The sequence below is a fragment of the Ptychodera flava genome, chromosome 1 (genome assembly GCF_041260155.1).
Source record: "Ptychodera flava strain L36383 chromosome 1, AS_Pfla_20210202, whole genome shotgun sequence".
Classification (NCBI taxonomy): domain Eukaryota; kingdom Metazoa; phylum Hemichordata; class Enteropneusta; family Ptychoderidae; genus Ptychodera; species Ptychodera flava.
The window spans coordinates 26706183-26766198 of NC_091928.1; the positions used below are offsets into that span (position 1 = coordinate 26706183).

Here is a 60016-nt window from a genome sequence, read left to right on the forward strand (position 1 = left end):
GCAAAAATACTCCCCAAGTGCCACCAAATAACACCATTTTATTCTCTATTTTTCAAAAGCTCCAACGGCAGGAGGGGGACACCCCCTCCTGTCCACCCCACCCCCCGCAAAAATACTCCCCAAGTGCCACTAAATAACACCATTTAAATCTCTATTTTTCAAAAGCTCCAACGGCAGGAGGAGGACACCCCCTCCTGACCACCCCCCGCAAAATAACTCCCCAAGTGCCACCAAATAACACCATTTTAATCTCTATTTTTCAAAAGCTCCAACGGCAGGAGGGGGACACCACCTCCTGACCACCCCCCGCAAAAATACTCCCCAAGTGCCACCAAATAACACCATTTTAATCTCTATTTTCAAAAGCTCCAACGGCAGCAGGGGGACACCCCTCTCCTGACCTCCCCCCCCCCGTGACCGCTTGCGTGGCCGCTTGTGGTGCTTGGCACCACATCTTTGCCCTCTTTATCTTCAGACAGCGACGAACTAAAAAAAAATTATAAATCTGAAAATTTACTCTGAAAAAAAAAATTGCACAGCTAATCTCAATTGGAAAAAAAAATTTCAGAAATTTACAATAGTAAAAAAAAAATTCACAATTTCATTGTGACCACCCCCCCCCAAGGTCTAATGGTCCATCCCTAACATGGCCATAGTCTGGTTCCCTGACCCATTTCCCCGGTAGAGGGCGTGGGGAAATACAGGGTCAGGTACCGGCAAATGTAAACATGGACGCTATTGGGTTAAAATAAAACAAGCTGTGATTGGATGAAAGTAACACTTGTAAATTTTTCTCATGTTTCTTGGGTTTCGCACTTTCAGGCTCACTTGACACCAACTTCTTGTTTGTACCACAAAGTCGTGGAGGTAGAAAGAAAGACTGATTTAGCCACTGTGATTTAGCACACCTCTTGATACTTTTAGAACGTCGACATGATGCCTGGCATTTTTCACGAAATTCGGACACTATTCTATCCATCGAAATCAATCGTCGTTCACAGTTCCAACAAAGTTTGCTTTCAATTAGCTGTGTGATATCGCAGCAATACTTGTGGCGTGTATCGAACGTGCTTGGGTCATTGAGTCACGCCACAGTCGGCGATGACCTCAATGACCCTAGCGCATGCGATACACGTCACAAGTACTACTGCGATATCACAGCCAGCCTTCAATCACCTCTATTTCCCCGTACTTCTGAATTAATCCTTTCAGTTTATGTTTCCCGTCTCGTGTGCCAATGTTTTTGGTTCGGATACCAGTGTTCGAACATAATTCTGATCCAGTCGAATTTTGACCGGCGTTTTCAAGGTAGCAGCCATATTTGTTGTAGCGTGTTCTATTATAAACGATACGTAAGTACAGAGAGCATACAGAGGGCCTTCGGCTCAATGCGGAAGTGCATATACATGACCTGTCAAAATTTTCCCACATGACAGTCTCCGGGTGCGCGCGAACTCCATAAGTAGAAAATTCTGTTCAAGATGGCTACCCGGTACCTGACCCTATATTTCCCCACGCCCTCTACCGGGGAAAATGGGTCAGGGAACCAGACTGGGCCATGCATACCATCATGTGTCCGTGACCAGATAGGGTCGAGTGGAATACGATTTGAGATGTGCGAATTCCTGTTTTAGCCTAATTTTGAATAAAAATATGGGAGTAATATACTCTCAAAATAGTATAAATGTGAGTGATTTTATCACACAACTTTTATTTAATAAAGCTGATCATACGGCGAGGAGTCAAACATGAAGTGAAATATGTAATTCTATCACAAATCCAAGGCTGTGCTTGTTTTGCAGGTGAGATATATGTAAATGAAATGCAAAGTCACGCACAAACTTCCATAATAAAGTTAGGCCCTATTAAGTTTCGCTTCAGCTACCATACTAAAGGTAACAAAGATGTGATTTACAACATTTTTGATAATATTATAAAGAATGTGAAAAATTGATAAGTAATTTACTTCAAAAATAAAACAATGAAATGGGTATTTTTTCAACTGATAATAGTAAAAATTTGTATTTTAATATCTTTATGTTGATACGGTACAAATATTTGTGGTGACCTTGCCTGACCTCTGAGCGCTGACGTCATGTCGTTATGCATACACGTGTAGATAGTATGAAGCAAGGCCATAGTTTTAAAAATAATGAAACTGCGTACAAGCATATAGAAGTAAAGTAGAGATGAAAGGACTTATACACATCAAGTGGCATTCATTGCTGTTCCATGTGATACACTGTATGAGTGAAATTATCCAATAGCTGTCTCTCCACAGCTGTTTACCCGAACCAAAGTTCGGCTGTTCTACACCCGATGCCAAATCCCTGATAATAGTTAGATTACTGGACCCTTGCCCTTTGGATAAACAATGTTGGAAAATTTGAAGGGCATCTCTCCAGCCTGACCATGTGCATACAACGCATGATTTGTGTATACTTTTCTTTTTCATGTTTCATCTATATCTCTCGGTATTCATAGCCAGTCACATCGAGTTTGTGATGTTTCGATTGCCCGCCAAAATGGAAACTTTTCTCACTTTCTAGGTGTTACTGTTCATTAGCTTAGTTTTAGTTGGGTTCTTGTTAAAAAAGCGGTTGAACACTGATCCAAGTGGCGATCCATTTATTTATACTGGCCCAGAATCTGCTCACATCCCCAACCCGTACAAACTTCAATACTTTTTTACCTCGATCAAAATTTGCGATGGCAAAATAAAATTAGAGGTTACTAAGACAACTTTGGAATTGAAAAGAAAATGCATCAATATATTTCGGTTTTGGATGGTATATATAGCAACCTTCATTGACTTTGGTCAGAGGTCACCGACCTAGGGCCGTGCCCAAGGGATTTATTTATTTATTTATTTATTTATTTATTTATTAAAACTTGTTTAACGAGGGTAGCCTGGTAACCTTCAGTAAAGCTTGAACCGTTTTGCTTAGCTACACTGTCGTTCGTATCGTACACGTAGCCAACGAGGACATCAACACCTGTGAAGAGTAGTAGAGTATCCCTAAAGATGTTTTTATCTGACAAGCAAACTACCGTGAATAGTGAGATGGCAGTTTCAATCAAAATTACAGTTTAAATCTTACTCTGCGCACCTAATGCCTTATACTGGTATTATAAATCTCATTAAGAAATCTCGGGGCGATCTGTTACAATTTCGTCTTCATTACTATCCGGTGTGAACATCCATCCATCCATCCATCCATCCATGTCCCAGTCGGTAATTTATATACTGTGGATGCAAATATAGATGATCGTCATAACTATGACAAAGAAACTAATGAATATGGCTATAATTTACTTAATCTATGTAAATCAGTGTCTTTTAGAATTTTAAATGGTCGTAAAACATCTGATAATGACGGTAACTTTACATGTATAACTCATAACGGTGCCAGTGTGGTGGATTATGTTTTAGTGTCGCATAATATTCTCAATAATGTGAGAGATTTCAAAGTTGCTTGTAGAATTGAATCTGACCATATGCCACTAGAAACAGTATTTGTGTTGAATCAAGACATAAAGTGGGATGATACTGATGATCGGGATAAAATGCAACAATATTGTAGGTACAACTTTTCAAGTGCAATGGGTATTGAGTTTAAAGCCAATTTTCTTGCTGGCAATTACGATATCAAATCCAAGGCATTTTAACACATCTTGATGAATCGGATGTGGATGGAGCCATTTCAAATACGGATAGTTTTCAATCGGATTCGAACCCACAACATACGGCATCAGTCGCCTAGCTGAGAGGCCACAGACAGAACCACTCGGCTAAATCTCCACTCCCAAAAAAGAGTGGTTCAATAGCCGGCTAAGTTGTTACATTTTTCTGACTGAGACCGCTCAACACGTTTTAGAGTTCGTGAAGCACTCACGCACGCATGCTCACTATCATACATCGCACATACACACTTTATCGAAGCGAAGAAACGAATTTCATCGCTTTAACTGGGCGAACGATAACCTCGGGGACAATTCTGTCCACCAGCAGTGTTACCAACCCAGGGTAGAAAATACGGATAGTTTTCAATCGGATTCGAACCCACAACATACGGCATCAGTCGCCTAGCTGAGAGGCCACAGACAGAACCACTCGGCTAAATCTCCACTCCCAAAAAAGAGTGGTTCAATAGCCGGCTAAGTTGATACATTTTTCTGACTGAGACCGCTCAACACGTTGTAGAGTTCGTGAAGCACTCACGCACGCATGCTTACTATCATACATCGCACATACACACTTTATCGAAGCGAAGAAACGAAATAAAATCGCTTTAACTGGGCGAACGACCTCTTTTATGATTTATTACCAACAAACATTCATTCGAACAGACCAACAATCAAGAAAGCGTGACAATGACTGGTATGATAACGATTGCAAACGCGAACGAGCAAAATTACATAGAATTTTAAGGCGCTTCCGCCTTACTAGATCGATACAGGATTTGATAAATTTTAAGCTTCAGAAAAAAAGTGTACAGAGATATGTTAAAAACGAAAAGAGATATCTATAGAAATAACAGATTTGTAGAGATAGTGAGGGCTGCCGAAAATAACGATAGTAAAAAATTCTGGGGATTTATCAAATCTTCGAGGTCAACAATTCCATTATCAATTAGTCCTTCTGAATGGTTTGATTATTTTGAGTCACTGTTCAGTCCCATTGATGATGGTAATACAACTTTTGAGTATTCTGAATTGTGGAATTATTTCGAAACTACAATTAATAATTTTGCTGGGAATAATTTTGTATCGGTTCAAGGGGAAGACCACGATTATAGTGAAATTCTAAATTCCCCTTTTACTATTAATGAAGTGAAGAATAGCATAAAGAATCTGAAAAGTGGTAAGTCGCCTGGTTCGGACGGCATACCTCCCGAATTTTTCAAGTATTGTTGTGACGAATAATGTAGTTTATTGTGTAACCTCTTTAATGTTATTTTTAGCTCAGGAAGATTTCCTAGAGCATGGAGGGAAGGCATCATTTTTCCTATTTATAGAATAGGTCGCGTGATTCGGCCAGTAACTATTTCTTTGCTTTCTATTACTGGCAAAATATTTACAAGAATGCTATTTAACAGGTTATCTGAATGGAATGATATGTGTAATTATAGACGGGAAGAGCAAGCAGGCTTTAGACCTGGTTACTGCACAATAGACAATTTATTTATATTGCATACACTTATTCAAAAGTTTTTGACAACAAAGAGGGGTCGTTTTTATTGTGTATTCATAGATTTTGAAAAGGCGTTTGACAGGGTTAACAGAATGGCTATGTTTTACAAACTTTGTAACGCTGGTATAAACGGGAATATGTATCGTATATTGTACTCTATGTACCAGGAAGTAAAATCATGTGTCTTGACTCCTTCGGGTATAACTGACTTTTTCAGTTGTCCCGTTGGTGTTAGACAGGGTTGCATTTTGTCACCTTTTCTTTTTTCTTTCTTCATCAATGATTTGCATGAGGAGTTACGTGCAGATCACATATTAGGAGATGATGTTGGATGTGCAGTCGGTCTTGTTAAACTCTTCTACCTTTTATTTGCAGATGATCTTGTTCTTATGTCCTACAATGCGATTGGATTGCAGAGACTAAGTTCAAAGTTGAAAGTGTATTGTGATAAGTACAAATTGAGGGTAAATCTAAATAAAACTAAAGTAGTTGTATTCAGGAACAGTGGCACACTTAGACGTTATGAAAAGTGGTTCTATGGAAACCAGGTTATTGAAACCGTTCCATACTAAAATTATCATCTAGAAGTACTTGGTCAAGAGCTGTAGAACAACTTTCAGACCAGGCATCAAAGGCTCTCCATTCATTAGTGATTAATTTAAAGAAACTGGGTCATGTTCCAATACATCTGTGTTTTAAGATATTCTATGCAAAGATTATTCCGATTCTGCACTATAGTAGTGAACTAACGGGGCCGGCTATATTGAAGCACCAACCAGAGAGAAAATATAGGCCTACATAAAATTTTGTAAATTGTTACTCTCTTTTTATTCATCACATATTCATGCCTCAATAAGAGGCGAATTGGGTCGGCCAACGTTAAGGGCCATTCGATTTGTTAGAATTGTCAAGTATTGGTTAAGAATTTTAAGGATGCATCCAAATCGCTATGTTGTTCATCGTTATCGTTTTCAATGTAAACTGACTGATGGTAACAAGGAATGCTGGGTAAAGAATTTGAAATCAATTTTATTGTATTATGGATTTGGGGAGGTTTGGTATAATCAAGGGGTTGGGAATGAACCCTTGTTTATTAATTGCTTTCGTCAGCGATGTCTTGATATCGATTTTCAGAACTGGTCTGACGAAGTTGATTCTTATAATAGACTTGTGACTTATAAGTTATTTAAAACAGACCTTGTACTTGAGCCATATTTAAAAATTGAAATGAAAATGGTTTTTCGATTAGCACTTTTGAAATTTAGAATATCTGCCCACTCATTGATGGTGGAAAAAGGTAGACACTTAGGTATACAAAGAAATTATATGACAATATGTCTTGATCTTATTGAAGATGAATTTCATTTTTATTTATTTGTCCGCTTTATGAAGACTTGAGAGAACAATATATCCCGAAGTATTACACAAAGCAACCATTATCTCAGTATAAATTTATTCATTACATGAGAAATAGAAAACCAGATGTTATTAGGAACACTGCTCGATATATATTTTATGCGTTTCAAAAGAGACAGTTGTTTCTAAATGAGACTGACTGTACTTAAATATTTTCATATACATTTTGTAGTTCACGTTAAAGTTCATGTTGATCCCCTGACCTTCAGCATACTAGAATCTTGTATTTTGTTTTTCTATACTGTACATTGGGCCGGTGGCCTGTAGTGCTTTAAATAAAGACTTTAATATCCATCCATCCATCCATCCATCCACCCATCCATTCATTCATCCATCCATCCATCCATCCATCCATCCATCCATCCAGCCAACCAACAATCCATCCATCCACTCACCCACCCATCCATCCATCCATCCACCCTCCCATCCATTCATCCATCCATCCATCCATAAATCCATCCATCTATCCTCGTATTTCATCCGTAGGCTGACCAATTTTACATGTCACTATCGAGTGAACCTTCACCATCCTTTGAAAGCACCCTTTCTGTTTTAACACGTGTACAAATACTTTGTGAGTCGGGGCAAGAGATTGATATGCGCTATATAGGAAGACATGAAGGCGTTTTTAGTGGTTAAAATATTTGCAAACTTTCATTTGTATTCAAGCGTTAAAAAGTAACCGATGTCATTTAAGAAGGATGGTGAAGAGAATTATAAAAATTAATAAGGTCAAAATCAGGATGAAAAAAATCCAACTGTCAATTCCGAACCGCGGTGAAAAAGTAGCACACAGTGCCTTCCTTTCCATGAATTTGTAGTACGCATTTTTTGAAAATATTTAATTATTTTATATTTTCATGACGAAATTTAAGCCGGGCAGGTCACCATCAGAAATACAGCTCAGATTTAACGAGAGAAGAATGTTCAAAGGAAATAGACACTCAAATTATATCTTGAAGCAATGCTGACCCACATTATCGAATACATCTATTAGCCTAAAAGTAAGAGTCAGATATTGGCCAATGTGATATTCCACACTACGCTATGATACATATTTATATCCATAGCTGCTCTTCGATTAATTGATATCGATTTTATTGCAGAAAAACTTCAAATTATTTGCAAGGACATTTTGCTTCAGCCTAGGATCTGAACCCAAGGTAACGTGCTTTGATATATCCTTTGAGAATTCACTAGCGGGCGGTTTACGACCGAGAGACTCGGCCAGGGTACGCGTCAGACAGGGACGGTTGCCGCAGCAGATACCGACGTATTGGATGCCTAACTCCTTGCACTCCTTGCCGAACTCCACAATGTCACCATGGGAACAAGATGCCACTTCAAGGTTTGTCGGGAACAGTTGTTCACTGGCAAGAAAAGTTATATAATGTTTTTATTATTCCAGACCTAACAGCAGAACAATGGAGACATGTGGTGCCATGAGGGTGACGGCATACGTTTGATCTGATCGTCGCCAAAAAATTCCATCTGAGGAGGCCATAGACTAAGAGAGCCCAGCCAATGTGTATTTTTAAACACTTCATTCATTTTTTCACTGAATTCGAAAAAAGTTTATCTGCCATCACTCGTCTGGTTTGCAGAGATACCGCAATCGCCTGCGTATACGGCGCGCTTTCAAATATACCAAAAAGTTGTCCGAACTCTGGAGCGGTTTAACTGATTTTGGAATTTTTAACTAGTAACTGACTCTTTCATTGTATCAGCGCCAAAATGACGCATACCAAGTGACTGTAAATTAACGAATCCGGACACAGATTCTGGATTAGGTGTATTACATAAGTATGATGTTGGCTGTGTTGCATGTATCAAAAGTTCATTCGACAAAATTAATATTTAACATAATTGGGCACTTCCATATTGAGATTTCCTGACACAGGGAGAAATTTCATTTGGTGCAATTCATAAAACCATACAATATTGACTTAAATTGACTAAAAGTTTACAAATGTGTAATATAGGCCATGGTGAGAATTAATCAACCAATCTGTTTTAGGGTCAGACAGAATTAGAATAGATGGTTCCTCAGGCGTCGTTCTGAACGGCACGGGGAGTGCAGCTAGGGGACCCTGCAAAGAAAAAAGTCATCATTTATCGATCGATCGTAATGTGTTACGATCAGATCTGTTTGTCAGTATCGTTTACCGTACTGCTGTATTCACCCCTATTTGTAAACAATTCAACCCATTTGCTAACAAAATTTAATTTCAAAAAAACTTTGCCGTATATGTTGAAATATTAATAAAATATGCATATTTGTATGTTTGAGGGCAATTTTCTTTTTTTTCCTTGTCAAAACTCATTTTTCCGAAACTGCTTTTGTTACAAATTGGGTTGATTGTTACAAATAGGGGTGACATGTGTCAACCCTATTTGTAACAATCAACCCTATTTGGTGACAAAACCTAAATTTCAAAAAACTTGGCCGTATTTGATGAAATCTTGATGAAATATACATATTAGTATGTTTGGGGCAATTTTCTTTGTTTTCCTTGTTGAAACTCATTTTTTCCGAAAATGCTCGTTAGATTAAATTTCGTTGTGCAGGTTCCCAGGGATAAGAGCCCTACTCGTAAGATATAATCAAGTCGTGCAGATACATGCCAAAGGTTTGTTTTGGGGCAATTTTCACCATTTTCGGTCAAAAATGTTAAAAATCTTGTTTTCTGACCGAAATCATACTAAACCTATATGGGGTTAACTTTTGTTACAAATTGGGTTGATTGTTACAAATAGGGTTGACGTGTCAACCCTATTTGTAACAATCAACCCTATTTGTAACAAAATTTAACCAACTTGAAACAAAACCTAATTTTCTACAAAACTTGGCCGTATTTGATGAAATCTTGATGAAATGTACATATTAGTATGTTTTGGGCAATTTTTATTTTTTCCTTTTCGAAAGTCATTTTTTCCGAAAATGCTCGTTAGATTAAATTTCGTTGTGCAGGTTCCTAGGTATAAGAGCCCTACTCTAAGATATAATCGAGTTGTGCAGATAGGTTTGTTTTGGGCAATTTTCACCAATTTCGGTCAAAAATGTTAAAAATCTTGTTTTCTGACCGAAATCATACTAAACCTATATGGGGTTAACTTTTGTTACAAATTGGGTTGATTGTTACAAATAGGGTTGACGTGTCAACCCTATTTGTAACAATCAACCCTATTTGTAACAATCAACCCTATTTGTAACAAAATTTAACCAACTTGAAACAAAAACCTAATTTTCTAAAAAACTTGGCCGTATTTGATGAAATCTTGATGAAATATACATATTAGTATGTTTTGGGGCAATTTTTATTTTTTCCTTGTCGAAACTTATTTTTTCCGAAAATGCTCGTTAGATTAACTTTCGTTGTGCAGGTTGCCTAGTATAAGAGGCCCACTCGTAAGATATAATCGAGTTGTGCAGATACATGCCAAAGGTTTTTTCGGGGCAATTTCCCAAATTTCGGTCGAAAATCTTAAAAATCTTGTTTTCTGACCGAAATCATACTAAACCTATATGGGGTTAACTTTTGTTACAAATAGGGTTGATTGTTACAAATAGGGTTGATTGTTACAAATAGGGTTGACACGTCAACCCTATTTGTAACAATCAACCCAATTTGTAACAAAAGTTAACCCAATATAGGTTTAGTATGATTTCGGTCAGAAACAAGATTTTTAACATTTTTGACCGAAATTGGTGAAAATTGCCCCAAAACAAACCTATCTGCACAACTCGATTATATCTTACGAGTAGGCCTCTTATACTAGGCAACCTGCACAACGAAAGTTAATCTAACGAGCATTTTCGGAAAAAATGAGTTTCGACAAGGAAAAAATAAAAATTGCCCAAAACATACTAATATGTACATTTCATCAAGATTTCATCAAATACGGCCAAGTTTTGTAGAAAATTAGGTTTTGTTTCAAGTTGGTTAAATTTTGTTACAAATAGGGTTGATTGTTACCAAATAGGGTTGACACGTCAACCCTATTTGTAACAATCAACCCAATTTGTAACAAAAGTTAACCCCATATAGGTTTAGTATGATTTCGGTCAGAAAGCAAGATTTTTAACATTTTTGACCGAAAATGGTGAAAATTGCCCCAAAACAAACCTTTGGCATGTATCTGCACGACTTGATTATATCTTACGAGTAGGGCTCTTATCCCTAGGAACCTGCACAACGAAATTTAATCTCACGAGCATTTTCGGAAAATGAGTTTCAACAAGGAAAACAAAGAAAATTGCCCCCGAACATAATAATAGTATATTTCATCAAGATTTCATCAAATACGGCCAAGTTTCTTTGAAATTTAGGTTTTGTTACAAATAGGGTTGATTGTTACAAATAGGGTTGACACATGTCACCCCTATTTGTAACAATCAACCCAATTTGTAACAAAAGCAGTTTCGGAAAAATGAGTTTTGACAAGGAAAAAAAAAGAAAATTGCCCTCAAACATACAAATATGCATATTTTATTAATATTTCAACATATACGGCAAAATTTTTTTTAAAATTAAATTTTGTTACAAATAGGGTTGATTGTTACAAATAGGGTTGACACGTCAACCCTATTTGTAACAATCAACCCAATTTGTAACAAAAGTTAACCCCATATAGGTTTAGTATGATTTCGGTCAGAAAACAAGATTTTTAACATTTTTGACCGAAAATGGTGAAAATTGCCCCAAAACAAACCTTTGGCATGTATCTGCACGACTTGATTATATCTTACGAGTAGGGCTCTTATCCCTAGGAACCTGCACAACGAAATTTAATCTCGCGAGCATTTTTGGAAAAATGAGTTTCGACAAGGAAAACAAAGAAAATTGCCCCCGAACATACTAATATGTATATTTCATCAAGATTTCATCAAATACGGCCAAGTTTCTTTGAAATTTAGGTTTTGTTACAAATAGGGTTGATTGTTACAAATAGGGTTGACACATGTCACCCCTATTTGTAACAATCAACCCAATTTGTAACAAAAGCAGTTTCGGAAAAATGAGTTTTGACAAGGAAAAAAAAAAAAAAATTGCCCTCAAACATACAAATATGATATTTCATTAATATTTCAACATATACGGCAAAATTTTTTTTAAAATTAAATTTGTTACAAATAGGGTTGATTGTTACAAATAGGGGTAATACATACTGCTCTGCGGGGCTCTCTTCCGGTCGCCTTGTGCAGGGGCGGCCGGAAGAGAGCGCCACAGAGCAGCACGGGTAACCGAGACTAGATCTGTAGAAATCTTGTCTTCTCACCTTGCAGACTTTGCGAATTTCATGCATTATTGGCATCATGGTGGCCGAACCACGGGCACAATTCAAACCAACGACATCAGCTCCGGCGTCTTTCAACTTCTTGCAAGCTTCAGTCAGCGGCACACCGTCTGATGTGATGGCTTGTCCGTTCTTAGTTGTTATTGGATACGAGGCAAGCATCATGACAGCAGGGACACGTATAATGATAATCACCGTCATCATCATTATCAGCAGCAGCATAATTAAACAGATACGAAATATGAGTCTTTGCATGCTCACATGAACCACTGTCTACAACCACCAACAGCAGTTGCCCCAAGAAAATTTCGAGCAAAGTTTTAAATTGTAATGCTACATAGACATATATGATGTTCGGCCAACTTAGTTAAAAGAAACAAAAACATTGAAGACTGAATCATGCTGAATTCCAGATCAAAAGAAAACAATTTGGAATTCAGGAACTGTCAACTGTCCCTAGAGACCATTTAATACCACCTGTACGTATCGCATGTCCTTATCATGCGACAGTTCGCCATGGAGGGCAGTAATGCTCATCTTTAAGTATGCTTGTTTGACCGGAGGATGTTTCAGGTTTTAGAATAAGTTGGTGACTGTCGACTAGTATAATTATGTTAGTCCCTCAAAGTTGTTCATCTCATTAGAAGGCGACTCTAAAAATAGAATGAAGACAAGGGCTAGGGGACTTCCCAAAGTTGACAAAATATTTTCCTTACAGGTTCCCCTGCCATTAGCTGTACTCGTTCCCTTAATGGGCGCTACTACCCTCGTGATCAGCCCATACTTATTCACTGTCAATAGAGAACGTTTTTCAATCTTCTGGTATTTAATGAAAGAGAATAGGAGTAGAAAGAGTCAAAATTAAATAAAATTAATTCAAAGCCATTCTGAAAAACATTCAATCTTGAACTAAAGTGCTGAATATTCCTGAAAAATATGAGTTATAGTGAGAAATACCTTGTCCATACTTGTTGATTGCTTCCAGTGCGAACATAGCTTCACCAAGATAAGTGTATGTTTCACCAATGATGTAATCAACATTGTAATCCAGAGACCACTCCATCGTTTCCTGAGATATGGGGGTAGAAAGGATGTTCAAGTTCGTCTAAAATAGCATTTGTTAAACTCTAAGTATATTCATTTCGCGCGAGAAAAATTATTAGTGTAACACTGCAACATGGGCAATAGTGAAATTGATCTTACCGCGGACAACACATTTGCCACAACGGAGTGGACGGCTTGAAAAGAAAGCTACCGGGAGTAAATTGTCAACTGTTTGTAATTTTAATTGTGTCAGTGGTAGAAATTATACACATCGCCCAAGGATAGAAAGATAAACTTTAAAGCAGTGAATTGAAGTTGAAGAGCTGTATATGACGATTTCTGATTATATAATGATTTTATCGCTGTGGGATAAGTAGACACTGGGGTCGTTCCTCACATACTCGGTAATTTGTAAAGCACGCTCTACTGATTCCCCAGTACCTTAGCACATGGCCATCGCTATTATAATTTTCACAGCTTCATATTTTCGCAGTTAGGTCTCGTTGCAGATAGTTCGTGCATGGGACAGTGGTGTCGTTTTCACTCCGTGCACTCAAAATTTTTCAAAATTTGCTTTTCACGGTACGTTTATCCCTTTTGATTGCTGAAGGTCAACTATTTTTGTGTAAAGCAATGCCTCTAATCACAGTGCCAGTGAGTAGATTCGCTGTTCATGCTACCTTTCAGGTTCTAGAGATAAATTACCTATGAAAAGCGTTCGCTTTTATTTGAAGGAAATTCTACCGAAATGGTTCTCGCCTGCTAGAAATGAATCATCCGCCTTGTCAGCCAAGGAAACAAATCACGCCCTCATCGAGGGCCATCTAACGCACCTTGAACATCGCTGTGATCTGTTCATTTCTTTCCGGACTATCAGGGTGGTATATATTGGTGTTGCATATATTTCCCGCCAAGGGGGTCCAAGTTTCGTCGGCAGCTTCTCTACCAAGTCGCAGAGCCTCTCTGTTTATCAGTTTCAGCTTATCCTCCATGTTCATCAAATGAAGTTTCTCGCGATGAGCATAGTACTGAAAATAGATGTCAATAAACTTTTTGGACTGAAATTATATTCTTACCTCAGAAACGAATATTACTTGTTGACGTTTTCGAACATATATTTAGTTTTTGGTGAATTGGTTATATTTAAGCTTATAACAGGAAAAAAAGAACAATAGTAGTGACATTTGATTTTAACATTACTGTTAATGTTAAAATTACTGAAATTCTACGGTTGGATTTCTTTGTGCTCTGAATTTTACAAAAGTGAGTGATTTGCAGTTCGTTTGTGGTTTTGATAGATGCAGTGAATGGCAATGTGTGGGGATCAGCCATCGCTCCGTTGTGTATAAAAGTACTGTGTTCGCTAAAATCAATTATCTTAACATATTTACCTCGTAGAAACTTCTCCTAACTTGCAGTTAGTATGAGGGACGATTCTATTAAAAAGGCTTTATATAAGCTTTCGGACAAGCATAACCTACCGACATTTCCTTGAGCGAGACGCTGTTTTAGGATCGAAGAGCTTTCTCACAAAACTGTGTCTTTCTCACTTTTTCCACTCGAATCATGATTATAGCAGTGGCTGACACAGTGAATATCAAATGCAAGCATTTATCCTCCCATTTGTCGGTAGAAAGGAGCTTTCCTGTCATTTAGTAACACTGACTGTATTGTTCTTAATTGACAGAAGCAAGCTATGTGAAGTAATGGTGATAGTACCAGGTGGATTATTCAGAGATATGACCCACCGTAAATGCCTCAACACGTCACTTCCGGAGTGAAGAAAATGTCTGTACGCATCTTTCACGTATTCCGGATGTTGTAATATGACGACGGGAAGCCAGTAACCACCTTGCAAGTAGCCTAATCTCTCAAAGTAGAAGAGATATCCTTCCGCGGCTATCACGGCATCACCATCATTGAGCCTATCCATAAACCTTACAGGTTGAACAAATGAAAAATAATATACCGACTCGGAGGCTTTGGTTTATTAGGAGGGAAGCCAACATTATCGTTTAATTTTTCGAATTTTGCTATGAATACAAAGTGCAAAATCAAAAATTATACCTTTAATTAGCTTATTCGATCTCTGCATTCCTTAGTGTAAGTTTTTATTTAGGTAGTATGCGCTTAAAAGGTGAAGGACTTAAACATTACGAGAAACTTTAGTAACCATCTTGTCCTGTGGTCGATAAATAGGATTAGCAAAATTGGCATAAACTACTAGATGTGACCCCGATTCACTATAAGTCTGAGTGTCCTTTTAAAAGTTTTGAAAGACAACCTCATCTAAAATAAGGACAACAAGAAAAGGGACTCCTGTTTTCCTTTACTGCGTAATGCATTCGCCCCGATTTTCACCGCTTGCTATCAACAATAGCATCGTTGGATTTCGTCTTTATGCAACAGAACAAGTGCATCGCAAAAACGTCTGAGCACTATATTCCAACACACAAAATGAACCTTAAAACAAAACGAAAAGTCCTTGTAGAACAACTAGTTTGCACTGATGGTTAGCCAAATTTTAGTCGACGCCTGCCTAGAAACTGTTATTTCGTGTCTGCTGGTAAAAACTATGCACGGCAAAACAAGCTTTTATAGATTTGCCAAGACAAGACGTTCTTAAGACAGAAGGTAAATGGATTTGTATTCATTGAGACTCTAGCGAAGTGACTTCAGCAAATGGAATCTGACGTAGAATAACCATATTTTCCTTGGAACGTACATGACTGTTGACATTTAAGAAAATGAAGTTGTAGTGACCCCTCCTTTGCAGTTTACTCAATATCAGATGACACTCCGGAAGTTGTCGGACAAGTCAAGGCCATAATAGCTGAACGGTGAATTGAATGCTTCTCACCTTTAACCTTTTCGGACATTTTGATTGTTCGGTCTGCTAATTCTTCTCTGAACTGCAAATGAAACAAAGTTCGAAAGCTTCACTATTTCCAAATGAAGTACATGAGCTTGAAAATACTTCAAAGCAATCATGCAGTGGAGTTTCCATTAGGGCGAAAAAGAAATTGAAACGTGTAGATTTAGGTAAATTTTCCCCTAAAAACATATCCTGACGAGTGGATGCTTTCCAAACGCTTGCATCCCTATTCCTAATTGATGGTGTGGAGAATAACCAACGTCTTTGATGTCAATTGCACATGAGCGCCGGTCATTTCAAAGTAATCTTAAAGTAAGGCTAATAAATACACACACAGAAAATTTTGTTCGCTCAGAGTTTGAAATGCACAGTGACCTTGTTGGTCTCTTGGTCTCGCAGTTACAAAGCCATGCAGTAAAGTCTCCCTTTACCTTCCATGACCTTTTCACAATGCCCCTGCAGCATTCTGCCTCTGGCAGAGTTCATGGGAGGTCCTTTATTTTACTCATGGAAGCAAACTTTAAAATTTAAAGCTTAAAACGGTTAACTTTTATCGTTTGTTTTTTGTCGCCTCGAAAGGATTAAACCAACATGTGCCTAAATCCTACGTGTTAGTTGCCGAGAGGTACCTGCTGACATCTGACAACGCGATCGCGGTACTTGTCAGTGTTCTGATTAACTCCGATAATGCGATGTTGTACTCGTTCCTTTGTATTTTCAATTCAGAGGAGAAATTCATATATGTCATTGTTCATAATATTCTCTGAAAATAAGGGAGTGGGCCAATGTGCGTTAACGTGTATAATTGTGATCTGTGAGTAGAAATAATGCAGTAACCATATCAAACCGGCTGTGTTTAGCGCTTGTAATTGCACATTACTCCAACGTGCTTTTTCTGCTGATTAAGGGTTGAACCCGAGACGTTTTTATCCTGTGCATTTTACTAATGTTTTATCTCCCGAAGGTCGGTCGGTATTCCATTGTATCAATTTCTACTTGCCCCAGTTTTATCCCTCTTTTGAGGTCGTTTGTAATTTTTAGAATTCAGGATTTTCTGTACTCCTTTTGCACGTCTTTATTGCAATCGCGTTGAGCTTCCACGGACAACACTCATGCAGAATGTATAAAACAGGGTCCATGTCTATGGTTTTGCGCATAGGAAAAAGCTCACATGTCCGTCCTGAAATGTTCAAGCAGGGTTTGGGGTGTTTTTGGTCACAGCACGGGTTTCTTCTTGCTATTGATGGTATTTTATTCTGCAAACCTCAGTGTCTCTGTCTTATCTTACAGTAGTACTGGTTTTGTGATGATTTGTTTCCTCCTTCATTGTCATGTATAGACTTGGTCCGACTTAGACTTAGTCTGTGATTTGTGAAAATTATAGTAGGGTGAACGCGATGATTTGTGTTCTGATTTCATATGAAATGCGTGAGTAGGGATGAAAGCGATGAGTGGGGTGAACGCTAATACAGGGGGTTTCTCTTCTGGAATCCGGCAGAAACTAACTCACTCAAAGACTCAAAGGTACCGCGTTCGATACCTGGGAAAACCCACCCTGGGCTGCCAAATTCCAAATAGGTTTGTAGAGACACATGAGAAACTATTGCATACGATTTATTTTTTAAACATTCACGGACTTGAACAAAGTCTATGCCATGTCTTTTCATGTTTGTTCCGCTGTAATCTAACGGTACGTTTTTATCACCATTAAGTTACATTTATTATAATCTGATGTGTTTGATTACCTTATGTGCCAAAGACGGGGTAAGTTATTAATCTGTGCACGCTGTCACCGGATTATCACCGGATTAACTTTGCCAAAGCCAACAACGAACGCACCAGCAAGGGTATCTTCTGTTACAACCTTGCTTTTTATTATCTTTTGAGCAATTTGGCGGTCTTATTGTAATTAGCCACACCTACAAAAATACGACATTCAAATGTGAAATTTCTAGTAAACATGTTAGAAGTGGATTGTTTTCGATAGTCGACAATGCATGACAACTATTCATTTTATTCATTTTGAAAATTCACCAAAGCTAATTGTATTAGCATAAGAAAATCCCTAGGCACGGTTTTTAGGCCATGGCATTGTATTGAACACTCAATGAATGTCAGAAGGTCTCGATAACCTTTTAAACTTTACGATTCAGGCATACACATTCATTTTGTTAAAGTGCTTTTTGTTAAAGTGCCGACACGAGTGTGTGATGAAATGCTTGCCGTGCTTCACGAAGGCTATGTTAGGCATTTCAATCGTGAAAAATGATTTCATGAGTAAAAGCCTTCTTCGGGGGGGTTTGAGGATTACAAAAGTCATCAGTGGATTAAAAGTTGTCAAGTTGGTGATGATCGTATTTGCACCGTTTTTGCACTGCCGCGGCATAGAGTACTGTGTACCCGATGGAGATGAACTTCAGACGTGGGGCCCTAGGCCTGGTGGTCATCGGAGTGTTCCTGAACCGTGCGACTCATCCTAACGCAGGCTTTGTAAGGGTAGAAATGGAGGGGTAACTGACACGGTAGCTGGACTAGAGTGAAGCTAGACTGAAGGTAAATTGCAGCTGCAGTCAGCAAATTTTTCCCGGTCTTGCAAACCATATAAAATTGTACACTGTAATACAGCACTATGGTTACCTGTGAACAATGCGTCCTTCACACTTCGAACCTGTTCTCTACTCCAAAACTTACCTGACGTTTATACATATGGTACTGCTCATGAATATGTAACGAGGACTGCGAAGTCGACTAATCAGATGCCAGCTTTTAGGTCGCAACTTCAAAAAGGCTTGACATAATGAAAATTTCATATACCAGATCTCTATCCCCTTATTAACAAAAGTTTCATCGATCAAACTACTTGGTGTAGTCAGATAATGGAATGTGAAAGTGCGATCGGGTTTCCGCCTTTAAATTCACCACCTCTTGGATAAGAGATTGACCGCCCATTTGCAAAGAAACAGCTTACGAACACTTGTTTTCCTTAGCAGCTGTATGGCTGCTTTCAGAGCTGCTATTGATATTCAGTTATCGCTGTGTTAGTATACACCTATGCTCGCCATGACATAAATAAGACGTCATGCACAATGTTGCTGTACAGGTGCACTTTCAGTCAATAAATCTGTGTCTTATTCGTAATTGGTAATGTCAGTTACAAATCCGACCAGTATTTGTGTTTTTCTCTAAATATCCGACAGCGTCTTTGGAAATAATGTTTGCTTGGATACATGTTTTTGCGAGCTCTGATAAGAGGAAAACATTTGACTGTCGAATGTTTGGCAACTGGCCAACCACTCTCGGCATCCAAAGCCGAGTACAGATCTTTTACCAGTTCCATGATGCAGTGCGCGCATGGTATACACAGAGTACGTTAGTCATAAAACCTTTTAGCTGTCGGGTATACTCAGGGTATGTTACTCAATGGCAGGTTACACCCTGACCTATATTTTCGTCGTCGTCAATGGATACAAAATACACAAGGCATTTTTTGGCATTGCTAATTTGTGTCATTCTTGACATAACAATCCGTTGTACAACTAAAAAGTCAATGTTTTTTTGAGTTTGTACGCGGTGTTTGATACAGCCGCGTGGGATAACCGAGTAAAGGTCTATTGCTGTAATAATTTCATCTCAGGAAATGAACTGCACGGTGACATGTTTTTCGACTAATTTATAACCACAGAGATACATATCAAAACACTTTGGTCGCAACCACATGTGTTTAACTAACAAACACATTTGCCTGACCTGTCACCTCTAGATTGTCGTCGGTTTGATCATAATCTCCATTTGAATATGCCAACAAGACTATTGGAACTAATTTGGGAGAATAGTATCTCTCGATTGTTCAAATCTATCAAACGTTAGGTGCCGACAGTTACAATATTACAAATTACACATAATAACAAGATGATTGTAAAAGAAAAAGAAAAGTAGATTAGGTTCAATTTGCGGTTAAATATGCATCACTAGAATATCGTATTGTCCCCAAGTACATGGAGTTCCAGTCGTGTTCGACGAAGAAATATCATTATATATTTTGGGTGAAATTTCAGTCAAATGAAGGTGCTATGGCTCAATAGCTACGGACAATCTTTCAGAAACACTGGAATTCCACGTATCAGTCAAGCACTACTTTGCATCGATACCTTGAGGGAGTGCGTAAAGGAAACTTTTAGAGAAGAGAAAGATAACATTCTTTCAAACAATCAAATGCAGCATCAATTAATTCATCACAAATAACCGATGATCTTACCTTGAGGAATAGATAGTATACACTATGGTTAGACAAGCTCTCACAGATAAAATCTGAAATTTGCCAAAATATTGCCTTTGGAAAGTCGAATGCAAATAATTAATGTCACAAATTATCAATGGGTACCCTGAAATAACCAGATATGTCCGATCCAATTAAAGTTTCATCGACTCTAGATGTTTTTCGTTGAAAAGTAAGCTTCATGTAACCCATTAACACAGTTGTATCGTATGGCGTATCATCTGACATCATTGGTCCGTGTTATGTTCGATAACTCAATAAAAGCAATGAAAATCACACAATTAAGGGAATAAAATTGCATTAAGGTCGAACGCGTCTCGGGGACACTCAAATTTTTACAATACTGTTCTGATTTACCGTTTATTTGGGGGGAGGGGGCTCATTTTAAAGCCCTTGGAGTAAGAAAAATTGTCACCGTCTTAGTTTTTTGAAAAACGACATTTTAGTTTTCATCACAGAGTTAACACAGGGATGCGGCTATCTTGAATTTAGAGTGTTGGTGAATATCATGTAATTTATTTCTCTAGATCGAATCCAAACTTTGCACGGTGACCCCTGAGTCTTATTCTTGATTTGTAAGACAGTGACTGAAAATTTCATCGAGGAAAGTTTGGGTAAATACATAAGTCCTTTACTTTCGAGTCCACCTAACTGGAAAGAGAAGAAACGATAAAAACGGCTCACGAATTGACTTTGACGAGTGCCAGCATGTATCTGCCATTGTTATTTGAGAGTAGCCATCAGAAAATGTCCAAATCGGTCCACAAGTGATGTTATACTCAGATCTCTCATTCAAGGTATGTATCATTTTCAAAACATAATTGAAGCTGAGATATTGCAAATTTCTCTTCAAGGATAACCGGATTAAGTCTTTCTGTTATGAAGATTACAATACACCTTACTCGATGATATCATACATTCAGAATGAACTAGTTTTATAGTACACCTCAAAGCTTGGCTGGAAGTTTATGCACAATTCAGGTTTGTGATCGTTAAAAACTCAAATCGAGCCACAAATCGGTTAAAAAGCCTGTTTAGTTCTAATTGATCTATATATGTGTTAATTTTACATCAGACGAACCCCACTGACACTACATGCACTATTATTTCATTTAGAGATGTACGATTTACACAAATACAGCGGTTATACCATGATTTTATCACGTGTTGTATTGCAGTTACCTAGCAGTTCATGCTGTCCTGAATGTTAAGCGGAGTTGTTGTAGCAAACGGTTTTCCGTCACTCGAAGGTATCATGGAAAAACCATGGGGTTCAGAACTGTGTGAAACTTATATTAGAGTAACGCGTTCTCCGCAATGCACCAAGGCCCTGTTCTGACCTACTGAACCAGGTCACATGACCTGGGGCGTCCACAAAAGATAACTTTACAAGCGTGGCCATGCATAACACCGTGTGTCCGTGACCAGATAGGGTCGAGTGAAAATCTGATACGATTTGATATATAAGAATTCCCTTTTAGCCTAATTTTGTATGACAGCACCCTCTCTGTTTTATCACGTGTACAAATACTGTGTGAGTCGGGGCGAGAGATTGTTATATCGGTCATAGGAAAACACGGAGGAGCTGTTCTGTGATTAAAACAGATGCAGACTTTATTTTTATTCAAGCGTTGAAAAGTAAACGATATCATTTAAGAAGGATGGTGAAGAGAATTATAAAAAAATGATATGGTTGAGGTCAGGATGAAAAAAAATCTAACATCGAATGCTGAATCGCAGTTACCGTAAAAAGTAGCACGAACCGCCTTCCTTTCCTTGCAATTTTTTGTGATATGCAATATTTTGCAAATATTGTAATAGCAAACTTTAGGCCGAGCAAGTCACCGTTAGAAATATAGCTCAGATTTATCGAGAGGAGAATGTTGAGAGGAAATAGACGCTCAAATTATATCTCGAAGTACTTCTGATTTACAGTGTCGAATACATAGCCTAAACTAATTACAACTCAGAAATATGTGATATTCTACGCTACGCTATCATAATATCTTCATATCGGTGGCTTCTCTTCGATTAATTGAGATCCACTTTATTGCAGTAAAACTTCAAATTATCAGCAATTTTTGCTTCAGCCTGGGATCTGAACCGAAGGTCACGTTCTTTGATATATCCTTAGTGAATTCACTAGCAGGCGGTTTACGACCGAGAGACTCGGCCAGGGTACGCGTCAGACAGGGACGGTTGCCACAGCAGATACCGACGTACTGGATGCCTAACTCCTTGCACTCTTTGCCGAACTCCTCAAAGTCACCATGGGAACACGATGCCACTTCAAGGTTTGTCGGGAACAGTTGTTCACCTGGCAAGAAAAGTATATTTAAAGTGGTTTGTTTTTTAATACCTGATAGTTAGAAATATGGAGACTAAATCATTGCTACGGCATGTGTGCTATTAGGGAAACAGCATATGTTTGTTTGCCCGAGGACCTGAGAGTTGCCCTTAAAAAGTCATCTAACAAAGCCGTAGAATAAGAGACACAGAAAGCTTTACAGCAGCCAATTAATATGCATTTTGTAACACACTTCATCCATCTTTTTACTGAATTTCGGAAAAGCTCCTCTGCTATCACTCTTCTTGGATGCAGAAGATACTACCTTCTTCTTTTCCGTGATTAAGAAGAATCGCCTGCGCTGACGGTGCTTTCAAACATACCCAGATAACAGTTGTCCGGACTGTGGACCGGTTAACTGATTTGGAATTTCTGAACTTGTAACTGGCACTTTCATTTGTATCAGGGTCAAACTGACGCATACCTAGACTTGGTTCAAGTCCATGATCTCTGATTTTTTTAGTAGGGGGGACGCGATGATTTGTATTATGTGGTCAAGTGAAACGCGCGAGCGGGGTGAACGCGATGAGGGGGTGAACGCTATACAGGGGAGTTTCTCCCGGAATCCGGCAGAAACTAACTCACTATTGCGCAGACTCATGGGTACCGCGTTCAATCGCTTGGAAAACATAGCATGGGCTACCAAATTTCAAATAGGTTCGTATGAAATAGGAGAGACACAAGAGAAACTATAATAAATGATTTTATTTTTTTTTCAAATGCACCGACTTGAACCAAGTCTAACGCATACCAAGTGGCAGTAAATTAACGAATCCGGACACAGGTTCTGGATGAGGTGTGTGGCATTAGAATGATGTTGGCTGTATTGCATGTATCAAAAGTTCACATTTAGTATAGTTGGGCATTTCCAGATTGAGATTTCCCGATACGGGGAGAGATGTCATTTTGTGCCATTCATCAAACCATACAAAATTGATTTAAATTGACTAAAAGCTTAGAAATGTATAATATATGCAATGGTAAAAATAAGTTAACCAACCTGTTTTAGGGTCAGACAGAATTAGAAAAGATGGTTCCTCAGGCGTCGTTCTGAACGGTACGGGGAGTGCAGCTAGTGGACCCTGCGAAACCAAACATCATGGCGAAAGATGAAAAAGTCATCATTCATCAATCGATCATCAGTTGTTAGATCTGTAGATGTCTCGAAATACAGACTGCTCTGCGGGGCTCTCTTCCGGCCACCCTACGTAGGGGCGACCGGAAGAAAAGCCAAGCAGAGCAGTCTGGGTAACAAAGACTAGATTTGTAGAAGTCGACATCTCACCTTGCAGACTTTGCGAATTTCACGCATTATTGGCATCATGGTGGCCGGACCACGGGCACAATTCAAACCAACGACATCAGCTCCGGCGTCTTCCAACTTCTTGCAAGCTTCAGTCAGCGGCACACCGTCTGATGTAATGGCTTGTCCATTTTTAGTTGTCATTGGATCGAGGCAAGCATTATGACTGCAGGGACACCTATATTGATAGTGATCATAACCATCATCATCATCACCACCACCACCACCACCACCACCATCATCATCATCATCATCATCATCATCATCTCTGTCGCAGTCATCGGCGTTGTCGTCGTGGTCGTCGTCATCATCATCATCATCATCATCATCAAATAATAAGAATAACACAGGCACACATCGAAATGTGAGCGTAAATAGCTCACACATCATTGTATTTGCATGTCCATTGAAACCACTATTTACGACAAGCAGCAGCAGTTGCCACAAGGAAATTTCAAGCAAAGTTCATTGCGATGCAACATGAACATCTACTATGTTCGGCCAGTCTAGGTTTTCGGAAACAAAAATGTTTAAGACTAATTATGCTTGGGTCCACATCAAAAGATAACAAATTGGAATTCGAGAACTGTTAGTTATCAATTGTCCTTAGAGACTGTTTACCAACTGAACATGTTGCACGCCCCTATCATGCCACAGTTCGCCGTGGAGGGCAGTGAGCGTATTTTACAAGAGGTTTTTATGGGAGGCTGTAGACTAGAAGAAGTTAATGGCTGTCGTCTGTTACAGTTATGTTAGTTCCTCCAACAAGTTCTCGCCATAAGAAGGGAATTATCAAAAAATGACTGAAGACAAGGGGATTGCGACCTCGAAAAATTGACAAAACATCTTCTTTTCAGGTCTCCCTTGCCATTGTTCCCTCAATGGGCGCTATCGCCCTCGTATATCAGCTTATAGTTGTCCACTGTCAATAAATACCGTTTTCAATCTCTTAGTATTTGGTGCGAGAGAATGGGAGTATTTTAACTTCGCTCACTCTGGTCAGTTGTAAAAAGAATCAAAATGAAGTAGTATCAATTCAAAGCTATTCAAGGAAAAACTCTCAATCTTGGACTGCAGTGCAGTATATTCCTGGAATATTTGAGTCAAATGCATTGTAATAAATACCTTTTCCATACTTTTTGATAGCTTCCAATGCCAACATAGCTTCACCAAGATAGTTGTATGTCTCACCGATGATGTAATCAACGTTGTAATCCAGAGACCACTCAATCGCTTCCTGAGATATAAGGGCAGAATAGATGTTTAAAGGGAAACCGTCGTTTGAACTGCGCCTGTGCGAGTTTCTTGTTTACAAACAATGTATTTTGTGTACGATATCTGGATGCACCTCATCATCATAGCTGCAACATTTAAATTATACGATGTAGATTATGACAGACATGTTTTAACTTTCATCAATCACCATCGTACCTTGGATACTGTTTTGCATTGGTAGTATGGGTCCCATACGACCTTTGAGCGCAGTTCCGACGACTGTATCCCTTTAAATTCAGCTAAATAGCATTTTTGTGAAACTCTAAGTAGATTCACTTCGGGCGAGAAACAATGAAACAGGGGCAACAATACTGAAATTGATCTTACCGGGGACAACAGATAGTATTTGGGAGTGGATGATTCAAAAAGAAAGCGACCGGAGTAAATTGTCAACGGTTAGTCATTTTAATTGCGTGGGTGGCAGAAATTATACACATCGTCCTAAGATATATGAGGTGACAAATTTCAAAAACAATGAACCCGTCTAAATTGAAGTTGAACAGCTGCAGATGACGATTCTTGATTATAAAATGATTTTTATCGATGTAAGATAAGTAGACACTGGGGGTGTTCCTCACATTACTCGGTCATCTATAAAGCGCGCTGTACTGATTCCCAAAGACATCGTAAATTACGATATCATAATCAGTGACATCAAATAATTTGATAGGCACATGGCTATCGCCATTATAAACTTCACAGCTACATATTTTCGCCGTTAGGTTTCGTTGCAGATAGCTTTTGCTTGAGACAGAGGTGTCGTTTTCACTTCGTGAGCTCAAAATTTCAAAATTTGCTTATCATGGTACATCCATTCTATTGGACTGCTGACGATCAACTATTTTTGTGTAAAGCAATGCCTCTAATCACAGTGCCAGTGAGCAGATTCGCTGTTCATTTTACCTTTCAGGTTCTAGAGATAAATCACCTATGAAAAGTGTTCGCTTTTCTTTGAAGGAAATTCTACCGAAATGGTTCTCGCCAGCTAGAAATGAATTATCCGCCTTGTCAGCCAAGGAAACAAATCACGCCCCCATCGAGGGCTATGTAACACACCTTGAACATAGCTGTGATCTGTTCATTTCTTTCCGGACTATCAGGGTGGTATATATTGGTGTTGCATATATTTCCCGCCAAGAGCGTTCCAGTTTCATCGGCAACTTCTCGACCAAGTCTCAGAGCCTCTCTATTGATCAGTTCCAGCTTATCCTCCATGTTCATCAAACGAAGTTTCTCGCGATGCGCATAGTACTAAAAATAAATGTCAATAAACTTTTTGGACTGAAATTATATTCTTACCTCATAAACGAATGTAACTTGATGACTTTTTCAAACAATTATGCCGTTTTTGGTGAATGGGATGATAACTAAGCTTATAACTGGAAAAAAAAATTAAAAAAGGCTTTATATAAGCTTTCGGACAAGCATAACCTACCGACATTTCCTTGAGCGAGACGCTGTTTTAGGATCGAAGAGCTTTCTCACAAAACTGTGTCTTTCTCACTTTTTCCACTCGAATCATGATTATAGCAGTGGCTGACACAGTGAATATCAAATGCAAGCATTTATCCTCCCATTTGTCGGTAGAAAGGAGATTTCCCTGTCATTTAGCAACACTGACTGTATTGTTATTGATTAACAGTACCGCAAGCCATGTGAAGTTATGGTGTTAGTACAAGGTGGATATTCAGATGTGACCCACCGTAAATGCCTCGACCATGTCACTTCCGGCATGAACGAAATGTCTGTACGCATCTTTTACGTATTCCGGATGTTGTAATATGACGACGGGAAGCCAGTAACCACCTTGCAAGTAGCGTAATCTCTCAAAGTAGAAGAGATATCCTTCCGCGGCTATCACAGCCTCACCATCATTGAGCCTGTCCATAAACCCTACAGGTTGAACAAATGAAAACAAGTTTTTTGGTTTATTGATAAATCAGATGGAAAACCAACATTATCGATTCATGTTTTGGTTTTTACTATAAATAAGTGTAAAATAAATGAAGATTTTTTTAATTAGTGTATTCGAAATGTGCTTTTGCTTAGTTTAAGTTTTAAAGGGACTAAGTCGGCCATTTTTCATGAATTTTGCATTGATACAAGATACTACTTATGTTGTTTGGCATGTTGAAAGATACTGAATGAATGGGTGACCATGCATATATTCGACGCCGGTTCTAGACACGATCAATGAAACCATTTCGAAAATGGATTAATGGTCATGACCATTAATTCATTTTCGCCATGGTTTCATTCAATTTGTCTAAAACCGGGCTTGAATATATGCATGGTCACCCATTTATTCAGTATCAACATGTCAAGCGATATAAGTAGTATCTTGCATCAAACAAAATTTGTTGACCTGAAAAGGGCTTTCTATTTTCTCTGTTTCTTTAAAGTTTACAAATTTAAAGGATATAGTCTTTTACTTCTGAAAAATTGGACAGGTAAATTTAAATTTAACCGTTATTTTGATTTCCCGCTATTTTTAAAAACTGGCAATATTACATAAAAAGCAAAGCATATGTTGTCCCAGTGAAAAACATTCAACACTATGTATCATATTATATGCATTGTATGAACTACTCTGTTGTTTCTGTGAAGATTCTAATGCATATATGCACGACGTACAGTGTTTTTGCTTCATTTGCATGAGGGCGCCATTGTATGTTTGGGCAAACGTTTATTATTTATCCTGCTAAAAATTGCACATGCAGTCCCAGTGGACAGTTTATTACACTTGTATAAACACCCCTCAATGTGTACATTTCCACGAGCTTGTTTTAGCTTGAAAGTAATATAAAAAAAATAATGCTAAAAGATAAAGCTATTGTGCCTTTAAATTTTAGCTGAACTTTTGCCAACGCCGGCCTAGAACCTGTTATTTCGTGTCTGCTGGTAAAAGCTATGCTCAGTGGAAAAAGCTTTCATAGATTTGCCCGACAAGATGTTCTTAAGACAGGAAATATACACATGTATTCATTAAAGCACAACTAGCTGTATCTTTAGGTTTATTTTATGATCTTTTTTCAAGCTAAAATACCTTTGTGAGAAGGTACTAATTTAGGTGTTTGTATACACTTAATATGAACTACCCGCTGGGGCATGTACAGTATATACAGTTTTGATTACACTGCGATAAAATATATGCCAAAACATTAAATCGCAGCCCAATGCAGAAAAACAAAAACTGTGGATACTGTGAATAACTGCACTGAAATCGTCCTATAAACTGTACAGAGTAGTCCAATGCATAGGAGTAAATGCTTTCAACTGTGACAATGTATGCTCTGTTTCCTTTGTAATATGACGAATTCGCCGGACAACTCAAGGCCATAATAGCTGAACAGTCACTGGCAAATTCTTTGTGAATTTAAAGCTTCTCACCTTTAACTTTTTTGGACATCTTGATAGTTCAATCTGGTTGGTCTTCTCGGAACTGCAAATGAAAGAAAGTATGAAAGGTTCACTACTTTCACCAAGAATGGGCCTACACATACAGATATATGACTTGAGAAAACAAATGAAGAATGTGAGGTAGAAAAATACGTAATTGATATTAAAATACTTCAAAGCAATCGTGCAGTGAAGTTTCCATCCGGGCGAAACAGAAATCGAAACGTGTAGATTTAGGTAAATTATTCCCCTAAAAAATATCCGATGCTTTCCAGACACTTGCATCCCTATTGCTTATTGAAGGTGTGGAGAATAACCAACACGTTTAATGTTCAGTTGCACACAAGCGCCGGTCATTTCAAAGTAGTCGGAAAGTAAAGATAAAAACACACAAGAAAAAAATTGTTCTGTTAAAGTTTCAAACACACAGTGACCTTGTTGGGTTCTCGGTCCATAGGGATATATTCAGGGACAATAAATACTAATATGATAAAAACAAAGTAAGTTTCGTTGTCTACAAGTTTTTGTTTTCTTGTATGCCTTTCTATTACCTATACGCTATTACCTATACGCTTTGCTTGCTTGAGACGAGAACGACTGTCCACTGTGTCAGATATGCGCCCTCTTTGTTGCTTGCGCGCGTGACCTGAATCCGTTATGGGATTATCAAGGGGAATCAGACTCGCTAATTCTGCAGACTCGATAATCCTCCAAAATATTCAGGTCCAGCGTGGAAGCAAGAGCTCACCAAAAGAGGGCGCATCTTACTACGCAAGCACACACACACACACACACACACACACACACACACACACACACAGTGCGCAAGCTAGCAGAGCGTATAGGTAAGAGAAAGGCAGACAGAAAAAAAAATTGTAGACAACAATACTTATTTGGTTTTTATCATATTAGTATTTATTGTCCCTGAACATATCCCTGTGCTTGGTCTCGCTGTTACAGAGCCATGCTGTAAAGTCTCCCTCTACCTTCAATGACGTTTTGATGCCTCTGGCAGAGTTAAAGGAAACTTTTAAAAGTTGAGAAGATACACTTGAAAACCTGAAAAAGGTTAACTTTTAACGTTTGTGGCTAAATCCTACGTGTTAGTTGCCGAGAGGTACCCGCTGACATCTGACAACGCGATCGCGGTACGTGCGTCAGTGTTCTGATTTACTCCGGTAATGCGATGTTGTACTCGTTCATTTGTATTTTCAATTCAGAGGAGAAATTCATATATATTATTGTTCATAATAATCTGTGAAAATAAGGGTGTGGGGCAATGTGCGTTAAAGTGTATAAACGTGATCAGTGAGTAGAAATAATTGCAGTAACCATGTCAGACCGGCTGTTAGCTCTTTTATTTCCACGCCACTCCAACGTATTTAGTGCTGACGAAAGGTTGAACCCGAGACATTTTTATCCTGTGCATATGCATTTTACAAATGTTTTATCTCCAGAAGGTCGGTCAGTATTTTATTGTATCAATTTTCACTTGCCGCAGTTTTATCCCTCTTTGAGGTCGTTTGTACTCTTTTGAATTCAGGATTATTCCTCTTGCAAGTCTTTATCGGAATCGCGTTAAGCTTCTACGGACAACGAACAACATTAAGAAAGCATAAAGCAGGGTTCACATCTATGGTTTTGAGCGTGGAGAATAGCTTATGTTTGTCCCCAAATTTTGAAGCAGGTTTTGGGGTGTGTTGGTCACAGCACGGGTTTCTTGTTGCTATTGTTTGTATTTTAATCTGAAAACCTTGGTGACTTTGTCTTATCTCACAGTACTACTGGTTTTGTGATGAATTCCTTGTCTCCTTCACTGTCATGTCTAGACTTGCTCCGACGTAGACTTAGTCTGTGATTTGTGAAAATTTTAGTAAGGTGAACGCGATGATTTGTGTTCTGATTCTATATGAAATGCGTGAGTGGGGATGACCGCGATGAGTGGGGTGAACGCAATACAGGGGGGTTTCTTCTGGAATCCGGCAGAAACTAACTCACCACTGCGCAGACTCGATGGTAACGCGTTCGATACCTGGGAAAAACTGCTCTGGGCTGCCAAATTCCAAATACGTTTGTAGAGACACGAGAGTAACTATTGCATACAATTCATTTTTTTTAAACAATCAAGGACTGAACAACGGCTATATCATGTCTCGCCATGTTTGCCCCGCACCAATCCTAAGGTAATTTTTTATCACTGTGTTACTGTTATTATATGATGTGTTTGATTACCTTATGTGCCAAAGAAGGGGTAAGTTACTAATCTGTGCACGCTGTCACCGGATTATCACCGGATTAACTTTGGCAAAGCCAACAACGAACGCACCAATAAGGATATCGTCTGTACTTGGCCACACCTACAAAAATACGTCATTCAAATGTGTCTCTAAAATTTCCGATAATCATGTTAGAACTGGATATCTTTTCAATTGTCAACAGTGCATGACACTTATTCATGATGGAAACTCACCAAAAGCTAATTGTATAAACATAAGAAAATCCCCAGGCAAGTTTTTAGGCTATTGTATTGAACACTCAATGAATGTCAGAAGGTCTCGAAGCCCTTTTCAGCTAGTCTTACAGGTCAGAAATACACATTATATTTTATTAAAGTGACAATACGAACCAAAGTGATCCGAAACGAGAGTTATGCTCAATTATACTGTAGTGCTAAAATGTTGCCGTACTTCATGAAGGCTATTTAAGGTATTTTAATAATTAAAATTATTTCATGAGGAATATCCTTTTCCGTATACGGATTGCAAAAGTCAGCAGTGGACTCGAAGTTGACAAGTTGGTGGTGGTCGTGTAAGCACCGTTCTATTCACTTCTGCTTCATAGTGCACTGTGTACCCGATGGAGGTGAACGTACTGACGTGGGGATCTGGGCCTGGCAGTCATCGGAGTGTCCAAGGAACCGTGTGACTCACGCTAAAGCAGGCTTTCTAGGGCTAAAAATGGCTGGGGAACTGACAAGGGAGCTGCACTAGTCTGAAAAATGGACTGAAGGTCCAGCTACAGTAAGCAGTTTTTCCAAGTGATCCAAACCGTGAAAGACTGTACACAGTAAAAACACAGCACTATGGCTTACCTGTGAACAATGCGTCCTCCACACTTCACACCTGTTCTCTGCTCCAAAACTTAGCTGATGTCTGCATATGGTACTGCTTATGAATATGTAATGAGCACAGCGTCACCAACTTATATAAGAATTCGGCCCAATCAGGTGACAGCTTTTAGGTCCTGATTTGAAAATGAAGGTTTGAAATAACGGAAATTTCACATATCCGATTTTTTACCCCTTATTAACAAAAGTTTCGTCAAACTACTTGGTGTAGTCAGATAATTGGATGTGAAAGCGTGATAGGGTTTCACGCTGTGAAAACCTTACAATTCATCGCACCCTGACAGAAGATATTAGCCGCCCGCCTGCAAAGAAACAGCTTACGAACAAGAGAATTGCCTAGACTTTGGCTGAAGGAGGTTTTACAGAACAAAATCTGAAAGCTGCCCAATTATCTCTGGAAAGTCGAATGCAAAACAACTAAGGTCACAAATTGTCAATAGGTACACTGAAATAACCGGATATGTTCGTATCCAAGGTTTTATCCACTCTCGATGATTTTCGTTGAAAAGTGAGCTTCATGTAACCCATTAACACAGTTATATCGTATCGCGTGTCACCTGACATCATTGGTCCGTGTTATGTTGGACACGTCCATAAAAACAATGAAAATCACACAATTAAGAATAAAATTGCATTAAGGTAGAACGCGTCTCGGGGACACTCTCAATTTTTTACAATACTTTTTCTGATCTACCGCTTGTGGGGAGGCTCATTTTAAAGCCCTTGTAGTAAGAAAAATTGTCACCGTCTTAGTTTTTTCGAAAACTGAAATTTTATTTTTCACCATAGAGTTAACACGGGGATGGCGGCCATCTTGAATTTAGAATATCGGTAAATGTCAGGTAATTTGTTTCTCTATATCGAATCCAAACTTTGCACGGTAACTCCTGATTTTTATTCTTGATTTGTAAGACAGTTGCGTAAATGCTGAAGTCCTTTACTTTCGAGTCACATTCTACTTAGAAATAGAAGAAATGATAAAAACGACTCACGAATTGACGTTGACGAGTGCCAGCATGTATCTGCCATTTTTATTTGAGATAACCATCAGAAAATGTCCAAATCGGTCCACAAGTGATGTTATACTCAGATCTCTCATTCAAGGTATATATCATTTTCAAAACATAGTTGCAGCTAAGATATTACTAATTTCTCTTCAAGGATAACTGGATTAAGTCTTATCTTACTACTATAAAGATTACAATACATCTTACGAGGTAATATCATACATTCATAATGAACTAGTTTAATTGTACACCTCAAAGCTGGGCTAGAAGTTTGTCCAAAATTCAGGTTTGTGATCAAAGTCATTAAAAATTTTACTATTCTTATGTATTTGTGTTCGTTTAGTTGCTAACAGTATGGTGATAATGGTGGTAGTGAGACAGCAGACTTAATTCTACGTTGGAAAGCATTCATAACTTTGCTGTACTTATTGTGTCGAGTTCAGTTGACTACGAGAACTTCACTTTTTCGTGTTAGCCAAAGCCTTATAGTGTAACTCATCGAACTAGGACATGTTTGCAATTTATTTGGTAGCAAGAAGTTGTCATAAACGTCTTTCAACTTTTTAATTCACAGACTTGAATCAATTAAAAACAGAGACGTAACGACAGGGCTTCAAGGTTTCTTCAATAATAACAAAGGAGTCTCTGCTTTTGAAGGTTGATCTTTCACCTCTATTCCCGATCCAACATTACTACAGAAAACATGTAATTTTCGATAACTTGAACAGCTTTTGTCTTGTGCCAGGGGGTCAAGCTACATAATATTGCAATGCATTTTGGGTAAGGGTCGACTCCTCTTCACAGCAAGAGTTTGAGATACAGACAAACGTAACTGCTGTAGGCCTAATAGCAGAAAATTCTGTTTTTTAGCGAAACTAGACTAGCAAAACTCATTCATCTTTTCATTTTTAGTCATTTCTGGCATTGAGTTCCTGTACAACCTAAAACTTTACTTTTGCTTCTGTAATCTTTATGTGTTTTACCAGTAGAAATTCGTGATATTGAAAATATGGTCGACCACCTATGACTGTTAGACGCACTTAGCTGCAAAATCATCGTATTTAATGTATGATCGAAAATTGGGCTAACGCATCTTTGAAGATCCTTGTAATTAATTTCACTGTGACAAAAATTATGCGAATAAAAGGAAGTGAAAGAACCAGTATCTGTTAATAAGACATTTACCAAAAAGATTATGTTCCCTTCAAAGTTTTCGTCCTTTTTAGCTCACGTGTGTAAACACGTGGGCTATTGTCATAGCGATGTCTGTCTGTCTGTCCGTGTGTGTGTGTGTGTGTGTGTGTTAGTGTGTGTGTGTGTCTGTGTGTCTGTCTGTCTGTTTACACGATAACTCAAAAACGCCTGTACGGATTCAAGTCAGATTTGGTACACAGGTACCATATGCTACTTGCAAGAACTGATTAGATTTTGGTTAGTGTGGCTTGCATATTAATGAAGTTATGCAATATCGTTTTTTTTCCGTACAATGGTTTCCCTATGGAGGCGGTAATGACAGTGTAGACATATATCAAGAAATACTGCACAAAATTTCATGAAACTTTTCACAGATGACAATCTCAGAACATTATGATGATACTGTGAGTGTCATGTCAATTGCCTTCTCATTTGCATATTTAATGAACTTTTGTTATTAGTGACATAACTCTGAAATTCCTGCACCAAACATGATGATACTTGCAACAAATATTGATCTGATATATATCTAATTATACTTAGAAGCATTGGACAGTGTCAAGTTAATAAATAGGTCATTTGCATATTTTATGAAGTTTTGTAATTAGTCATATAACTTCGATATAACTTCACCAAATGTGATGAAATCTGCTGCAGATACTGATCCGACTGATATCTAACTGTAGTATAAAGCATTCAGTAGTGTGAAATTAATTAAGGGTTCATTTGCATATTTAATGAACTTTGTAATTAGGTATATAACTCTGAAATTACGGCACCCAAGTCTTTGAAATTGGGTACAGATATTGTTTTGATAAATATCTAAATGTACTGAGAAGCATTTGGCAGTGTCAAGTTAACAAATAGGTCATTTGCATATTTTATGAAGTTTTGTAATTAGTGAGATAACTCTGAAATTCCTGCACCAAACTTGATGATACTTACAACAAATATGATCTGATATATATCTAATTACACTTAGAAGCATTGGACACTGTCAAGTTAATAAATAGGTCATTTGCATATTTTATGAAGTTTTGTAATTAGTCATATAACTTCGATATAACTTCACCAAATGTGATGAAATCTGCTGCAAATACTGATCCGACTGATATCTAACTGTAGTGTATAAAGCATTCAGTAGTGTGAAATTAATTAAGGGTTCATTTGCATATTTAATGAACTTTGTAATTAGGTATGTAACTCTGAAATTACGGCACCCAAGTCTTTGAAATTGGGTACAGATATTGTTTTGACAAATATCTTATTGTACTGAGAAGCATTTGGCAGTGTCAAGTTAACAAATAGGTCATTTGCATATTTTATGAAGTTTTTTAATTAGTGATATAACTCCAAAATAACTGCACCAAATGTTATGAAATCGGCTGCAGATACTGATCCAACAGATATCTAATTGTGGTGTAGAGCATTTACTTGTGTGAAGTTAATTAAGGGTTTATTTGCATATTTAATGAACTTTGTAATTAGTGATATTACTCCAAAATTACAGCGTTAAATTTGATGAAACTTGCTACAGATGTTGATCTGATAAATATCCAATTGTACTGAGAAGTATTGAACAGTGTCAAGTTAATAATCAGCTCATTTGCATATCTCATGAAGTTTTATAAGTAGTCATATAACTCCGAAATAACTGCATCAAATGTGATGAAAACTGCTGCATATACTGATCTGACAGATATCTAATGTGTTGTAAAGCATTTAGTAGTGTAAAGTTAATTAAGGGTTCATTTGCATATTTAATAAACTTTGTAATTAATTAGGTAATTAGGTATATAACTCTGAAATTACGGCACCAAATTTTGTGAAACGTGCTACAGATATTGATTTGATAAATATTTAATTGTGCTATGAATCATTGAACAGTGTCAAGTTAATATAGGGATTATTTGCATATTTAATGAACTTTGTAATTACCGGTAGTGATTTACTCTAAAATTACTGCATTAAATTAAATAAAACGTGCTTCAAATGTTGATCTGATGGATATCTAATTGTCCCATGAAGCATTTAGCAGTGTCAAGTTAATTAACGACTCATTTGCATATTAAATAAAGTTTTGTGATTAGTAATTAAAATCTGAGAGTACTGTGCGATGTTGATAAAACCTGCTTCATTTAGTGATAACATATATATTATTGTTCTGTGAAGCGTACTACTATTAATGAACCTGTTGTAAAACACGTGAGCATATTCAGTTCATATCTGGTTCTTTCAGCTGAGGTCAAAGTTGAATCACCATACTAGATTTCTGACTCGGTTCCTTTTTTTTCCCGCATCGCCCTCTCTGTCCGTCGTCATTCATATGAAATTCGTACAGTATTTCAGGTCTTTGTAATTTGTTTAACAATGGCTGGAAAAAATGTTCGTATGTAATGAAATAGACCAAGTTTTAACTAATATGGTGTACGGCAACCGAGGAGGCTCATCAAATCATTTATTACATAATTACTCCATTTCAGCTTTCATATCCATTTTAATAGTGGTGTCTATGGTAGATGTTACGGTCTATTAAGTGACATGCCAGTAGCGGGGAAGATGGCATTTACTAAAGTTCTATTTTATTGAGAAACAACTTCAGTTTCTCTTCTGCAACGTTCTGTCTCACTTTCGGATCATCACCATATAGGTAGTGCTTCGACATATCCGTGGTGAAGCGGCTTGCCGGAGGTTTGCGACCGAGAGACTCTGCCAGACTGCGCGTCAGACAAGGTCGATTACCGCAACAGATACCGACGTATTGGATGCCTAACTCTTGGCACTCCTTGCCGAACTCTTCAATATCTTCACGGAACATGACTTCACTTCCAATTGTCAGGAAGCAACCGTTTTCCTGTCAATATAAGGAAATACATTTTGTTTTGCTGTGTGAAAGTCCACCGTGTGCGTCAACAAAATTCTTCTCATAACCAGCATTTCTCATAGCTACGGAAACTTCTGTTGGGCCCTGATAAACAATAAACCCTCTGCCATCAACTGAGTGTTTACCACTATTATCTAAAGCCTAGATAATTACGGTGTGTATTTTGTAAACATTGTTTACATAATGATCATGTGATAGTAGCTTTGAATAAAATACACGGTGATGTCACAGTATTTTCCATGTCCAGGCTATTAGAAAATATGTACTTGAATGGAGTTACAAGTTCAGTTTTTGGCAGAGAATTCATTCTCTGGAAAGGCAAAATACTTGTTCCGCACCGATAAATCAGCAAATTGCAACTATAGCAGGTAAGGTTGGATTCATTTTAGTTGATGCATGAGGCAAATCTATGTAAATTAATAAGATATATTTTACTGTTAAATATGGTTAATTAAGATAAAATGTAATTTTGACAGCTTTAGGATACTAAAATCTAAGCAATAACACTTTCCTTGTTAGCTGTTTATTTTGGGGACTCATTTTGAAGCATGTGACATAAATATAGTTCAGACCTGTCTCTTTTTTGGAAATCAATTTTAAGATCATTTAGAAATTTGAATCTCGTTAAAATATAGTATGTTTCTCAGGACTTAAGTAAAAAAAAACTTTGCGAAGATACCCTTGCTTATTCTTGACTGTGTGTGTGTGTGTGTGTGTGTGTGTGTGAGAGAGAGAGAGAGAGAGAGAGAGAGAGAGAGAGGAGAGAGAGGAGAGAGAGAGAGAGAGAGAGAGAGAGAGAGAGAGAGAGAGAGAGAGAGAGAGAGAGAGAGAGAGAGAGAGAACTCTTTATTTTATCACTGAGGAAAGGTTGAGCCGAAGTTTGAAACTGTTTTGAGGCGCGCATAACTCTTGGTGAAGAGTTCAGTGAACAGTAGAATATACATAGGGGACTTCCGTGAAAAGGAAGAATTCACAAGCTAAATTTAAAATAAGGTAAATATAAGGAATAAAATCCTTAAGATCCGCTGTCTTTTGATATTTCTGTCAGATTAATTAGTATAAATTTGCACAGGAAAAAAGTTCTAATAGAAAGATAAACTGTATAAAGGTAGTGTGATCGGAGTAATGTCACAAGAGGGTTTAAACCAAAATGGCAGATACGTATGATTAGGCATAAGTATACATGAGATAGACCCCTATAGTAAAATTGAAAGTGTGTGAGTAGATTATGTGAACGTGATGACGTCGTACATGGGTTGTTCTATTTAAAAAGTCGACTTTGTAACTTCTACACATGATTTGCAGAAGATTTTCCGTTAATGAGCCGAGAACACCACTCACCGTTAGTTTGATCTGTGAGGACGTAAAATGTCGGTTCCTCTGTAGTTGTTCGGAGCGGAACCGGTACCGCCGCTAGAGGGCCCTGAAAGAGAGCAATAACGATGACTTCAAGTTGATCAATTCCAACAATGCTTTCTCCCGCTGTAGAGAGGTGTATGAATGATTCGAAACTCGGGCTCAAATGCGGGGGGAGAGAGAGAGAGAGAGAGAGAGAGAGAGAGAGAGAGAGAGAGAGAGAGAGAGAGAGAGAGAGAGAGAGAGAGAGAGAGAGAGAGAGAGAGAGAGAGAGAGAGACACTCTGGAATGAAACGAATTGCTGGGTAAAGCTACCTTCAGTCGCCGTCACATTAGTCTTAAATTGGAGCTTACATAATTTAATTTACCATTTTAATGTTAACTCTTTATATTGGTAATCTGGATTAAAAACATTTCGCATATTCCTTGCCACTGGAAGAGCAAGATCGGCAATGTGAAATAAATACATCTTACAATCTGTGTACATCGAAAGCTTTGAGTGACAGCAGCTCTATTTGGATAAATAAACGTTCTTCTACTGGCGTGCGCATTATCCAACGGCGTGATCTGTATTTAATACATCGAGTGGAACCATGGTAGTAGTAATTGTTTATTATTGTGACTCGCAACTCTATGAGTTATCTAGCCCAATGGGTTTATAAGTCACCATTCAATTAACATTTACAAAGTACAAATAGTCGAAGGCGTGAAAGAACGATGAAAATATGCTAACGAGTGAATTGAAACAAGAGGAACGGGTCATGTACAAAAACTCTTTTCGTTTATGACATGCTTTTTCAATGGAGTGCCACAGAGTGCCAGAGGACGATGCTCTGACAATTTTGGATAATGCCCGTCGTCGAGGACATATTTCTTGTGTGAATTTACATGTTGTGTGGTCATTTGAGAAAAATGATCTTACATACCCGAGGACCTGGGATAAGATTTCCAAACCCGGAGGGATATTTTGTCTCACCATCGCCTGCGGCACCTGCGAGACAAAACATCCCAAACTCGTGTGAGATATCTTATCCCAGTTCCTGTTGGATTGAGATTCTTTTAATCCAAGTCACCTTGCAAACTTTTCTAACTTCTCTCATAATCGGCATCAAAGTTGCTGGACCACGACCACAGTTGAGACCTACAACGTCAGCCCCGGCGTCTTCCAGTTTCTTACAGGCCTCGGTAACGAGCACACCGTCTGATAGGGTGGCTTGTCCGTCCTTCGTTGCGATGCAATACGTTGCTAGCATTATGACGGATGGAATCCCTATCAAGATTAACACATAATCGGCCGTTACGTGCGTAACTTCAACATATGACTCGCTGTTTAAGGCTCACAGTAACGTATGAGGACAAAGTGGCAGACTTTGAGACGGACATGGACACATAAGGATGTTTACAGGGAGATCCAAGCTGGACAGTTGCCCATATGTTACGTTTACTTTTTGGGCAACACATACAAGTCGTGTAAATAACACGGTGGATAAAAAGAGCAGTCTTTTGAGTGCTTGGAGAGACGAGTCGAATTACTTTTCGAGTTCATATCGGAATGAAGTGAAGATAGTTAGGACAACACTCGGAGTGGACAAAATTAAATATAATGTATGCATGAAGACGGATGCAAATCAGTTTTATATGTGACGTACATATAAGTAGAGAATGGAATAAATTGATGCAGTCCCTCAGGCGTTTGTGACAGACGGAACTGTACCTATAGTGTGCTTTTAGATCTCATCAACTCGATTAGTAATTTGACAGCACTATCCAAGCACTCAAAAGACTCGGTTCTTTTTATTTGCAATGTTATCTACACAACTTGTGTTTCTGCAAAAAAAATTGAAGTCGACGTAACACATAGGCCACTATTCTGCTTAGATTATCTTCCCTATATTTTTGAATGCATGCTACAGTGCCTTTAACCACTTCATAGTCAGGAAGCCAAGCGCAAAATAGAATATGCGCCCGTAAAAATCATCGCCCGGTGGTTTCGATATGCGCACAAACATTTCCAATATCCGGAACATCAGTTTAAACGGTCTTAAATACGTTTCACTTCCACCGAAGCTACTATTCGATGCTGGATTTAATGCCCGGGGCAAAACTGTCTCCAAAACACTGGGCCATCATTCAGTCTCGGTGTACATACACCTATAAGCATTCAAAGTTCAAACACAGTGACTGTCCCTCGTCTGTGGTTCAAACCTTAAGATCCACGTTCCATTTAACAAAAGGTGAAAAACATCGATTGGATGAAGGAACATTCTATGTGTTCAACGAGTACCATTAAATCGATACCTTTGCCATATTCCTTGATAGCCTCCAATGCAATCATGGCTTCACCAAGATGCATAAACGTCTCACCAATGATAAAATCAACATTGTAATCCAAAGACCATTCAATCATTTCCTGCAATGAAAGAGAAATAGAAGTAGATTTAAAAAATCGTGGATGTATCACACTTGTAGTTCTTCTCATTTCAGTATCCTATTTACGGTAACTCGCTTATGTTGATTTAACAGCATGTGCCCGAATAATATATTGTTTTTGTTGTTTCCCCAGCTGTAGGCGTTCTCATTTCTCGAAAATTTTATCAGCAGCGGTAATGTGCACTTTTGTCATGCTTCGGGACCATAGTGAATATCAAGGAAATATAGTTTAAAGATAACGTTATTGGTCTACAGCGTCAGTGCATGTGGTGGAGATTGGATCTGTCGTTTCAACCCCCCCCCCCCATCACGGTCTGCCAAAGCGTGACTCAACCGAGAATTGACAGCCCATGATGGGTACTAACAAGAAGTCATAAAAGGTAAGGCATACATAATGGCAGAATATTTCCATTGTCGAAGTTACAAGACCTATAGTAGTAGGTCCAGTGTCTGTTCATGAATATAACCATGGCAATGCCGCAGAAATTCAAATGATATGCTACGATTTATGTCAGAAAATCAATGAAATCAGCTGAATGTTGTTATATTAACAGTTACCTTGAACATGGCCTTGATCTCTGAATTTCTCTCTGGACTGTCAGTATGATAGATATTTGTATTGGATATATTTCCCGCCAGCAAGGTACCAGTCTCGTCTGCTACTTCTCTGGCCATCCCCAGAGCTTTTCTATTCAACAGTTCGAGTTTATCCTCGATGTTGAAAAGGCGCAGCTTCTCGCGGTAAGTTTCATACTGGCAGTGGATGAAACTTAATATTAGTATGAATGCCATTTACATGCTTGATGAGGTTCTAACTACAGATAAATTCCTTGTGCCTAACTGAAATTTATCTGAGCAAGATGATTAGCTATGTCTCCAGTTATACAAAAAACAATGAAAATTGATAGGTGAAATTAGATTTAACTTAAACGGAAATGCTATCAAATCTAATATCACACCTTTCACATGCATACATACATACATACATACATACATACATACATACATACATACATACATACATACATACATACATACATACATACATACATACATACATACATACATACATACATACATACATATACATACATACATACATACATACATACATACATACATACATACATACATACATACCAACATACATACATACATACATACATACATACATACATACATACATACATACATACATACATACATACATACATACATACATACATACATACATACATACATGTATGCATGCATGCATGCATGCATAAATGCATACATACATACATATATACATACTCAGTTTATAACCTAATATATATATATATATATATATATATTATATATATATATATATATATATATATATATATATATATATATATATGCGTGCTTATGTACGAATCAATGTAAGTAAGCCCTATCGTGTACTTGAAATTCAAAATATATGAGAATCTATACCGTAAACGCTACAACAACATCACTTCCGGCGTGAACAAAATTTTTGTATGCGCGTTCAACGACTTCCGGATGATCCAGCACAACTAGCGGACACCAAGTTCCGGCCTGCAGGTAACCTTCTCTCTCAAAGTGGAAAACATATCCTTCCGCCGCGAGTACACTCTGTCCATCTCGTATCCTTTCCAAAAAACCTGTGAAGATGAAGAGTTTAGGAACATGGTAAATGATATTGAGAAGAGAGAGAGAGAGAGAGAGAGAGAGAGAGAGAGAGAGAGAGAGAGAGAGAGAGAGAGAGAGAGAGAGAGAGAGAGAGAGAGAGACACTGACACTGACTGGCAAAAAAACCAAACCAGTCAAAACACTTCAGACTTTTCCTGTCGATCTTTGCAACGGGCCATGGCTAATAAGAAAGTCGTTAACAAAAAGATATGTACAGTCACGATAGGTGTTCTGTCTGGTATTAAATCTGTACGTACGACCTTGGGCACTTTGTTGTTGCAACCAAATCTGAGGGAACCTGAAATGTCTTACATTTTAGCAGTCTTGTTATTGGAATATATTCGTATGATGATAACTTTTAAACATCTCAAGGGAAATAGATATCGCATAATTAAAGATATTGTAATATTTGTGTCACATATTGCATATACTTGTCTATATCTACATTGTTTGGGTTTGTCTAATACTTTATTTTTGTTTGTAACCAAACAAAATATTGCTCGTTTGTAAAATTAATACGAGATTATACTGAAATTGAATATACACATTGACTACCGTTGTTCAGTATACACACTTGTATCATCGTGTGGTTAGGTGTTAGACAGCCCTATAATAGTCGCGGTTCATATGCTCATCTTCGAAATGAAGACACACATTTCAATAAATTACCAAGAATTTAGTTATTCTTATTAACAAAACAAAATCGAACAGAATAAAACTACTTTCATTCGCGAGTTAGTGATATTTATTTAAGGGTGATTTCAGAGGTTGAAATAGTGACATGTGGCTGGTAGTTCAGTAATTATTGCAAAATGTTAACAAACTGTTATTGACGTGCAAGATTCATGCATACGGTAGTTAAAATAAAGGGGCAGAATAAAGGAAATTTCGAGAAATTTCAACTGGAGAGGTTTAAATTCCTTACGAGCGCAGCTCGAGAGACCGAGCACTTTAGATAACGTGTGTACAATGCATTTCGAACGGAATAGAATCTCTATATGGCATCAGACCACCAGTTCATGTCGCATAGGCCACCACAGTACGGTAGTGATGAGCTAAATTTCCTATTTTTGTAAAATCCAGCGGCACGAATTCATTTGACAGGTGTTAGGTCAATGTCAGCTTGACTACTGATGAATTTTCCGTCTGGACAAGTAGTGATGAAAATAGGGCCCACAGTGGTGATTTCGCAGAAATTCGTGCTCATTGCTATGATTTCTATGGGCCTTATAACTTCTATATTACCACAGAATGCTACAGCCATTTTTCATTAGAGCTGTCTGTATTTTGATTTTAGCAGGTATGTATCTTCACAAAATTCTTCAAAGTAAAGTTCAAACAAAATAAGCACCAACGCGGGCATCACAATGCAAGAGAAATGCTGGTCTTTGTTCTGTAGATGGCTGTCGCGGTGCGACATCCATATTGGGAAATAGTAAATAGTTTTCTTTTCTCCCAATCCCAATCCCAATCCCAAGTGATACTGAAATTAATTATGGTGAGCTGCCAACTTAAGTAAGAATTAAAAATGAGTATTGGAGCGTCACAAATGGAAATGTTTGGAATTTGAATTTCAGCTGACACCTTAGACCCTCGAGAAACTAGTACCAATTCATTGTTATTTTTTAAAACGATTGACCGACAGCCCTTCTACTTCTATAGCACTCAGTACCGGCATTTTACAATACCTAAAATATCTAGGATATGCAGAATGGCGGGAATGGTAACATGATTGTCATCTAAGTTCTGTACTGCAGCTATTCACTATCCTGAGTTGCACACTTGAAATGATGAATTCAATATAATGTATGTTTGGAAAAGTGAAATCTGTTGGCAGCTGCTCTCTCGCATCTGCTTTAAAATGTCTCCCTCTGCCGATTGGTTTTCTTTTCTCCCGATCCCTAGGAAGTGACGCTTTTCGCTGCTCTTCTCACAACAACGACTAATCAATGACGTCTTCCCCAACAAAGGCTTTCCCCGTCTCTTAAGACTTTACAAACATCAACAACTTAATGCCAAGATACGAATGAAAAGCTCATCAGACGGGATTTCCAAATCATCTGAAATCACTGAAACATGTGTTAGAGCAGGACGCGTTTTGAAGTGCTCCTTGAACACTGTACCTATGGTCGAACAACATGAATAGTGTTTTTCAATGTCATGTCACCAACGCCTGTTGATTAAACCACGGTCCCTTTACACATTCGCGCTTGACACCTCCTCCTCGGCTGATATTAGATACCTGACTTCTTTAAAACATTTTTTCACTCAAAATATTTTGATGGACGAAACCCAAGAAAATCAAGTCTCGAGTGATAGACTCTGCTCTGAGATGTTTCTCTCACCTTTGATGCGTCTCGACATATTGTTTCCGTCCTCTGTCCCCAGCAAAACTCCTACTTTATCACCTACTACAGCCACTTTGATTAATTGTTGAACTATAAATTTGTCGTGTGACAATATTTCGTGCAGGTGGTGTACGCCCGAGAAATGCTATACTTGTGTGTCTAGACTATCATCACACGATATAGCCTTGGTTCTCTGTCAGTAGTCAACAGCAGAGCTTTGTTTATAACGCAATACCGGTATCACGATCACATGTAGTGTCTCTGAACACTTCGAAGAGTTCGTTGAACGCTAGAAGGCCGAAGCCAATCATGGTGAATTATGAGGCAGCCTCGTCCCAGGACCGTCCCACTGACAGCCTCAAACCCGGCCCACTAAAGGTAGAACGCGCCTCGGGGACAAATAGTCGGACTCCCAAATTTCTACAATTCTACCACTTGTGGGGGCTCATTTTAAAACTCTTGGGGATATAAACTTTCGCCGGCTTAGTTTTTCGAAAATCCAGAATTTTATTTTTCTTCCATTGAGTTGACACAGTAATGGCGGCCATTTTGAATTCAAAATATCGTAAAATGCTGAGTAATTTTTTTTGCTAATTCCAAACTTTGAACGGTGACCCCAGAGTTTTATTGTTGATTTGGTAAGAGAATTGTTGAAAGTTTCGTTCAGGAAAGTTTGAGCAAAGTTTAAGTCTTTCACTTTCGAGGCGCATACTACCTTAAATTACAACAAAACAAGTATTATCGTTCACGATAATCCGACCGATTCGTTTATGCATAGACAGTATTACAAAGGACATAGAAGAGATATGGCTTACACTGTCTATGTTTTACGTTGACTCGGTGGGGTTGCTCTATGCAGTCGCTTCATCGATTAGAGATGGTGTCTTGAATAGATAAAATTTGTCGATATAGACGTGAGAAATCAATTTTTGGGTCTCCTTTCTTGACTATATAGTTATCTCGTCCGATTTAGAATTCTTCTAGCTTGATATCAAAACCACTAACTGAGTACACCAAATCGAGAACAACACACACGGTATATATAAATGGGGAGGGTTCACAGAGAAAGATTTAATGCCCGGCATGGACGTCCAAGATTGTACGTCCATATGTTGTGATATGTCAAAAATAAAATATTCCACAAAAAGATATGAGTATTTCAATATCAGAAGCAACATATCACATGGTGGAATCACCTGTCTCCTGACTTTTTCTGGAAGTGCTAGATTCCCGCCCAGAATAAAACGGAAAATTGTTTGTCGCAATGACTCTGCATGCTGGCTACACCGCTTGTTGTGTTTTTGCTCCAAAGATAGACGCTGAAGGTCAACGGTAGAGACATAGTTTAACAAACTTTTGTCCATTTAAGGGTTGCTTTGACTCTGTCCTTGTGTCATATAACGTAGGGATATGGTGACTTATGTAACCTTAATTGTATGGTAACGCCTTTACAAATCGATATTTTCATCAAATAATGTGAACAGTAGTTGAACCGTGATGATGTTTGTAGAACCCAAAAGGTGGACAATTTGGCAAATATATACGAGGGCTTGCAAATAAACATGGAGACACTACTAAAATTACCGTTTTCTACTTTCGTTGTTTACACAACATTTCTTATGGTATTTTAGGCCCCGTATAAATTCGTGGGTTACTTCTCTGTTTGTGTTGATAATTGGCTCGAACCTATGGTCAGCGTGAAAATCAAACTCGCCCCCAACGTCAACGGCAAAAAGTAGGTATCTAATATACACTCAAAGTTATCTTATGTGGAATGCATGTACTGTTAAACCAGACTAAATTTAATATGTCTTAAGATGTAATGACACTACACTATTTGTGGCAATTTTTCTTCTCAATGTAAAGTGGAGGGCCGGTGAAAACACTGGTAAAAATATTTCATACATTAAACAGGGCTCCCATAGAGAGCTAAGCCGAGCATGTGAACACCCTACATGAGCAAAAAAAAACATTAGGCTGAGCTGTAAACGCCCTACATGAGCAAAAAAAACACTTGCCTGAGCATGAAACGCCCTACATGAGCAAAAAACATGTTGCATCGTGGGTATTTTCAAGATGGCAGCCGCCATGACAGCCTGCACTGAAAGCTCTGGTGAGTACATATTTTGGTCGATTCTACCGTTGTTTGAGAAAAATAAAAACATCAGAGTATGCAGCAGTGTTTCAAGTGTCTATGCACATAGTTCATTACATAGCAGAAGCTCAAACTACAAAGATTACTTCAACACAAAATCGCTTAGTGCGTCTAGGATAGACTACACATGCATTGCCTCTGAACATGGAGCTACCAAATGGCAATGCTCTGAAGCACTGCAAGAACTGTCTTACACACTGCACAGTAGACAAGCGATGCATGTAGTCTCTTGTACACTGTACAGCTCAAATGTGTTGGAAGTTTACAGCTACAGCCATTCACCTACTTTGAGTTTTACTGCTGAAGTAATTATTACAAATTTGAGCATCTGAGATGTAATGAACTGTGCATAGACACTTGAATGCATAATGCTGAGTCAGATTTTGTCCTGCATATACATTAACATGATTTAAAATATGTCACTTTTCATTCAAGATAAGGATAATTGAAAAAAGTCTCCAAAATATCAATGTCCTTGCTATTTGCCATGCATCATGTGCATGTTTGTGTGAGCTTTACCATTTAGCAGAGACTTAGAGAGCCATTAAAATGCAGTGAACACTATATTAGAGAAAATACATGTATCATTGTGCTAATGATGGTAACCTTCACCCACCAATGTTAAGAATAGCTACAGGTCAGAGATCATCAGCTTTATTAATGCTGTGAATATTTGGAATTCCATTGCCCATCTATTAGAAACAGTCAAACATGTCGACTTTTAAATCAAAATTAAATGTCATCTGGGATTTGAGTGGCATTCTCAATGCTATGATCTTCCTCTGACAAGTTCATCCATGACCATCCGTACAGCAAGGTATGTAGAGTTGCATGCTGTTGTAAATGAAGGAAAAGTTTAGGAGTTTTTGAACCACAGAAATATGATCATTTTTCGCAGTTTACAGAAAGGTTTAGCTTTAGTATTAATCGTGAATAAAAGCATATTAAGCACATCCTTTGTGCATAATTTGAATGGTCTTCAGTGGACTTGAGTAATTGGAGCTGGCTAGTCGAGGACAAAATCTGTTGACAACTCCCAAAAATACTCGTAAACATGCACATCCATTGCTTCAGTTTACAGCACACTGTGAAGTAAAGTTTAACAGTAGCAGTTAATCACCCACTGAGCGATTTTGTGTTGAAGTAATCTTTGTAGTGTGAGCTTCTGCTATGTAATGAACTATGTGCATAGACACTTGAAACACTGCTGCATACTCTGATGTTTTTATTTTTCCCAAATAATGCTTCTCAATGGTTGAATCGACCAAAATATGTACTCACCAGAGCTTTCAGTGCAGGCTGTCATGGCGGCTGCCATCTTGAAAATACTCACAATGCAACATGTGTTTTGCTCATGTAGGGCGTTTCCACGCTCAGCCCAATGGGTTTTTTTTGCTCATGTAGGGCGTTTTCACGCTCAGCCTAATGTTTTTTTTGCTCATGTAGGGTGTTCACATGCTCGGCTTAGCTCTCTATGGGAGCCCTGTTAAGGATGTACGATCGGAAAAATATAAGCGTACTGCGCCGATTTCCGCGCAGAAATGTATCCATAGTAACCACGCGCGCATAGTGACGTTCCGAATGTTTTTGCGTTGTACAAAATGTCGTCTGCAGGTAAAGGAAAATCGCGCCGAGAAAATGTTCAGCGTGCCCTCAAAACACGCTGGAAGGTACGAGAATTCAGCAAAGAGATAAAAAAAAAATGCAACATGACCGTAGCCTGTACAGCGTAAATCAGAAGTGTGACGTCTGATTTGCTATTCGTGGTTATAATTCCAATGATAGTGTCGCTAGCCGGGGTCGCTAGTAGACCTACCGGAGAATGGAAGAATGGCCGTCGCATAGTCGATTTGAGTGAACTAGCCGAAAATCTTGACACTTGTGTCAGTTGCGGGCTTGCCTTTACGATTGTCATCGTGTATAGGGCTGTTCACAGTTTACGTCACTGTTCTCTCATTAATATGCAAAAATAAATATTTGTCCGCATTTTTAGATTACGCTTTCGAAAATTGCGCATGCAAAATCGACGAAAAAGAATCTTAGTAGGCGACTGCTAGTGTAACAATGAATACTAAAAGGCATATTCACGACTCAGAGTACAAGCTGCAAAAACGGCCATGTATGCAACATTGATAAAATTTGTCCGCATTTCAAGCTGCGTGTCCGATGTCGCGCGCGTACAGCTATATTTAGTAACAAACCTGTAACCGTGAACAGCGCTATTGGAGAAACGCCAAGTTCACGGCCTCGGCTCCTGGCTCCACGTAGTGTGTGACAACTTACTTAGCCTGCAGCGAAGTCAACCTAATCCCCACCGATAAGCGTTACGGCAATAATATTACGTGATTTTTGTATGCTGTATTAATATATAGACTCTAAAAGTAGAAAAACCTAAAAGTCTTTGCTTTGTTCTGTCATTTCCCTCTCATTAAAGTTTAATGGTAGGCTTAAATCATGACCATGCCTGGACAGGGCCACTGCAGGTAGCCACGGCAGGTCAGCGGCATTTGAAGAGCGCCCTCGTGCGACGAACCCGGGAGAGCATGGTTTATCGCCAGAACCTGTAAATCCTAGTTAGTTTTTGCAAAATTGTGAAAAATCGAGCTCGGTGACCTACTAAACAAATGTGGTTTTGGAAAATTCACAAAAAGTGATATTATTTGCAAAGTTGAGAAAATTGACATTAGTAGAAAACTATGAATAATTAATAAATTACCCTCTCCCATTCCTAAAATTTGGGGCATATTTGTTGCAATTTTGGTTAAAAAATAAATATGATGACTTTTTAACTCAATTTTAATGTAAGTAAAATCTTCCAAGTAGCTTAGGTTAATAATTTCTTTATTCTTTTACAGTGTAAACGTGAAAAATGCACTTATGATATAAATATGAAAATGATGACCTGTTTTATTGATTTTTAGTGATTTTGTGAAAAACCGTGAATTTTTAATGTCATTTTGTAAAAAAACAAGCGCGGTGACCCCATGTTTTTTTCCCAGTTTTGGACTATTCACATATGTAGGTAATCAAAAATCCCCATTTGAAAAAATTGACATTACTTTTACTTTTTCCGATCGTACATCCTTAAAGGGAGAGTATCGTCGGAGCTGCGCGTGTCCGACCCTCTTGTATTTCATGCATGATATGTAGGTGCATCACGTCGACATAGCTGCAACATTTAAATTTTACAATATTCATTGTTAAGAACATGTTTTAACTTTCATCAACCGTCAACGTACCCTAGATACAGTGTTTACATCGGTTGCAGGGGTCCCTGGCAACCTTTGAGCAGAGTTCCGACGACGCGCTCCCTTAACACCTTTTCGGTTTGTGTTTTTAACAGAAAAAAATGGTCGAGGGTTACAGTCATGTGCTTATTTTCTATATTTTAGCAAATGCCTCTCGTTTATTCCACTAAATGAGCAGCTTTTACGACTATGCCTTAGCTCGTCTTTGCGAGGAAATAAAGCAATGAAAATTGTCCAGAAAATCTCCAACAATATTGAAGTCTTGCATTCTTAATGGGCAAATATTGTGCTGTGTAAATCACGATTGACATCCTTCCACTACACTGAAGAGTTATTCTCACATCCCTCAGTCACTCCCCTCAATTCCGTAGCTGTCTTCCTTGACCTATGAGTGTACACAGCCCTTTGAAAAAATAACCTCTGACCTATGACATGAATACATAATGAGCATTGCCTATATATCCCCTGAACACATTGAGTCCGCCATCTTTTCCGCTCAGCTTCATCACGAGTAGACACAGCTCTTCGAGCTCCTGATCTTTTGGGAGCGTGACAAGTTTTTCCTGACCAGGTAAGTGTCATTTTCTTTCAGCGACCTATGTTTCTTTCCCCGTTCGCACTTTTTTGCGTCTGATTTCTTGAGTTTCCGTCGTCATTTTTTCCACTTCGTGTTGGTGTTCCTACGCCGCTACGGTGTGTACTGCTGTTTTTTATCATTGCCGTTACGCATTTATTTCTTTTGACTTTGTTGTCCTAAGTTGTGCTGAGCTTGGAGCTATAGCACGTCGTTTTGTGTCTGTCTTTCTATATTTTATAGAACTATGACTGACCAGGGTGCGGCCCATTCTATGGACGCTAGTGCCGACGTGGCAACAGGTGTTCCGCCTGGTCAGCGTGCCACCACTCAGTCGGACGTCACCCATACTTCGGCTCCGTCGTCGGAGATGCTTATGGATATGGTAGCAGGCCTGATGCAGTCCGTTCAGCAGTTAGCGGAGAACCAGAAGAAATATATGGGTGCACCTGGAGATGGCAGTGGTACATCTATGGATGGCGTTCCCCATGCTGTTAGCAGTGGGGTAGCAGGTCCCTCGCATGCAGAAGAGGTATGTCCTCCGTTGAGTGACGGCACCTGTCACCAAGGCACTTCTATAGTTGCCTCTGTGTCTCATAGAGACGTATGTGCACAGCAAGAAGGCAGCCCAACCGGTTTCCAGTTGGGTATTGATTCTGAGGACGTGTCGTCTGACTCCATGCCTCCACCTCAACGCCGTTCAGCAAAACGGAAGCACAGCAAGTCCAAGAGCAAAAGAGGTAAGAAGAGCATGAAGGACAAGAAGTCCAAATCTTCTCCATCCTCTTCAGAGGACTCTCCCTCTTCTGAGACTTCTGAGTGTGAATTTGATAATCCACATGAGAAAAATACTGGAGTGAAGTTCTCTAAGTCAGTGCGTGTTTGGTTTGAACAGCAATGTACCAATGTTTTGGGTGCTGATGATAAGAAGGAAATGAAAGAGCGTTATCAAGTGTGCTCTGACCAGGAGAAATTTTTCACAGCTCCTATATTGCCTGAGCATCTTGCTACTCACTGGGAGAGACAGGCCACCACTAAACCATTGATGCAACAAGACCATAGGCTTAAGAAAGCTTCTGATAGTCTTTTATTTGCTCAGCTTCCATTATTGGAAATTCTCCAGATTGCTCATGATAATGTGTCCATTGAGCCACATCAGTTTCTCCAGGCCATTCAACATAGTGTAACGTTGTTTGGTAGTGCTTTTCATGCTTTACAGATGGCAAGACAGAAGGCTTTTGAATCTGTTTTACCTAACAAATATGCTTCCATTAAGAAACTGGAACCAGCCATGGCCACGCTGTTTGGGGATGAACCACTCAAGGAGGCCAAGAAAGCCAAGCAAGCTCATAACGTTGTACTTGATATGACATCTAAGGGCACAGAAGGGACAGGAGCTACCGCTAGCGCTGGACAGTCCCGCAGACGTAATTCAGGCTACAAGTCCAGGTATGGTCAGAGTGGGTATAACAGACATTATCAATACTCTAAGTATAGACAGTCTGGACCTGCATCGAAGTCTGGTAAATCCTTTGATTCGGCTCAGTCCTTTCGTAACAAAAAAGACTGATGGTTCCCCGACACAACTAAAGCTCTGCACCTACCCCCAGGGGGGGGGGGGGTCGTCTTATGTTTTTTCTTCATCAGTGGCGACAGCTAACGTCCGACCCTTGGATACTAGAGACTGTACAGGTTACAAACTGGAACTTATATCCAACCCGGTGCAGACGTATCTTCCAGTTACAACAGTGCCAGATTGCCATGTGGAGTTGATCGACGAGGAAATTCAATCACTCTTGCAGAAGGCAGCAATACAGTCAGTACAACCAGTACAAGGTCAGTTTGTTTCAACAGTGTTTCTAGTACCCAAGGGAACATGGGGTTGGCGCCCAGTGTTCAATCTCAGGCCTCTCAACCGGCATATTGCTTATCGACATTTCAAGATGGAGGGTCTTCATCATGTCAAGTCCCTACTTCAGGAAGGCGACTTCATGGCCACTATAGATCTCAAGGATGCATATTTCACTGTTCCCGTTTTCATCGGTCACAGGAAGTTTCTTCGTTTCATCTGGAAAGAAACAATGTTCGAATTTGCAGTCCTGCCCTTCGGCATTGCCAGTGCTCCACAGGTATTCAAAAAGATTATGAAGCCAGTGGTCTCTCAGTTACGTCGCCAAGGTATTCGTTGTGTTATTTACATAGACGACCTCCTTATCCTGGGCAAGTCCATGGAGATTTGTCAAGTCAATGTTGCAACAGCTGTGGCCCTTTTACAGAGTTTGGGGTTCCTCATCAACTGGGAAAAGTCAAAGTTAGTACCAAAACAGCAGATTCAGTTTCTGGGAATGATAATCAACTCACTGGATATGACAATCAGCTTGCCACTAGAAAAAGTGTCCAGACTTCAGCTAGACTGTCAGGAGTTGTTGCTAAAGAAATCTGTCACTGTCCGTTGTCTGTCCAGGGTGTTAGGTCGTATGACAGCAGCAGTAGAAGCAGTTACAGTGTCTCCTCTTCATTACCGGGCCATACAGAAGGACCAGTTGGCGGTTCTAGCTCGGACGGGGTCGTACGACGCACTAGTAGTTCTCTCACAAGAAACGAGGGAGGAATTGACTTGGTGGGTGAAGTGTCTGGATGTGTGGAACGGCAGGTCTCTTCTCCCACAAAAGCCTCAGGTTATAATTCAGACGGACTCGTCCAGAAAAGGTTGGGGTGCAGTCTATGGACACAACTCGGCGCAGGGACAGTGGAACCAGGACGAACAGAGTCTCCACATCAATCAGTTGGAAATGTTGGCAGTCAGCAGAGGGCTGGAGAGTCTGGTGAGTCATCTCAGAGACGTGTGTGTAGAAGTCCAGTGCGACAATTCTTCAGTAGTGACTTACATAAATTGTCAAGGGGGCACTCGGTCTTGGCCCCTCAGCAAGTTGGCGTCCAAACTGTGGTTATGGTGTCTGAGGCGCAATATCCTACTCACTGCAGTGTATCTTCCAGGGAAACTCAATCGGGAAGCCGATTATCTGTCTCGGACGTTCAACGACAACCTGGAGTGGTGTCTAAAATCCACAGTACTTCAAACAGCACTTCAACAGTTACGGTGGACACCAGAGGTGGATCTGTTTGCAGCTCATCTGAACGCACAGTTTCCTCGCTACGTCTCATGGAAACCGGAACCTCAAGCATGGTGGATAGACACATTCTCCATCCAGTTGGGCAAGCTGGTAAGTTATGCATTTCCTCCATTTTGTCTCATCCCAAGAGTCCTTCACAAGATTCGCCAAGACAAGGCTCGCTTAATTCTGATAGCACCAGTATGGACAACTCAACCTTGGTACCCAGATTTGCTCTTGCTACTGATACAGGATCCTTATTGCTTCCGCAACTCCCAGATCTACTAGTCGATCCAGCGTCAGGGCAACATCACCCACTCGCAAACCAAATGTGGCTAGCCGTGTGGCCGCTATCAGGTGTTCACTCCGAGCAAGAGGCATATCAGAGAGGGTGTCAAGGGTTATCCTCCAAAGCGTCAGATGTGGTACTGCAAAACAGTACAACTCGGCCTGGCGTCGCTGGGATCGTTGGTGTAAAAGACAAAAGGAAGATCCCGTTTCAGCACCTGTTCCAGTAGTGTTGGAATTTCTTGCAGACCAACTTGATAGGAAGCTCCAGTATCGTACTATTAATGTATACCGCTCTGCCATTTCTTCAGTGCATTTGCCAGTTGAGGGATATCGCCTTGGCAACCATCCACTTGTCACCCAGTTTATGAGAGGAGTCTATATTTCCAGACCACCTCAACCAAAGTATACGTTGGTATGGGATGTACAGCAAGTACTGGAGTTACTTCGACGTTGGTCACCAGCAAAGGAATTATCTCTGAAGAAATTAACCTTAAAGACTGTTATGTTAGTCGCTTTATGTACAGCAGGCCGCTGTTCAGACTTGGCAAGTCTCCAGTTGGAATCAGTTTCGTTATCCAAAGGATCAGCTGTTTTGCTTCCTGCTCGTTTGTCGAAGACTGACAGACCAGCGAAGAAACGGAAGATTTTTGTGTTGCCAGCCTTCAAGAAGGATAGAAGGTTATGTGTGGTTTATTACTTAGTTGCGTATTTACGACGTGTGGATTTGTTTCGGAAACACAAGAAGATACTTTTTGTTAGTTTTATGACGGGTAAACCTGTTTTGTCGACCACCATAGCAAGATGGATCAGATGGGTACTTCAAGAGGCCGGTATAGACAAGTCTTTCTCTGCACACTCAACGAGAGCAGCAGTTACGTCTGCCCTGCATTTCAAGGGTGCATCATTACAGCAGATCTTGAATTTGGCAAATTGGTCCTCAGCCAGAACATTTGCTAAACATTACCAGTGTGAGATGGTGTCGTCAATTTCACCGGTCTTGGATACCTTGGCAACAGATTAGGTGAGTTTCACCATTTGTGACTTCATGTCACTGCTTTAAAGTCAGCTACGGAATTGAGGGGAGTGACTGAGGGATGTGAGAATAAATATAAATTATACCAGACTCTTACCGTTGCTGGATAATTGTAGTTATTCTCTCATCCTGAAGGAACGAGCCGATATGAAGTAGCTCCCACCTCCCACCCATGATGGGATTTGTTTTTATTTCTGGTCTTAGTTTTTCAGACTTTGAAAGATGGCGGACTCAATGTGTTCAGGGGATATATAGGCAATGCTCATTATGTATTCATGTCATAGGTCAGAGGTTATTTTTTCAAAGGGCTGTGTACACTCAGAGGTCAAGGGAAGACAGCTACTTCATATCGGCTCGTTCCTTCAGGATGAGAGAATAACTACAATTATCCAGCAACGGTAAGAGTCTGGTATAATTTATATTTGTATACTTTCAGTCAAAAATTCGACACATTTCTCAGTAGAAAATCATGGCTCAGGAAAAATATTGCTTTTGATGACATTTAAGCGAATTCAAATATTTCAAAAGATTCAGCTTGATTTGTTAAATAATGTTTCACAGTTGCGTAAAACATCAGCAGTACCAAGTTTTGTGAGTTTTCTCTTTCTGTAAATTTTACATGAATATATTAAGCATCATGAACATTGAATGATAATTAGTGTATTGCCTCGAACTGCAAACAACAAATAAGATAAATGGTGATGTCTGTACAAAATAACCATGGACTTGACAAATATCATAAATATTGAAAAAATACGTGTACTCAATAATAAAACATATTGGCATTTGATACAAATAAGTACTTTTGACATTTAAGTTTTTAATAATTGTTCAAAAATATTACAAAAATGTTGCACATCGGATAGTATTTCAAGTAAAGTATATTTCTTCAGAGACTTAAGAAAATATTTAGTCCTTTATATCTTTCCTTTATTACTACATACGAGTTCTTGGATTCTGCTCATGATTTGTCTTTCAAACGTTCTAATCGAAATGATGCCGAAATTGCAAGCAATTCCAAATGTATGTGTACGTATATCAGGTTACATGTTTCTAAAATTTAAACATTTGTTTTATGATACAATAATTCATAAGTGATTGTAATAAAAATGTTAAGGTAAAGGGCGACGAATTCGGACGCGCACACGCTTTAGAACGTTTCTGCGCAGATTTAACTCCAGCCTGCCGCCAATGGGTTATTTTGTAGCGCATGTATTAAACATCACCTGTCATTGTTGAAATTGCGCTTTTACCTAATTTTTTGACCCAGTCTCTTAGAAATACATGTGACCTATAACCTTGTCATATTTTGACCCCCTAGGAAGCTGGTTTTTATTCAATATGAGCGAAAAATTAACATTTCTCTCCCATTTCTACGGCGCAAATCACCCATTCACCTGGAGATATTGTAAAAAGTAGCGTGGTGACACCCTTTTATTAAAAATGTAAACTAAATGGTATTATGTCAGGAGTTTATTCGCCAAGTTTGGTCAAAATGACACCATTCAAAGCGACAGGAAGAAAGTTCGAAAGTTATGTAGTGATATAATTTCGATATCGTCATTTTGTAATCGATACTTATGTTAAAATTTCTTCACAAACACCATGAAAACTATACATTCGATAGATATGGATCTTAAGTCTTGGTATTTATTAAAATTAACTCATTTGCTAAGCGTTTTATAATTGCTTTCTTTAGTTTAAGTGAATTATATCATTTTTATTTATTTCTAACGACGCCATTTGAACGTCCGTTTCCATGGAAACAAGCGTGGTGACCCTCATTTTTATTTCATTTTGCACTTGCACAACTTCCAAGAATATTTGTGCAAAGTTTCAAGAAAATGACACCACAACTTAATTTTGACGTAATTCGTAGTACTTCACCTTAACAGTGTTCAAGTTCGGTAGCAACAAAAGTTATTTATCAGTTTAATCTACCTATCTACCTATCAACCCATCTATCAACCCATCTATCTATCTATCTATCTATCTATCTATCTATCTATCTATCTATCTATCTATCTATCTATCTATCTATCTATCTATCTATCTATCTATCTATCTATCTATCTATCTATCTTTCTGTCTATCTATTGTCATATTTACGCTTTGTTATAGTTTTTCTTCGATTTCTCCATGTGTTCATTTTGACATTGAGATCCTCTCAGTAAAAAATTGATTAAAACGAATATGACCAACTCCTTCGTACGCCATTTTCTCAACAAATCCTGATTGTAAACGCTCTTGCACGTTTGCTTCGAAATCAGGTGTCTCAGCCGATGGGGACTCCGTCCCAGAAAAACTGTTGTTGACATTTGTTTCAGGTTGGTCATTGCGAACGATGTCTGACGGATCACTGTCTGGCGTAACAGAAACGACAGGATTCATCCTCTATGCGTTACCAATCATTTTGTCATCAATAGTTTCATATTGGTGATTTTCTCTGCCAGTATGACTGGAAGGAGCTGTATCTTGTACGAAGTCGACAGAACTACTGGCAACAGTTTTGTCTTGTAAACTTTGAAAAAACATGAGAAACAAAATTAATTGTGCACGCCGCCTTGGGCCTATTACGGCAAATAAAAAAGTAGTGGAAGGATTGCTTTAAAATGACGAATCGTATTGACGAGTTGACGGACTGTTTTGAAGAAAGTACAATATTGATAGTGAATTATTTCAATTCTTAAACGTGAATTTGTAATACCGCTGGTATAGTACAGGAATTTACATGAATTTCAAAAAGGGAAATGTCACTGGTCCCCACTACCGCCACTTTCACAACAACCACCATCATCATGTTTGTCATCATCACCATCGTCGTCGTCATCATCATCATCTTCATCATCATCATCATCTTCATCATCATCATCATGAATATTTGGAAAACGTACTTGACATAGATAATAACCACATCAATTAACCGATAAATAACTTACCCTGCCTTGCAACGTCTACGAATCACTAGAAAAGTAAGTACGATAAACCAACACGACAAAGCCCATCACGCCAATTGTGACGCCGAATGTTAAGCCTGTTAGACACAAAATTCATCGCGAATTTTAATCTGCTAAAGTACTGTACGTTTCCGACATGTGTAAACTAAACAGATAAAGGAAATTTTAGAATATTTCTACTGATATCATTTGATATTACACAACAAACTATTTCAGACGGAGTAAAACAATCCGGGATTAAGTTGAAACCTACCAATCGACAGTCCCGATGTGTTATTTGTGCTACTCGTTGTTTCAAGTTCTGTGAACGAATGATAAAGGTAAATCATTCATTTGCTTTGAAATCTCTGAAATGTTAAGTGTGCTCATCATAAATGAGTGTAGGAAAAGAAGACCATACCTGTCGAAGTGAAATCTTCGGAAGTTTCAATCGAAGGAACAGTCGGTGTTGTCTGCGTTTGCTCTGAATAAAATGGAGTTAAATTGTCGTTAAGTCGATGATTGCATCAAACCAAGTTATCAGAGATATAAACACTTAGTTACTGTGTCACGCTAATTGCGGACGTATAAGAGAGTACGGCTACCATATCGTAATATTAGTGTGGACATTTTTAAAAATGAGAAATCACAAACAATTTCGTCTAAAGCGGTTTTTGAAGTTCCGTGAATGAAATGACAAAACGGATCATTCGTTAATTACTTCGTCTCTGCGATTCTAAGTGTGCTCATCATTAACGAATGTACGGAAATAGGAACATACCTGTCGAAGTGAAATCTTCGGAAGTACCGATCGAAGGAACTGTTAGTGTTGTCTGTATTTTCTCTGAAGGAAAAAGTAAATAAGTCGATTGAATCAAACCAAGACACTAGTGATGTAAACATTTACTTACTCATAATACTGATTTTAAAAGAGTATAGTTACAATATTGTAATATTAATGTTGAAGTTTTTCAATGTCTTATTTAGTCTAAACCTTATGTTTCATTATTGAAAACCACTAGTTATGCAAGTTCTGCAAGTTCTTGCCCCGCACATGGTTGAATGGTAAATGTTTCCGCTGACAAAAGATCATTTGCAATACACCTAAAGCAAGTGCTCAGGCTACCCTCAAAATGCTGGTACAAATCCATTTTTAAATTTATTTTGAAGTTTGAAACAACATCTCATACAGGTACAGACACACCTACTAACTGCGGTAACGTGTCATTCCATATACCACCCTGACACTCTACTGACTGAAACGAGGAATTCGTCTCGTAACCAGGGTTACAAACAACAGTAGCAATGTCATCAGTACGGTACGGGCAATCGCTGTCCGTAGTGATTTTCCCGTTATCAACCCCCGCTGTGATTATCACATCGCATTCGCCCTTGCAGAAACAATAAGGAGAATATATATATATAAATATATATATATATTATATTACACCTCACTCATTCACCGTGCACTGCATTGGTTAAACACGACTCACGTGACATGTAAAAGAACTTGATGATGCCCTCTGCATTTGTTATTACATAGATGACGTCATTTTACTTACTGCGCATCCTTTCTGCGCTTAACAAATTGTCGTTCGCTTGTACTTGCAGTCGGCAACTATGGCTGCGAAACGTCATGCGCAGCTGTCACCAGCACAGTTAGACAATATTTTGATGCAAGTAAACAGCAAACGAACAAAAATGGCAACAAGGAATGCAATTTCTGTGTTCAGCGACTATGCAAGCAACAAATTTGGATACGCCACCTAGGAGATCGGCAAACTTTCAGCGGCAACCCTAGACTCGGCACTGACAACATTTTACGCTGAGGTCCGGACTCAGAAAGGCGAACTGTACTCGAAGAAGTCTTTGTGCTTTTGTGTCTTTGCATGTTTACTTGTTCGATTTAATAAAAATAATAACACATGGGAGCTAGGGCAATATCACGATATTTTGCCTGCCCTCGGGCTGGTGGTCATGATCGAAATACTGATGATGCCCTCGCCTACGGCTCGGGCATCATCAATATTTCGATCATGTCCACTATCCCTCGGGCAGGCAATAAATCGTGATATTGCCCTCGCTCTCATGTGTTATTATTCAAAGATATATATATATATATATATATATATATATATATATATATATATATATATATTTTTTTTTTTTTTAAATTACATAGTATGATATGGTGTCTGTGTCTGTTTGTCTGTCTT

General features: G+C 38.7%; 4 protein-coding genes and 1 pseudogene across 5 annotated transcripts; 1 reads left to right on the plus strand and 4 right to left on the minus strand.

The window, feature by feature from the left end:
* Positions 1-7691: 7691 nt before the first annotated feature.
* On the minus strand, positions 7692-12130 carry LOC139143733 (S-methylmethionine--homocysteine S-methyltransferase BHMT2-like). Its single transcript, XM_070714274.1, has 2 exons — positions 11781-12130; positions 7692-7980 (listed from the first exon to the last, which is right to left on the minus strand). Exons 1-2 carry the CDS (start codon positions 12128-12130, stop codon positions 7692-7694), a joined length of 639 nt encoding a protein of 212 aa, XP_070570375.1.
* A 175-nt stretch (positions 12131-12305) lies between these two features.
* LOC139143741 (betaine--homocysteine S-methyltransferase 1-like) lies at positions 12306-14885 on the minus strand. Its single transcript, XM_070714284.1, has 4 exons — positions 14619-14885; positions 13786-13980; positions 12866-12977; positions 12306-12310 (listed from the first exon to the last, which is right to left on the minus strand). Exons 1-4 carry the CDS (start codon positions 14883-14885, stop codon positions 12306-12308), a joined length of 579 nt encoding a protein of 192 aa, XP_070570385.1.
* A 7279-nt stretch (positions 14886-22164) lies between these two features.
* LOC139143751 (betaine--homocysteine S-methyltransferase 1-like) lies at positions 22165-28437 on the minus strand (annotated as a pseudogene).
* Positions 28438-34739: 6302 nt separating this feature from the next.
* LOC139133978 (betaine--homocysteine S-methyltransferase 1-like) lies at positions 34740-44765 on the minus strand. Its single transcript, XM_070700807.1, has 7 exons — positions 44448-44765; positions 41884-42074; positions 40984-41178; positions 40294-40405; positions 39069-39265; positions 37981-38062; positions 34740-36609 (listed from the first exon to the last, which is right to left on the minus strand). Exons 1-7 carry the CDS (start codon positions 44464-44466, stop codon positions 36578-36580), a joined length of 828 nt encoding a protein of 275 aa, XP_070556908.1. The 5' UTR covers positions 44467-44765; the 3' UTR covers positions 34740-36577.
* Positions 44766-52642: 7877 nt separating this feature from the next.
* LOC139133954 (uncharacterized) lies at positions 52643-55419 on the plus strand. Of its 2 annotated transcripts, none has more exons than XM_070700777.1 (2): positions 52643-54852; positions 55149-55419. In XM_070700777.1, exon 1 carries the CDS (start codon positions 52656-52658, stop codon positions 53826-53828), a length of 1173 nt encoding a protein of 390 aa, XP_070556878.1. In that variant the 5' UTR covers positions 52643-52655; the 3' UTR covers positions 53829-54852; positions 55149-55419. The 2 variants fall into 2 exon arrangements, with proteins under 2 accessions (XP_070556878.1, XP_070556887.1); XM_070700786.1 differs by having other exon boundaries at positions 55171-55418.
* The last annotated feature ends 4597 nt before the right edge of the window (positions 55420-60016 follow it).

Excerpts from the sequence above, each read along its gene's own strand:
- LOC139133954 (XM_070700777.1), top strand. The coding sequence starts at position 52,656 with ATGGAGATTTGTCAAGTCAATGTTGCAACAGCTGTGGCCCTTTTACAG.
- LOC139143741 (XM_070714284.1), bottom strand. The coding sequence starts at position 14,885 with ATGGATAGGCTCAATGATGGTGATGCCGTGATAGCCGCGGAAGGATAT. Across the intron at positions 13,981-14,618 it reads TGTCAATTAAGAACAATACA|TACTATGCTCATCGCGAGAA; the intron begins GTCAGTGTTACT and ends ATCTATTTTCAG. Across the intron at positions 12,978-13,785 it reads AGATCACAGCGATGTTCAAG|GAAACGATGGAGTGGTCTCT; the intron begins GTGCGTTAGATG and ends CCCATATCTCAG.
- LOC139133978 (XM_070700807.1), bottom strand. Across the intron at positions 40,406-40,983 it reads AGATCAAGGCCATGTTCAAG|GAAATGATTGAATGGTCTTT; the intron begins GTAACTGTTAAT and ends CTTTCATTGCAG. Across the intron at positions 36,610-37,980 it reads CCTCACAGATCAAACTAACG|GAAAACGGTTGCTTCCTGAC; the intron begins GTGAGTGGTGTT and ends TTATATTGACAG.
- LOC139143733 (XM_070714274.1), bottom strand. The coding sequence starts at position 12,130 with ATGCTGCTGCTGATAATGATGATGACGGTGATTATCATTATACGTGTC. Across the intron at positions 7,981-11,780 it reads GAAGAGAGCCCCGCAGAGCA|TGAACAACTGTTCCCGACAA; the intron begins GTATGTATTACC and ends TTTTCTTGCCAG.